At 42.0% G+C, this 72,089-nt stretch overlaps 3 protein-coding genes and 1 long non-coding RNA gene across 5 annotated transcripts in view; 3 read left to right on the top strand and 1 right to left on the bottom strand.

Annotated features, from left to right (window-relative positions):
- The first annotated feature begins 15,394 nt into the window (after positions 1-15,394).
- On the top strand, positions 15,395-17,884 carry LOC139071751 (spectrin alpha chain, non-erythrocytic 1-like). 2 transcript variants are annotated; one of them, XM_070554747.1, is made up of 7 exons: positions 15,395-15,551; positions 16,748-16,870; positions 16,941-17,158; positions 17,243-17,347; positions 17,432-17,536; positions 17,612-17,644; positions 17,717-17,884. In XM_070554747.1, the coding sequence occupies exons 2-4, from the start codon at positions 16,861-16,863 to the stop codon at positions 17,276-17,278; spliced, it is 264 nt and encodes an 87-aa protein (XP_070410848.1). In that variant the 5' UTR covers positions 15,395-15,551; positions 16,748-16,860; the 3' UTR covers positions 17,279-17,347; positions 17,432-17,536; positions 17,612-17,644; positions 17,717-17,884. The 2 variants fall into 2 exon arrangements, with proteins under 2 accessions (XP_070410848.1, XP_070410847.1); XM_070554746.1 differs by having other exon boundaries at positions 17,612-17,792.
- Positions 17,885-21,813: 3,929 nt separating this feature from the next.
- LOC139071752 (uncharacterized) lies at positions 21,814-22,900 on the top strand. The gene is made up of 2 exons (XR_011521569.1): positions 21,814-22,008; positions 22,717-22,900. It is a non-coding gene; the product is annotated as an uncharacterized lncRNA (long non-coding RNA).
- Positions 22,901-35,812: 12,912 nt separating this feature from the next.
- LOC129153235 (zinc finger protein OZF) lies at positions 35,813-52,788 on the top strand. The gene is made up of 4 exons (XM_054732548.2): positions 35,813-36,006; positions 37,240-37,337; positions 45,752-45,949; positions 51,156-52,788. The coding sequence occupies exons 2-4, from the start codon at positions 37,328-37,330 to the stop codon at positions 52,496-52,498; spliced, it is 1,551 nt and encodes a 516-aa protein (XP_054588523.2). The 5' UTR covers positions 35,813-36,006; positions 37,240-37,327; the 3' UTR covers positions 52,499-52,788.
- Positions 52,789-71,090: 18,302 nt separating this feature from the next.
- Positions 71,091-72,089, bottom strand: part of LOC129152247 (ladderlectin) — a 2,448-nt gene continuing 1,449 nt past the window's right edge. Inside the window, exons 5-7 of the mRNA XM_054732550.2 lie at positions 71,557-71,691; positions 71,376-71,487; positions 71,091-71,287 (exon numbers count right to left, since the gene is read on the bottom strand). Of these exons, the coding sequence (XP_054588525.2) occupies positions 71,220-71,287; positions 71,376-71,487; positions 71,557-71,691 (315 nt within the window). The 3' untranslated portion in view covers positions 71,091-71,219. The remainder of the gene's footprint in view (positions 71,288-71,375; positions 71,488-71,556; positions 71,692-72,089) is intronic.

The following is a 72,089-nucleotide window of genomic DNA, read 5'->3' as shown; positions in this document are numbered from 1 at the left end:
TTAAAACATAAAGCAAACAACAATAATTCAATGAGTATAAATGATCAAACTAAAATATACAACCATGCATGGGTTTTATAACAGTTCCAGCAACACTGGAGAGGAAGCCTTGTACAATGAATTCTTAAGATGTCCTTCATCAATTAGAGGTTATAGCCAAATTGTTTCAGGATCCTGAATTTGAATTGGTCAATTTACTCAGAATAGTCCAATGGCTTTGTTGATGTTTCTCAAGGCTCGGCCACGCCCATATAGATAAATAAACAAACAAACAAAACAAACACAGTCAAACACACGGTCCATACACGTCTCTGTGCCCCCACACACCAAGCAAATGTCAGACTGAAGCGAAAGTGTGAAAACACTTAACCTAACGCTAAATCAGTGGAAAGAAAAAAATAAGACCTAAAGCGTGTAATCAAATTAATCCAACAAAACTTCCCATAACTGCCGTTCTAAACTCATGTTGCGGTGTGATCTCTCCAATTAGAAATTAGGACAACCACTTTTACTATCAATTCAACCAAATAGTTTCAGGTTGTCCCTTACCTAAACTACCTGTCTTTCTTACCTTCTTTCTTTCTTTCTTTCTTTTTTAGGAACACTACTCGCACAAGAAATCCTAAGAATTAATTCACTACTTAAGGTTAATTCATAAATAACGAAACTGCAGTTACAGGTTTGTTTGTGCATAGTATTGGTAATCAGCAGTTTTTTTTCCTTATCTCCTCATCTAGAAGTGTTTCTGTGCTACTCCTCCATCTATAGCACAAGTTAGTATCATCCTTAAAGCATCTGAAATTAAGCTGCATTGCTAAATCAATAACGTGATTTGTGCTAAGAAATACTCCCCTATCCTCTTCCTTTTTCCAGTGGCACTGATTGACAGATTTTAGATCAATTTAACGTTTTATTACTATTACGTTTCATTTAATTAATTTTTCTTTTTCTCTCTTATTTTTATCTATTTATTTATTTATGTTATTTACTTATTTATCATGCCATCCTGTGATGATAATCTTAAAGACTTTTTAGCCAATTGTCGTCAAAAAGGCCAATTAAAAATATTATGTTAAAGATTTCACAAGATAAAAATGTGAGCATAATTTTTATCGAATGAGGGGTACCATTATTCAATATTTTTGTAACATTATTTTCTACGTTAGAACTTACAGCTGATAGAAAAATATAGGATCAGCTAGGTTTGGCTAGATCTGTTGGGAAACTCAACGGAGCTGAAACAACACTGTTGTCTCGGATGAGATGTTCCATGAATCATTTAGTCAGCTGAATGCCAAATTATTCATTTAATGTTTATTTTTATGCAATGAATGGAATGGGATGGAACGTTACTATAAACTGTCCGGAAATTTGCGCATGTTTGCTCGAAGGAGAAAACTGTTGAAGCCTAAAGCGTTCTCCTAGACTTATAAATAGACACCGTTTCCTTAACCAATGAAAATAAGTGATGACGCTGATGTATTCCGTTTTGAAAAGAAAATAAGGCTTTACTGCATGTCCGCTGCAGCTGAGAATCCTAAGACAATAAAGATTATATTGATGTCCAATGGTGAGTTGGGCTGAAATCCAGGTTACTAATCCTATTATTTATTTATTTATTGATATTATTATTATCTTTTTTTTTTTTTTTTTTTTTAGGCTAACTTTCACAGTTAACTATGTTCTACAGTAGTTTAGTAAATTTTCCACAGTTCTGACATTTCATCAATTCAACTGGTTGTTGCCAAAAAGCCTTGTTCATTACCTGACTGCAGCAAGCACTCTTTTACTGGGTGTAACCATAGGAAACAGTCTCTTTTGAGCCTCTCTTTGTAAGTCCAGGATGACCACCGTCATTGATTAAAGTTCACATGTTAGCACACATGCTCCCCCTTTTGTACTTTGTTTCATCAGCAGCAGGGCAAATAAGTTTCTGCCTCTTTGTCCATCTTGTAGTGCTCCCCGTCTTGATGTTATAAGTCACAGCTTTTGGTGAGGGCTTCCAGGTTCTCTTTGTATAGAAGTCAGAGCCAAACATTCTTTGCAGCTGGTTGTGACAGGCCCACCCAGTAAAGTTCATGCCTGCCACAATGCACAGCAAACGTTTTCCTTAAATATGTTGATTGGGTTGAAATGACAGAACTTTCTCTTTTACAAATCAAAATCAACGATGGTTTCTAATAATTAGTCGACTTTATTGACTCAAAAATAAATCTGAACTACTTCCTATGCACAATTTGTTCTGAATCATCAAATCAGTTCTACACAGGTTTTAAACGTTAGGCACAATCTATCCCAAATGCAAGATCCCTCCTTTCATTTTTTATTTATCTATTTTTATTTTAGGAAAATAACTACCAGTTTTTAACTCAAAACAGCCTGGTACAGTTTCTAGCCAGGTTACAGGAAATAATACTTAGTTTATCTGTTTTTTCATTATTCAGCGTCTCAAAATCCAGCCATTAACGTTAATGGTTCTTAAAGTTGAGGCAAGACAATTATTGGATTTTGTTTTATAGCAAGACTTAACAAATATTTTGTTTCTTGACTGATTATTTGTTAATTTTATGGTTTTCATAAAGATGATCCTGAGAAGTTCAGAGCTGCTTTTCGCAGCACCCTGTGCTATTTTTAGACTATGGGATTCTTGTGTGTAAAAGTGGGTGGAGTCAGGTCCCCAGGCTGAAACTCCAGTCATTCTCACTAGATCTGTCCGAGAGGAAGGATCTCCTGATTACCCTAACCAGGAGCCTTAAGGTACGTCCAAAACACCGAAAAATATCCTTTCTAAAGTCACAAATTGCTTAAAACTGCATGTTACACAGAAAAACAGAGAGAGCGAGGGAGTCCAGCTGACTCCACGGCCCATAATCAGACAAAATACTTCCTTTATAACCACAACCATGCAACTTTTGTATTTTAAAGGATTTACTTGTCATCACACTAACGATAAATTCTTTTTCTATTGTTTCCACAGTCTCTTGAACTAAATAACCGTCTAGCAAAAACATGGACCGCACCGTTTCTCAAGCAGCTGCTCCCTCTATTAAAAACTGAGTCATTTCAGGAGAAGATCCAGCGAAAGCAGCATTTACTTCTCATGCAAGAAGACACGCATCCACTCATTCACAAGGCACAGAGACATTCTTTGTTTGTCACAGTCTTTTTTTTTAAAGTAAGTCAGTTCGTCACTTATTTATTCTCTCTCTCTCTCTATATATATATAATATTTTAAGCACAGAATTTATTTAACACTGCACTGGTTATTTTCAGAATTTAATGCTTACTATGCTTTTAAGCAGGCCTTATGTAACATTAGAGCAAATCCAATTGCAATTTTTTGAGAGCGCTCTGAGGAATAGTTTATATATTTATTTTCTGCAGATCTGTTTTGATTTTACTGTTTAGTAGCTACCTGACTTTATGTATATGTATATCCATATATTTCTGAAATAAAGCGGTCATATACAACCTTACTTGCATTTCTTATTGTTTTTTTTTTTTTTTTTTTTCTCCAGGCCACTTAACCCCCAGATCGGGGTCCCTCACATGCTGCCCCGCACACAAATGATTATCACGCTTGTACACTACATATGTATATATATGTATACACATATACATACATACACACATACATACACATATGTTACTTTAAAAACCTTTTATTTATTAACTTATGGTGTTCTGTTCAAAGACTGATCAGAACAGGGTTGCAGAATTTTGAATTTTGCGTAGCTCCAAACATTAATTTTAGCACTGCAGTGTAATTTACATATACGAGTTGCAACTTTTTAAAGCTCTTATTTATCTTATTTATTTATTTTCTGGTACCGCATCAGGCCTTCACACTGAAAATATATATCTCTCATATAAGCTCTTTCATATATTATTATAAGCTCTTTTATATGATTAAATATGTATCTCTCACTTTTGCCCCTTATATATTATCATAAATACATTATTATATGCCTTTTCATGGAATCTTGTTATAATATCAAAGACCTCTCTGTGCCTTTTCTGCTCAAGCTGAACAGCTGCATAAGGGAGTGAAAGCGTTCCTTCCTTCAGTTCCTCAATACAAGAACAACTGTCTTTGTTAGCAAAGGATGTTGCAGGATGTGTCCTGATCATCTCAAGGTTGCATGTCCTTGGGATGAATTGGTCTTTCATTAACAAGGCTATTAGCTGACGTGCGTCTGCAGGTGCAGATGGCAGAATTACGTGTGTGTATGGCAAACTACGTATGTAACATTCCTGTAATCTTCAATAAAAATCAGCCGTTTTCAGCAGAACGGCGAGAGTCTGTCCGAAGCATCTGGCAAGAGCAGGTCGCGGGACTTGCTGCAGAGACTCTCCCCCTCATGAGCGGCGAAACAGTGAATGGACTTCTGATCATTTGTCTCCTCGTTCTGTCAACTTAAAAGGTGTTTAACTCCATCTACTCCGTACCCGTGCTTGGTCTAACGGAAGAGAGACCAACAAATTTGGCGTCACGAACAGGATTTTTTCTTTTTGAAGAAAAAGGAGTTTTTGGAGGACGATTCGACCCACTGACCCAGCGAACAGATCTTGGCACAAAAACACCGCGGTGGAAATAAGGTAAGCAGAGCCTATTATCTAAAATCTGCTCATTGGATTTATCCAAAGCATTTGTGTCCAGAATCACAGTAGCTGTGGTCCTAAAATAATAGTTGGAGAAGAAAGTGGAGACAAGTGCAGAAAGAATAAGAGATTTTTTTTGTAATGATTTAATGGTGAAATGAAATGAGGATTTTTCTAATGGTATAATGAGTAAATGAGAAAAGGAAATAGTACAGATGAAGGGATGGTGACCCAGGGCTAATAGAATAGCCCTAAAGTTCCATTTCCAGGTCGTGGCTGACCACACTATTTGCTGACGAGCGGATAGAATATATAACGAGGTTATATAATGCTTGGCTGGATCCATAGGTGTGGGAACCCTAAAAGTCCACAGGTCAAGGACCTGGTTTTATGTTAAGGGAAGGGGAGGCTAAAGAGAGCTCCCTGGATTTTAAGGTCAAGGACCTGGTTTTATGTTAAGGGAAGGGGAGGCTAAAGAGAGCTCCCTGGATTTTAAGGTCAAGGACCTGGTTTTATGTTAAGGGAAGGGGAGGCTAAAGAGAGCTCCCTGGATTTTAAGGTCAAGGACCTGGTTTTATGTTAAGGGAAGGGGAGGCTAAAGAGAGCTCCCTGGATTTTAAGGTCAAGGACCTGGTTTTATGTTAAGGGAAGGGGAGGCTAAAGAGAGCTCCCTGGATTTTAAGGTCAAGGACCTGGTTTTGTGTTAAGGGAAGGGGAGGCTAAAGAGAGCTCCCTGGATTTTTAAGGTCAAGGACCTTTTGCATGAGATGAGAAAAATGTTCTGAGGTAACTGTTTTTGCATAAGATGATAAATGTTTTGACTGCTTCTGTGTGAAGAGAGCAGTGCTTTTGGCTATTTCTGCGTGCTTTTGGCTGTTTTTGCATAAAATGAGCAATGTTTAAATATGACAAGCAGCCCAGTTGAAGCCACGAGAAATAAGGTTTTATTGAGAAAGTCAGCGGAAGAGGCGATGAAGAAAAAAGGGGTAGATGTTAACAGTAGAGGTAACTGGAGAAAGATTTGGGAAGTGAAGGCTGCAGAATCGAGAGAAAAAAGGCACAGCTGTAGACAAGCTTCACTGTGTGTGTAAGCTGAGTTCAGCCTGTGTGTGTGAGGCGCAGCAAGAGGCTGCTTACGGCTCTGGATTGAAAGTGCAGCACTAGGAGAGTGCAGAATGCAGAGCAGAGTTTTGGGAGCTCCATGTGTGTGCGTGTGAGTGTACAGCGCTGGGTGTGTGTGTGAAGGCCTGATACGGTACCAGAAAATAAATAAATAAGATAAATAAGAGCTTTAAAAAGTTGCAACTCGTATATGTAAATTACACTGCAGTGCTAAAATTAATGTTTGGAGCTACGCAAAATTCAAATTCTGCAACCCTGTTCTGATCAGTCTTTGAACAGAACACCATAAGTTAATAAATAAAAGGTTTTTAAAGTAACATATGCATATGTATGTGTGTATGTATGTATATGTGTATACATATATACATATGTAGTGTAGAAGCGTGATAATCATTTGTGTGTGGGGCAGCATGTGAGTGACCCCGATCTGGGGGTTAAGTGACCTGGAGATGAAAAAAGGGAAAAAACCACCAAGAAACGCAAGTAAGGATGTAAATGACAGCTTTATTTTAGAAATATAGTCATATAGCTGCTAAACAGTAAAATCAAAACAGATCTGCAGAAAATAAATATATAAACTATTCCTCAGAGCGCTCTCAAAAAAATTGCAATTGGATTTGCTCTAATGTTACATAAGGCCTGCTTAAAAGCATAGTAAGCATTAAATTCTGAAAATAACCAGTGCAGTGTTAAATAAATTCTGTGCTTAAAATATTATATATATATAGAGAGAGAATAAATAAGTGACGAACTGACTTACCTTAAAAAAATAATAATAATAATAAAAAGAGACTGTGACAAACAAAGAATGTCTCTGTGCCTTGTGAATGAGTGAATGTGTGTCTTCTTGCATGAGCTGCTTTCGCTGGATCTTCTGAATGACTCAGTTTTTAATAGAGGGAGCAGCTGCTTGAGAAACAGGGTGCGGTCCATGTTTTTACTAGACGGTTATTTAGTTCGAGAGACTGTGGAAACAATAGAAAAAGAATTTATCGTTAGTGTGAGGACAAGAAAATCCTTTAAAATACAAAAGTTGTATGGTTGTGGTTATAAAGGAAGTATTTTGTCTGATTATGGGCCGTGGAGTCAGCTGGACTCCCTCGCTCTCACAGTTTTTCTGTGTAACATGCAGTTTTAAGCCATTTGTGACTTTAGAAAGGATATTTTTCGGTGTTTTGGACGTACCTTAAGGCTTCTGGTTAGGGTATTCAGGAGATCCTTCCTCTCGGACAGATCTAGTGAGAATGACTGGAGTTTCAGCCTGGGGACCTGACTCCACCCACTTTTACACACAGAAGTTCCGCAGTCTAAAAATAGCACAGGGTGCTGCGAAAAGCAGCTCTGAACCTCTCAGGATCATCTTTATGAAAACCATAAAATTAACAAATAATCAGTAAGGAAATAAAATATTTGTTAAATCTTGCTATAAAACAAAATCCAATAATTGTCTTGCCTCAACTTTAAGAACCATTAACGTTAATGGCTGGATTTTGGGACGCTGAATAATGAAAAAACAGATAAACTAAGTATTATTTCCTGTAACCTGGCTAGAAACTGTACTAGGCTGTTTTGAGTTAAAAACTGGTAGTTATTTTCCCAAAATAAAATAGATAAATAAAAAATGAAAGGAGGGATCTTGCATTTGGGATAGATTGTGCTTAATGTTTAAAACCTGTGTAGAACTGATTTGATGATTCAGAACAAATTGTGCATAGGAAGTAGTTCAGATTTATTTTTGAGTCAATAAAGTCGACTAAATATTAGAAACCTTCGTTGATTTTGATTTGTAAAAGAGAAAGTTCTGTCCTTTCAACTCAATCAACATATTTAAGGAAAACGTTTGCTGTGCATTGTGGGGGCATGAACTTTACTGGGTGGGCCTGTCACAACCAGCTGCAAAGAATGTTTGGGTCTGACTTCTATACAAAGAGAACCTGGAAGCCCTCACCAAAAACTGTGACTTATAACATCAAGACGGGGAGCACTACAAGATGGACAAAGAGGCAGAAACTTATTTGCCCTGCTGCTGATGAAACAAAGTACAAAAGGGGGAGCATGTGTGCTAACATGTGAACTTTAATCAATGACGGTGGTCATCCTGGACTTACAAAGAGAGGCTCAAAAGAGACTGTTTCTTATGGTTACACCCAGTAAAAGAGTGCTTGCTGCAGTCAGGTAATGAACAAGGCTTTTTGGCAACAACCAGTTGAATTGATGAAATGTCAGAACTGTGGAAAATTTACTAAACTACTGTAGAACATAGTTAACTGAGAAAGTTAGCCTAAAAAAAAGATAATAATAATATCAATAAATAAATAAATAATAGGATTAGTAACCTGGATTTCAGCCCAACTCACCATTGGACGTCAATATAATCTTTATTGTCCTAGGATTCTCAGCTGCAGCGGACATGCAGTAAAGCCTTATTTTCTTTTCAAAACGGAATACATCAGCGTCATCACTTATTTTCATTGGTTAAGGAAACGGTGTCTATTTATAAGTCTAGGAGAACGCTTTAGGCTTCAACAGTTCTCTCCTTCGAGCAAACATGCGCAAATTTCCGGATAGTTTATAGTAACGTTCCATCCCATTCCATTCATTGCATAAAAATAAACATTAAATGAATAATTTGGCATCCAGCTGACTAAATGATTCATGGAACATCTCATCCGAGACAACAGTGTTGTTTCAGCTCCGTTGAGTTTCCCAACAGATCTAGCCAAACCTAGCTGATCCTATATTTTTCTATCAGCTGTAAGTTCTAACGTAGAAAATAATGTCACAAAAATATTGAATAATTGTACCCCTCATTCGATAAAAATTATGTTCACATTTTTATCTTGTGAAATCTTTAACATAATATTTTTAATTGGCCTTTTTGACGACAATTGGCTAAAAAGTCTTTAAGATTATCATCACAGGATGGCATGATAAATAAGTAAATAACATAAATAAATAAATAGACAAAAATAAGAGAGAAAAAGCAAAATTAATTAAATGAAACGTAATAGTGATAAAACGTTAAATTGATCTAAAATCTGTCATTCAGTGCCACTGGAAAAAGGAAGAGGATAGGGGAGTATTTCTTAGCACAAATCACGTTATTGATTTAGCAATGCAGCTTAATTTCAGATGCTTTAAGGATGATACTAACTTGTGTTATAGATGGAGGAGTAGCACAGAAACACTTCTAGATGAGGAGATAAGGAAAAAAAAACTGCTGATTACCAATACTATGCACAAACAAACCTGTAACTGCAGTTTCGTTATTTATGAATTAACCTTAAGTAGTGAATTAATTCTTAGGATTTCTTGTGCGAGTAGTGTTCCTAAAAAAGAAAGAAAGAAAGAAAGAAAGAAAGAAGGTAAGAAAGACAGGTAGTTTAGGTAAGGGACAACCTGAAACTATTTGGTTGAATTGATAGTAAAAGTGGTTGTCCTAATTTCTAAATTGGAGAGATCACACCGCAACATGAGTTTAGAACGGCAGTTATGGGAAGTTTTGTTGGATTAATTTGATTACACGCTTTAGGTCTTGTTTTTTTTCTTTCCACTGATTTAGCGTTAGGTTAAGTGTTTTCACACTTTCGCTTCGGTCTGACATTTGCTTGGTGTGTGAGGGCACAGAGACGTGTATGGACCGTGTGTTTGACTGTGTTTGTCTTGTTTGTTTGTTTATTTATCTATATGGGCGTGGCTGAGCCTTGAGAAACATCAACAAAGCCATTGGGCTATTCTGAGTAAATTGACCAATTCAACTTCAGGATCCTGAAACAATTTGGCTATAACCTCTAATTGATGAAGGACATCTTAAGAATTCATTATACAAGGCTTCCTCTCCAGTGTTGCCGGAACTGTTATAAAACCCATGCATGGTTGTATATTTTAGTTTGATCATTTATACTCATTGAATTATTGTTGTTTGCTTTGTGTTTTAATTTCTTTGTAATTTTTCTCTGTGACACAGGTGGAGATGCTGGTGGCGAAGTGGATCCCACTCATTTCTTTCTCCCACACACATTCTTACTCTCTCCCTCTCTCTCTGTGTATGTGCATGTGTATGTGTTTGTGTGTCTGTGTGTCCATGTCGTGATGTCACTGTACCTTTAATTGCGCTTGCTGTTCGTAACTGTATGTGTCTGATGTTGAAGGTATCAGAGGCTAGGGTCAGTAAGAGCTAGGACATTTTTGTGCATAACCTCTAATCCCTAGGCGATCGGTCCGGGGAACTTCTGGTCCGGCCGGAGTGTGAATCTTCCTACCAACTATCTGACGAGATCAAGGACTGCACAAGCCGAGAAAGCCTTCATTGGACCAAAACTACACACACGAAGAGGCTTCGTCTTCGGTGCCAGGCGTCTGGGTCCTGCTAAAAGTCACCAAAAGGAAGTGGACGGAACCGAGGTGGACCGAGCCATACAGGATCACGGAGAGGACGTCACACGCTGTCCGGCTGGACGGGAGGAGCCTAACCTGGAAGAGAAGCAGCTGACATCTGCCTAACCAGAGAAAGGATCCAAAAACCAGGAAGAGAAGTAGCTGACTGCAGTAGCATGCCAAGCTACCACCACATCCTGCAGGACGAGAATCATGACATCATCACCCCCTGCAGCTGCCTGGAGCCAGTGAAGGGTTCTCAACAGGGGGAAGAAGTAACCACCCTATGAACATTCTACAAGGGTTGTATTTAACACCCTCATTTATTTTACAAGGGTAATATTTTACACCCTCCACCTGCTGACCCAATTATCCAGATGCCCTTGTTACTAGCCAATCCTAAAATCTATTTGGGAGGGGAACCCTCTGATGAAAGTGATGACTCTCATGATGAAGAAGATGTTGTTAGAGTGTGAGAATATTGAGTGATTTCTGTAACAATCCCTTAAACTGTTTATTTCTATGAGTTTTTTGATTGTGTTGTTTTTATTTCTTTTGATCATTGATGTCCTAGGCATGCACACTCTATGCCAACAGGCGTTCGCCCCAAAATTGAGATATGACAAATGGGGGGACATGGGGGAATTTTCCCTATAAACATATGATAACTAGGGTTTTTCGCCCTCATATGGAGTTGCATGCGATCCATACATGTTGTAACATGTTCAGTTGAAAGTATGATCATGTTTTTTGTATTAGTTTACTGCTAGAAAGATGAGTAAATGTAATCTGATTGGTTGTTTGTATTGGTATTTTAAAAAAACTTTGCTTATTGGATTCTTTTTGATGGAATTTGGTGTTATTGTTTTGATTTCTTATATCTTTATTGAACTCTTAAAAGAGTTCAAAAGGGGGATTGAAAATATATATCTCTCATATAAGCTCTTTCATATATTATTATAAGCTCTTTTATATGATTAAATATGTATCTCTCACTTTTGCCCCTTATATATTATCATAAATACATTATTATATGCCTTTTCATGGAATCTTGTTATAATATCAAAGACCTCTCTGTGCCTTTTCTGCTCAAGCTGAACAGCTGCATAAGGGAGTGAAAGCGTTCCTTCCTTCAGTTCCTCAATACAAGAACAACTGTCTTTGTTAGCAAAGGATGTTGCAGGATGTGTCCTGATCATCTCAAGGTTGCATGTCCTTGGGATGAATTGGTCTTTCATTAACAAGGCTATTAGCTGACGTGCGTCTGCAGGTGCAGATGGCAGAATTACGTGTGTGTATGGCAAACTACGTATGTAACATTCCTGTAATCTTCAATAAAAATCAGCCGTTTTCAGCAGAACGGCGAGAGTCTGTCCGAAGCATCTGGCAAGAGCAGGTCGCGGGACTTGCTGCAGAGACTCTCCCCCTCATGAGTGGCGAAACAGTGAATGGACTTCTGATCATTTGTCTCCTCGTTCTGTCAACTTAAAAGGTGTTTAACTCCATCTACTCCGTACCCGTGCTTGGTCTAACGGAAGAGAGACCAACAACACACACACCCAGCGCTGTACACACACACACACACGGAGCTCCCAAAACTCTGCTCTGCATTCTGCACTCTCCTAGTGCTGCACTTTCAATCCAGAGCCGTAAGCAGCCTCTTGCTGCGCCTCACACACACAGGCTGAACTCAGCTTACACACACAGTGAAGCTTGTCTACAGCTGTGCCTTTTTCTCTCGATTCTGCAGCCTTCACTTCCCAAATCTTGCTCCAGTTACCTCTACTGTTAACATCTACCCCTTTTCCTTCATCGCCTTTTCTGCTGACTTTCTCAATAAAACCTTATTTCTCATGGCTTCAACTGGGCTGCTTGTCATATTTAAAACATTGCTTATTTTATGCAAAAACAGTTACCTTAGAACATTTTTCTCATCTCATACAAAAGGTCCTTGACCTTCAAAATCTAGGGAGCTCTCTTTAGCCTCCCCTGCCCTTAACCCGAACCAGGTCCTCGACCTGTACTTTAGGGAGCTCTCTTTAGCCTCCCAGGGCCTCAACACAAACCAGGTCCTCGACCTGTGGACTTTTAGGGTTCCCACACCTATGGACTCTTCGCCAAGCTCTTATATAACCTCGTTATATATTCTATTCGCTCGTCAGCAAATAGTGTGGTCAGCCACGACCTGGAAAATGGAATTTAGGGCTTCTCTAATAGCCCTGGGCCTCCAACCCTTCTCTAAGTGGAATTTAGGGCTTCTTATTACCCTGGGCCTCCAACCCCTACTGTTCTGTTCTATTTCCTTATCTCATTTATCATTAAACCATTGTGAAAATCCTCATTTTATTTTACCGATAAACCATTACAAAAAATCTCTTATTTCTTCTGCACTTGTCTCCACTTTCGTCTCCAACTATTATTTTAGGACCACAGCTACTATGATTCTGGACACAAAGGCTTTGGATAAATCCAATGAGCAGATTTTAGAAAATAAGGTTCTGCTCACCTTGTTTTCCACCGCGGTGTTCTGTGCCAAGATCGTTCGCTGGGTCAGTAGGTCGAATCGTCCTCCAAAAACTCCTTTTTCTTCAAAAAGAAAAAATCCTGTTCGTGACGCCAAATTTGTTGGTCTTTCTTCTGTTAGACCAAGCACGGGTACGGAGAAGATGGAGTTAAACACCTTTTAAGTTGACAGAACGAGGAGACAAATGATCAGAAGTCCAGTCACTGTTTTCACCGCTCATGAGGGAGAGCCTTTGCAACACACAGCAGGTCCCGCGACCTGCTCTTGCCAGCTGCTTCGGACAGACTCTCGCCGTTCTACTGAAAACGGCTGATTTTTATTGAAGATTACAGGAATGTTACATACGCAGTTTGCCATGTACATACGTCAATGATCATGACAGGTGAAAATAACAGCCTTGTTAGCGGACAGTTTAATACATCACTAGAACATACATCCTTGAGATTACCAGGAACATCCTGATACATTCATGACAGGAGAAGATACATTCACTGGTACCGAGAGGCACTGAGTGGAGATGGAATGTGCACCCTCCCTTCTCTGGTGCAGGAGAAGATATACAGCTATTAATCTTTGTGTAGAGGCCTTGAGTATCTGAGCGAGTTTCCATAGCATAGAATAATACAATGAGCTTATAAGGTAAACATATATATATATATTGCCTTGTTAGGCAGGAACTAACATGTCACAAGAACTTGTAATTCTTAAGATGAGCAGAAACATCCTTGGTAACCTGGTACAAGAAGAGACTGCAATGTCTCACTCCCTTTTGGAGTTCCTGCAGCTGTTTTAAGAGCTTGTGCAGGAGAGAAACACAGAGAGACCTTTATATTATAACATGATCCCATAATGAAAAGAGTAGCATGTAAGAATGAATAATAAAAGAGCTTATATGAGAGTTACATATATTTTCAGTATCAACTCGTGTTAAAGATTCTTGCACCTGTTATGGTTATCTTACTAAAGCTAGGCACACAGGATAAAGTAGATTTTGGTGTTTGGGTTATTGTTAAGCTAAAATCCTCGTATTGATTCATAATTCGTGCTTATTGATTATTGGGTTAGTGACATCTTACTCTGATTTGTTATAACAACAAAAAAGAATATCAGGAGGGATTGATAGGTATTTTTTAATTGTTCATCTTTGTTGTGAAGTTACCTCACTTTTAGGAAAAGTCCAAACCAGCCAAACCAGGCAGTTTCTGCCAGACCAAGAAACTTGTAGATCTAGTATCTGAAGAATTCCCTTGTCCTGTGCATTCTAAGACCAAGGTGTTATTCCATTAGTTAAAGCAAACTGGTCAGGCAGGGGTTTCACGCTAATGGTATTTCTGGGTGTGTATGTGCAAATAAAACCCCTCCACGAGCTTCGGCTCCTGTGTGAGAGGAAAATGGCTTCTGTGTCGGATGGTCTGATTCTATCTCACCCCCTGCAAAGTATCACACTTTGCAGAGTTTGTTGTCTGTTTAAAGGTTTGTTACAATTGACCAAATTAAGAATCTAATCCCTCTGTGTGTGTTCTGACTTCCTTTAAGGTAATATAAGAATAAGAGCAATAAATTAAATTACCCAACAATCGGTGGAGGATGCGGGCAATGCAGAGCTGGTGAGCTGAGGGCTTTGTCTGTGAGCTGAGTGGGGGTAAGGCTCCGTTTGGCTCCATGGACGGGCTTTCTGCGCCCAGCTCTCGCATGTCGATTCAGGGTCATGGAAATTACGAATAATCAATCTACACTCTCTCTCTCTGTGTGTGTCATCCTTTAAGGTAATGGAGGAGATGTAATATGGGAGAGAGACGATGGAAAGCTCCGGAGGGAGTTTGGGCCTTCTCCCTCTTTCCTCAATTTCTAATTATGTAAGGTGTGTTATTTCAGGTGGCGCATATAAAATACCTAACAGAAACTGTCGACCACCATGAATTATTAAGGTAGATAATCGACTGAAGGCAGTGAGCTTCAGTGACTTTTGCAGCTCGTTCCAGTCGTTGGAAGTAGCAAACTGGAATGAGGAGCAGCCAAAGGAGGTGCGAACTCTCGACGGGGGCGACGATAGCACAGGAGGTGCTTGTCTGGAAGATTGCAGCTTTGCAGATTGCAATGTAGCTCATCCCCACCAGGGTGTGAATGCCTATTTTATGGCGTTTGAAGCGTGCCACAACCCGTGCACGCGGATTGGGTCCAAGCGCGCGTGTGAACGGGACTCGCGAGCGAAAATATACATGGCGAGAGGTCATTTGTGCACTGAGAGGGAGCAAACTGTGTCTGTGAGCGCACAAGGATGTGCACAAGTGACAAACCTGCGTGCGCGCATTGTCAACGAGCACACGGCAGAGGAAAACGTGCGCGCGCGGCAGCCTCTGTGCGCGCTCGGCAGCCTCTGTGCGCGCTCGGCAGCCTCTCTGCCAAGCCCCCACAATGCCGCTCAGAAAATGGTCCCAACCCGGAAGTAAGAAAAATTGCAGTTCCACCCTCATCCGCTGGGGGCTGGTACCAGAAGCGAGCAAATCCTCATTGACTCCCATGTTAAAAATGCCATTTTCACAGCAGAAATAAACATGTTTACAGCCTGGTTCAAAAAATGTTTTTTTGTCTAAATTATCTAGTTTATACTCATGACAACTCTGAGGGGGGTGAATTTTTTTCTCACTCTTCTGTTTAAGTGTATTGAAAGCCTAAAATTCTGTATAATTAATGAGCATCCGACACACGTGACCGCCGCCTCAGACCCACGTGACCACAGAGCTAGCTCCGTGGAAAGGCCTCAGTACAGCCTCGGTCTCTCCTGGAAACTGTGTCGGGATTTTGAGTCTCTGTGCTTGTGAATTCTGTTTTGGATAATATTGGTGCAATTGTTGGACAAAATGACTTGCTGTGGTATTAATTGCACTAATAGAGCGTCCAAGGAGTCTCCACTTCATTTTTTTCGGTAAGTTAAAATCTATATTTGTATTTTATGTCACTGCTGCCTTTAAACTAGCTGAGTTTACCGAAGTAGCTAGCTAACTATCAGTTTAACATGTAGCATGTACTGTTTAACCATGAAATTTAAATGTAAAATACGGTAAAATAATTAATAGGGCATATTTAAATGGGTAATAGGGTAAAACCCAGTGCATTTAAGATAAAAATGGGTTGAAATATGACGGGGCGCGCCGCTTGGGGGGACACTTCTGTGCTCTATTCTTTCATCCGGTAATCCCCAGCGGTCAGGCCGGGCAGGCTGATCGATGCGGCGCCTCGCTGCTGCGGGCTGACCGCTCGTGGAACTCGGAGACAGATCTGACCGGAGAAATACTGCAGCTCGTTGAGAAGTCTATAGGGCATACAGCGTTTCCCTTAAATCCCACCGCCACGCCGACAAGATCCCAAGTTTCTTTGTTTTTGTTGGCGCTGTTTACCGAAGAAGCAGCGGGAATACCAGCAAGTTTCATCAGACTCGTAAATTTAGTTTTTGCAGGGGACCCCCTGTATTTTACTGCTCCCTCCTGCAGTCTTCCCCTATTAAAATTTAAAATGTGTAACTTCATGTATTGTGATGAATGACTAATATTCATGTTAACTAAAACGTTAGGTATTTAGGGAGAAAAAACAAAATAATAAACATTATACAGATGTCAAATAAATCAAACTGTAATTAAACTATATATTTTCAAAGTCTTGATTCTGGATAAAATCCAACAACATATGCTTTATAAATAAACACTACGCATGGCTTTTACACACACACACACACACGTTACATTGTGATTTCTTAGTAAATATTCTATTTGGCGAGAGATAAACTTTATTGTATTTATCCTAGTGAATCTATAATTAAACGGGTAAACTAGTAGTAGCACATCCAACATCAAAGAAAGTAAAATGTTATTATCAGGAGAGGGAGAATGATTAAGTGGTTAGCAGCAGTGTGCTAGACGATGGCCCCCTCCATGAGGCCACCACAGCTCAGCAGAACATCGTTGTAGCTTCTTCTGGGGAGAAAAACACTTACAGAAAAAATAAAGTTAACAGCTGAAATAGCAGGAAATAATACAGTTAAAGAGCAGATTGTAGAAGAAAGAAACCCCTAGGTTAAACTGGTCTGTCTACTGCATAATGCTGAACTCTAACATGTGTCCTCAGGGAAGGACCTGATTGGTGTCCAGAACCTGCTGAAGAAGCACCAGGCTCTGCAGGCTGAGATCACAGGTCATGAACCTCGCATCAAGGCTGTCACCCAGAAAGGAGAGACCATAATGGAGGAAGGTAGAGCAGGTCTGGTCCTGACATGTTTCTGAGGTGTCTGCAGGTTCTGGCTCACTTTGTTTGGGTCCAGGTCACTTCGCTGGTTCAGAACCCTCGGCCCGTCAGAACATTCTTATCCACCACGTTCTAACACCAGACCTGTTAATCCAACAGCAACAAGTGGCTCCAACTGACGATGAGACCGGGAAGGAGCTGGTTCTGGCTCTGTACAACTACCAGGAGAAGTGTCCTGGAGAGGTCACCATGAAGAAGGGCGACATCCTCACGCTGCTCAACAGCACCAACAAGGTTCGTGTGCCCTTCACAGCCGAGGAACGACCTCCAGCTCAGAGCGAACATCTCCACACCTGCTTTGTGTTTGTGTGACTTTAGGTTGTTTTACTTGAACTCGCGTCTTTAGCTGAATGAGGATGGAGAGACGGGTCGGACCTGGAGCAGGTCGAGGTCTTGCAGAAGAAGTTTGACGACTTCCAGAAGGTCGGACTTTTCCTCCTCTCCGTCTTCCAGCAGCAGCTGTCAGATCAGCTCAGGTGATAATCAGCAGGTGCTTTTGTCCTGCAGGACCTGAAGGCCAACGAGTCCCGCCTGAGGGACATCAACAAGGTGGCATCTGAACTGGAGTCAGAAGGTCTGATGGCTGAGGAGGCTCCTATGGTTCAGGCTCAGGTGAGCGTCACCTGTCTGCAGCAGCTGGTCCCTCTCACTTCCTGGTTTGTTAACTCTGCTCGTCTCTGTTTGTAGCAACAAGAACATCTGGGTTCTGCTCCTGGAAAGGTGCGTGTTGTCCTCCGCCTCCACCAGAACCAGACGTGGTGTTTTTGTTACCACTCATTTGTTTGTTTACAGGATGAAGCCGTCTCTAACCCCGGCTTTCCACAGGAGCCGTCAGCAGCACGTTACTGCAGCAGCACGTCATAGCTGCTGATAGGAACCGCTGTGGTCAACAGAACCTTTTCCACCGGAGCCGTCAGCAGCGCGAGTTGGCCACGTCTCAGGAGCAGCATGTCGCGGCCCTTACGCGCCGGTTCTATTTTCTACGCGCGACGCCTCTGAAACGGGTCAAGTTCGACATTTTTGGGGAAGGAAAGACAGGAAATCGGACGCGGAAATTGAGAGAAGCTACCGAGATTTTCAGAATAAAGAACGTACTGCCTTCCGGTTGCTTTACTTTTAAAAAAGGTTACTAACTGAGCGGCCCCGTGAGAAGTTATCACCTAGCTAGCGGTCTCCTTTGTTTTTCAGGTCCGTATTGGCGATTATAAAACGGACAGAACATAAAACACAAACCATGTTGTAATTTTCTCCTGCTTGTTGTTGTGTTTACTGACGAAGTCACTCGAGTGACTTCGTGCTCGGTCGGTGACAGCTGCTCCCCTGCTGCTTCGCGTCTCGTGGGAAGGGCCAAGCAGCAGCTTACGCGAGCAAGACGTGCTGCTGCAGTAACGTGCTGCTGACGGCTCCCGTGGAAACCCGGGGTAACACGGCGTCACCCTAGAAGGTGAGTTCATTCAGCTGATCAGAGGTCACCTCTGATGGCCGCAGTCACGGCCGACCGTGCTGAAATCACACAGGAATTCAGGTGACCCGGCAGGCACCAGGTGCTGGTGAAAGTGGGGACATGTCAGCTGGTTGCCATGGCTACAGTTATCTTTATGCATCTGTATGACTGCTGACTGGTGTGTGTTTCCTGTGACCTTTGACCTCAGACCGTACGGTTGGGCGTTCAGACGACGGCTAACTTTAATTCCATCAAGGTAAGAGGAAGCTCTTCCCTTCCTGTCTGAGCGATCCGTCTCCAGGTTTCCTCGTCCGGCGTCCAGCCCGCTGGCGTCCACCTTCATCTCACTGGGTTTAGTTTCTCTCCAGGAGCTGAACAACCGCTGGCGCTCGCTGCAACATGCTGGGCAGCGCCCATGAGGTGTAGCGCTTCCACAGGTACCCCGCACACTTATGCGCCGCTTACGGGTCAGTAGAGTTTGGACCCACACTCAGACGGAGTTCTGATGTCTTCTCAGAGACGCTGATGAGACCAAAGAGTGGATCGAGGAGAAGAACCAGGCCCTGAACACAGACAACTACGGCCACCACCTGGCCAGCGTTCAGGCTCTGCAGCGTGAACATGAAGGCTTTGAGCGTGACCTGGCAGCTCTGGGTGATAAGGTCCGCTTTCCTGATCGGTACCAGGACCCGAGTTGTCTCTGGAGACACGTTCTTCATGGTTCTGGTGACTCCACCCCAGCCGTTCCTGATCAGCGATCAGCGGGGTGCTTTCCTATTTAAGGTGGATGGAGGACACAAGTTGACGCCAGAAGATTGCCTCAGTTTTGGTAGTAACCAGCCACTCGTGTTACCTCTAGTGTTCCTAGGATTAATGTTATTTCGTAGTGTTTTTGCTCTTATATTGGATTTACCATTCTTCAGGATTCCTGTCGACCTCATTGGATACTGACCTCTACTCCAGGATTTGGATATTCAACACACGGACCTTATCACCACCCTCCATAACCCACCTCTCATCTCACCCGTTGCCCCATCCACCAGGACGCCCCGCTTCTCTCCACCTCTGCTCCCTCTCCTGCGCTTCCCCGGCTCTCTACCTCTCCCTCCTCCAGCCAACCCATACACCCACCACAGTAAGTCTGCTGAACACCTCTGCCTGCCTACAATGGATTTTGAAACCAGAACCTAAGCTCACCTGTGTTCTCCCTCCTCCAGATGCTGAGCTGTTGTTGCAGTTCCAACCACAGACTTATCTGTGCACCTTAAGTTCCTCCTTATAAATAAATCATTTTTTCCATCAGTTTTTGGTCAGTGTTGTATTCTGCATGTCTTGGGTTAAGTACCTTCCTCCAAACATGACACTCCTCTTCAAAGAGCAAATCTGTTCAGCACATTCTGACAGACCGACCACCATTCTTCTGTCATGATGCTGTACAGGACATTTTTAGAGTTTTTCTTTTTAAAGATAAATAGGATTACATTTAAATAGCAATACTTTCACATTATCATTTTCCCACACTTCTGTATAACTGTATTTTGTTGTTTTTCAATAAAGAATGACAAACTATTTAAGTTTGGATTTGTTGCACACAAATATATATCTGTAAAAAATATCTACAAAGCTAATGTATACATAACAAGTATGATTGGGTTTTGCAATACGGCACTATTTTAGTAAGAGTTTTAAACCAAGTAAAGTTAGTAAAGAACACATTTCTATTGTCTGCTAAGAAACTGTTGGGATTTAAAATGGGCCTGTTGTACAAATAACTTGTAAATGATTATTCCTCACTTTTGTCTTAACCAAAGAAATTCCAGTAATTGAGCAAAAACATTTATTTTTAACACTACATTTTATAAAACAGGGCGCAAAGTGTCGGCACATGTATGTATGTCGATGGTCCACCCCAACCGAACCAGGAGACACAGACGTCAGGGAGGCCAAGGTTGTCTCTGCAGCTCTCTGGGCACCACGCCTCACATAGCTGTCTCCAATTATCCAAATGGCTATGGAGGAAAAATAACAGGTTTGTCATAATTGTTTAAAGTACAAAACCATGTGAGACAGGTATGTGGAACTTACACTTGCTGATGTTGGAGACACACAGGCTGCCATGGTGACATTTAAACAGATCTAACAAAAAAATAAAAATGAAAATTAAAAACTCCCAGACCTCATGTCATATTTACTAATCAGCTATGGCTGATTTATTGTTTGGATCACAGTGAGTTACACTAATTCTAATATATTTTTATTTCTATTATACATACATACTTTTTAACTGTTATTTTCACGACTTATCAGGCTCTCTTGTTCTGGTTCTGATGATAATTCCGTGTCTTCCAGCAAGTTATCTTGTGCTTACTTCATCTGTAGAATGTCTCTTTACTTTTGGTAAATTGTACTGAGTGCAGAATAAAGACTAGTTGGCTGTACAAGATACAAACAAGTATAACATTTTGGAAATATATGAAATGTATTTACGCTGCTAATTTAGCTCGAATACTAATAACTGCAATATTTTCCGGACTATAACTCGCACTTTTTTACATTTTCTGGCAGGTCCTGCTACTTATACTCCGGAGCGACTTATATAACAAAATATGTAGGCTACACCGCGCTGCTGCGGGCCGACTCCGACCCACACAAGAATGAGTTCCCCTGTCCCGCTGGGAGGGTTTCAAACACCGCCAGTATCTGTTAGAGCCTGTGGCGGGGTGCTGAGGGCCGGCTCCAGCCCAGGAATGAGCTCTCCTCGCCGGCCGGGAGGGTTTGAAACACCGCCATCCTCTCCTCTGCTGGCTGTTGTTCATTCTGTTATGGTTACCGGTGCTTGTGTTGCAATGTGAAACGCTTGGTCTCAGATTTTGTAAGAAAGATAATAAAATGTCCCCCCAAAATACGACTTAAATATATTTTCTCTTATTCATGATACATTTAATGGCTGGTGCGACTCAGGAGTGATAGCGCCGAAAAAAACTGTACTGAAAACTTGCTCAAAGCAAAATGTTTTCATTACGGAAATAAATTATAAACTTACCGATTTAAAACTTTTTTAATACAGGTACTTCTCACGAACAGGCGCAGAAAACCTCCACCTAAACTCCGTGTAAGGTTCAGGTCGATGGGTGTTCCAGTTAGCTCCGGTTGGGTTGAAGCTAGGTGGCTACATCCGTTAGCTCGGCTCCCACCTCCGCTTTAGCTTTGGGTTAGCTTCAGGTTAGCTCGTAGCTAGTTCGCCTGGGTGTCGTCACTCGAGCCCAGCCTTACAGCCACACCCTCAGCGCCTCCTCTCTTCCCTTTTATGGAATTGTCTGGGCTGGACGGAACCTGTGACACGGTCAAAATGGCGGTGGTGGCCACCTCCCATTATAGACAACAAACGTGTTATTGAAGCCAATGGAATCCGTTTGTCCAGTATATGTACAGTCTATGGCTACGAGCTAACCTGAAGCTAACCCTGGCTAACCCAAAGCTAAAGCGGAGGTGGGAGCCGAGCTAACGGATGTAGCCACCTAGCTTCAACCCAACCGGAGCTAACTGGAACACCCATCGACCTGAACCTCACACGGAGTTTAGGTGGAGGTTTTCTGCGCCTGTTCGTGAGAAGTACCTGTATTAAAAAAGTTTTAAATCGGTAAGTTTATAATTTATTTCCGTAATGAATACATTTTGCTTTGAGCAAGTTTTCAGTACAGTTTTTTTCGGCGCTATCACTCCTGAGTCGCACCAGCCATTAAATGTATCATGAAGAAGAGAAAATATATTTAAGTCGTATTTTGGGGGGACATTTTATTATCTTTCTTACAAAATCCGAGACCAAGCGTTTCACATTGCAACACAAGCACCGGTAACCATAACAGAATGAACAGCCAGCAGAGGAGAGGATGGCGGTGTTTCAAACCCTCCCGGCCGGCGTGTAGAGCTCATTCCTGGGCTGGAGCCGGCCCTCAGCACCCCGCCACAGGCTCTAACAGATGCTGGCGGTGTTTCATATATTTCCAAAACGTAATACTTGTTTGTATCTTGTACAGCCAGCTAGCCTTTATTCTGGACTCAGTACAATTTACCAAAAGTAAAGAGACATTATACAGATGAAGTAAGCACAAGATAACTTACTGGAAGACACAGAGTTATCATCAGAACCAGAACAAGAGCCTGATAACAGTCATGTGAAAATAACAGTTAAAAAGTATGTATGTATAATAGAAATAAAAATATATTAGAATTAGTGTAACTCACTGTGATCCAAACAATAAATCAGCCATAGCTGATTAGTAAATATGACATGAGGTTTGGGAGTTTTTAAGTTTCATTCTTTTATTAAATTTTTTTTCCTCCATAGCCATTTGGATCATTGGGGACAGCTGAGTGAGGCGTGGTGCCCAGAGAGCTGCAGAGACAACCTTGGCCTCCCTGACGTCTGTGTCTCCTGGTTCGGTTGGGGCGGACCATCGACATACATACATGTGCCGACACTGTGCCCTGTTTTATAAAATGTAGTGTTAAAAATAAATGTTTTTGCTCAATTACTGGAATTTCTTTGGTTAAGACAAAAGTGAGGAATAATCATTTACAAGTTATTTGTACAACAGGCCCATTTTAAATCCCAACAGTTTCTTAGCAGACAATAGAAATGTGTTCTTTACTAACTTTACTTGGTTTGAAAATCTTACTAAAATAAACTTGAGTGCCGTATTGCAAAACCCAATCATACTTGTTATGTAAACATTAGCTTTGAAGATATTTTTTACAGATATATATTTGTGTGCAACAAAAACCAAACTTAAATAATTTGTCATTCTTTATTGAAAAACAACAAAATACAGGTATACAGAAGTGTGGGAAAATGATAATGTGAAAGTATTGCACTATAAATGAAGTGAGATGAGATGAAGGTGAGATGAAGGTGGACGCCAGCGGGCTGGACGCCGGACGAGGAAACCTGGAGACGGATCGCTCAGACAGGAAGGGAAGAGCTTCCTCTTACCTTGATGGAATTAAAGTTAGCCGTCGTCTGAACGCCCAACCGTACGGTCTGAGGTCAAAGGTCACAGGAAACACACACCAGTCAGCAGTCATACAGATGCATAAAGATAACTGTAGCCATGGCAACCAGCTGACATGTCCCCACTTTCACCAGCACCTGGTGCCTGCCGGGTCACCTGAATTCCTGTGTGATGTCAGCACGGTCGGCCGTGACTGCTGCCATCAGAGGTGACCTCTGATCAGCTGAATGAACTCACCTTCCAGGGTGACGCCGTGTTAAGAGTCGGCTTCGTCCTGTAAACAAACAAACAAACAAACAAATGAGTGGTAACATAAACACCACGTCTGGTTCTGGTTGAGGCGGAGGACAACATGCACCTTTCCAGGAGCAGAACCCAGATGTTCTTGTTGCTACAAACAGAGACGAGCAGAGTTAACAAACCAGGAAGTGAGAGGGACCAGCTGCTGCAGACAGGTGACGCTCACCTGAGCCTGAACCATAGGAGCCTCCTCAGCCATCAGACCTTCTGACTCCAGTTCAGATGCCACCTTGTTGATGTCCCTCAGGCGGGACTCGTTGGCCTTCAGGTCCTGCAGGACAAAAGCACCTGCTGATTATCTTGTTGCTGTCGGGTTAACAGGTCTGGTGTTAGAACGTGGTGGATAAGAATGTTCTGATGGGCCGAGGGCTCTGAACTCACCCTGCAGGACTGGGCCTGCTCCTTCAGGGCCTGGATGCTGCTGCCATAAGCCGACAGGTCCGACATCAGGGCCTCGTGCTTCTTCAGGAGAGCCTGTGGAGCAGAACATCAGAACCTTCAGCTCGTCTGACACAAGTGGAGCTTTCTCGCAGCGATGGTCCAATCGGATCCGCCACTGTAAAACAAACCCTGCTCAGTTCACCGCAGACGCAGCTCTGCGGGTGTTTAGTGGAAAAGCGTGAGCCTTCTGCCGGCTGCCACGTGTCATGGCTGCTCTGCAGCAGGAACACACATCACAGCTTGTAAACCGTTTGAAATAAGAGCGCCGGGAACACGTTTGTCATCACTTCCTGTGCGAGGCCAGCACTTCTACCCCTAACCCATGAGACGCTCAAACGAGCAACGATGTCTGGTAGACAACCGAAGGAAATGACAAATACAGAAACACTAATTATGAAGGACTGGAAAGAGAGCAAAGAAAAGCGATTGGAGTTTCTCAGGAAGGGACTTCCATACCTCGGCCAAGTCCTCGTCTTTCCCTTAGTCTGGACTTCCAACGATGGGCTCCTTCTCCCTCATCCAGGACTCGGCCTCATTAGCATCCGCAAAGTACTGCTGGGCCTGCAGAGAGTCCTCCAGGTCCTGCCTCCTCTGGGACGCCTTGGCCTTTAGCGTGTCCCAACGTCCATGAAGCTCTGACAGCTTAGTCTTCACCTCCTCACCAGCGAAGTGACCTGGACCCAAAAAAAGTGAGCCAGAACCTGCAGACACCTCAGAAACATGTCAGGACCAGACCTGCTCTACCTTCCTCCACCATGGTCTCTCCTTTCTGGGTGACAGCCTTGATGCGAGGTTCATGACCTGTGATCTCAGCCTGCAGAGCCTGGTGCTTCTTCAACAGGTTCTGGACACCAATCAGGTCCTTCCCTGAGGACACATGTTAGAGTTCAGCATTATGCAGTAGACAGACCAGTTTAACCCAGGGGTTTCTTTCTTCTACAATCTGCTCTTTAACTGTATTATTTCCTGCTATTTCAGCTGTTAACTTTATTTTTTCTCCAAGTGTTTTTCTCCCCAGAAGAAGCTACAACGATGTTCTGCTGAGCTGTGGTGGCCTCATGGAGGGGGCCATCGGCTAGCACACTGCTGCTAACCACTTAAACATTCTCCCTCTCCTGATAGTAACATTTTACTTTCTTTGATGTTGGATGTGCTAATACTAGTTTACCCGTTTAATTATAGATTCACTAGGATAAATACAATAAAGTTTATCTCTTGCCAAATAGAATATTTACTGTGGCGAGCCCGTGAAGAGGTGTAGGAGAATGCGACAAATTTGTCTGTTAAAAAGTCTGTTATGTACAAAAAACACAATATCATCACACTATTTTGGACCGATACATGACGGTCAGGTCCAGCTTGGGGAGAAAATATGACACGTCTTTCAGGATGGACTTCATCTTTGGTAGCTGGCGAAGCCGGGAAAAGCAGGATCTAACCACCTGGCTAATGTGGGAGTCCATCCGCATCTCTGGGTCCAAAACCACCCCCAGGTTAGTGATGGTTGGCTTCACTAAGCTGCAAAAACAGGGTTGCAGGACAGGACTAACTGCAGTGGGAAAGGGAGGAACAAATATTCCAGTTATAAATATTAAATATTTGAACAAATAAATATTTGTTAAAAGGAAGAAACTGATGATGACTTTAAGATTAGAGGAATGTTCTAGAATGGGTCTGGAACCAACGATGGCCCTTTGTATCAAATTTGGATTAAAAAAATAGCTCATGATTTTATTTATGGATGGAATAAAAATACAGGTTGTAAGCATCTTCTCAGTATCTTCATGTTGCACGACTTTCCACAGCAGAAGGACACAAAAACTGCCAGAATTATGATTAGAAAGATTTACGTTTTAATCTCAGAATCCCAACTTTTCCCAGAATCTTCACATTATTCTATGAATTCAGAGAAAATATACATTTTTCAGAGGTCTCGCTCCCCTGTTGTGGATATTTCTCAAAATTCAACCATTTTTTCTTTTTAAAAGCTTTAGTAAGAGTTTGGACTCTAAACAAGTTTTACTTTGCAGACTGCTTGTCTAAACCTTCATCAGATCTGCTCATAATAAAACATTTGGGTTATATTTAATGCCCAGGAAGATGCTCTTCCTGGGCATTAAGTTATCAAAAACAGATAAAAGTATTTTTTACCATAATTTTAACTGCTATCAGCTGATAAAAATAATAAAAAACAGCCTGATCATTAAAGGGGTGTAAGTGAAACCGCGCGGATCACACAAACCATCATGCTGTCTATATGACTTTGAAAATATATAGTTTAATTACAGTTTGATTTATTTGACATCTGTATAATGTTTATTATTTTGTTTTTTCCCCCTAAATGCCTAACGTTTTAGTTTTACATGAATATTAGTCATTCATCACAATACATAAAGTTACACATTTTAAATTTTAATAGGGGAAGACTGCAGGAGGGAGCGGTAAAATACAGAAATCCCCAGCAAAAACAAGAAACTTTACGAGTCTGATGAAACCCGCTGGAGTTCCTTCAGCAGGCCTGGTGGCAGCTACAACGGCCCAGTGGCTGTGCTTGGTCAATGTTATCGAGCTCAGTCCGGCTCGGCCGTGAACGAGCCGAGGCGACATCCTGCTCTGCTTAAGAAGAGGTGTTATTTTCCGCTTCAGAAGAAGCGTCCGTGTTTTACGCTTTCTCAGAGACATGTCACGTTGCTAAGTTGTTAGCGCCGCGCGCTAACACGTCAATAGTGCAGCATAGCCTGCTGGAGGTTTTAAGGGTTCAGATGAAAACACCCTACCACTCAGGCTGCTTACACATCGATATTAAGTTGTCGCTGTTGCGCTCACGCCGTAATACAGTATTAGATGCGGTTAAAGTCAGACATGAAAAACTCCACGAGCGGTCAGACCGCGCAGCAGCTAGGCGCAGCAAGTAGGCACCGGATCGGTCAGGCTGCCCGGCCTGACCGCTGGGGATTACCGGATGGAAGAATGGACACAGAAGTCTCCCTCTTAGCGCTCCGTCATATTTCAACCCATTTTTATCTTAAATGCACTGGGTTTTACCCTATTACCCATCTAAATATGCCCTATTAATTATTTTACCGTATTTTACATTTAAATTTCATGGTTAAACAGTACATGCTACATGTTAAACTGATAGTTAGCTAGCTACTTCGGTAAACTCAGCTAGTTTAAAGGTGGCAGTGACATAAAATACGAATATAGATTTTAACTTACCGAAAAAAATGAAGTGGAGACTCCTTGGACGCTCTATTAGTGCAATTAATACCACTGCAAGTCATTTTGTCCAACAATTGCACCAATAATATCCAAAGAAGAATACACAAACACAGAGACTCAAAATGCCGGAGCAGTTTCCAAGCCAGACCGAGGCTGTACTGAGGCCTTTCCACGGAGCTAGCTCTGTGGTCACGTGGGTCTGAGGCGGCGGTCACGTGTGTCGGATGCTCATTAATTATACAGAATTTTAGGCTTTCAATACACTTAAACAGAAGAGTGAGAAAAAAATTCACCCCCCTCAGAGTTGTCATGAGTATAAACTAGATAATTTAGACAAAAAACATGTTTTGGCACCAGGCTGTAAACATGTTTATTTCTGCTGTGAAATCGGCATTTTTAACATGGGAGTCAATGAGGATTTGCTCGCTTCTGGCACCAGCCCCCAGCGGATGAGGGTGGAACTGCAATTTTTCTTACTTCCGGGATGGGACCATTTTCTGAGCGGCATTGTGGGGGCTTGCTCGTAGCTAGTTCGCCTGGGTGTCGTCACTCGAGCCCAGCCTTACAGCCACACCCTCAGCGCCTCCTCTCTTCCCTTTTATGGAATTGTCTGGGCTGGACGGAACCTGTGACACGGTCAAAATGGCGGTGGTGGACACCTCCCATTATGGACAGATAACGTGTTATTGAAGCCTATGGAATCGAATTGTCCAGTATATGTACAGTCTATGATAACAACATTAGGTTGGTCCTAGATTTGTTAGATTACAGGGACACAATTGAGGATGATGGCTTTGTTCTTTTTTTGGATTTCTGCAAAGCCTTTGACCGAGTCAACCATTCCTTCATGTTAGACACATTACACCATTTTGGCTTTGGAACAAAGTTGTGTGAAATTGTTCAAACCTTATACAGGGATATTAATAGTACTGTACTTTTGCCATCTGGAACCTGCAAACGTTTCAACATTGAAAGAGGCATCCGACAGGGGTGTCCAGCCTCCCCTCATCTTTTTATCATGGTCGTGGAAATTCTCAGCATCATGATTAAGAATAGTCAGATAGAGAAATTAGATGTTTTTGGTAATTCGTTAGCTATAATTCAACTGGCAGACGATACTACGCTCTTCCTTAAAAATAAGGAACAGATCCCAATTGCTTTACAAGTAGTTAATTGTTTTTCAGAAGCCTCAGACCTTTATTTAAACATAGATAAATGTGAATTAATGGCCATTCATGATCATCCTCAAACAACTCTGCATGGCATACCTGTTAAAGATCAAGTCAAGTATTTGGGGATTACAATCTCAAAAAACTTAAAAACGAGAGTAAAATGTAATTTTGAAAGCTTAATTAAAAAGAGTAAAAGTATTTTAAACATATGGCTACAAAGAGATCTCAATTTTTGGTAGATTACTTCTATCCAAGATGGAAGGATTGTCAAGAATTATCTACCCGGCTTATTCTCTAAGAATTCCTCAAAATATTATTAAAGAAATTAACCAAAACAATTTTAACTTCATATGGAAAAACAGACATCATTATATAAGAAGGAATGACATCATCAAATCAATAGAGGAAGGGGGTCTCAATGCAATCGATTTTGATATAATGAATGGTGCACTTAAGTTGAAATGGCTACAAAATTTTATAAAGAATATAAATATGTTGTAGTTTAATCTTCCTGCTAAAATTTTCTCCAGTGTAGGCGGAATCCAATTGCTTCTTCAATGTGACTTTGAATTATCCAAACTCCCTATTAAGTTATCCAAATTTCACGATCAAGTTCTACAATACTGGAAATTAATGTATACACATAACTTCACACCGCACAACATGCCAATATGGAACAACCGTTATATCCTGATTAAAAGGAAATCTTTTTTTTTAATGATTGGCATCTCCATGGAGTATGGTCCGTTTTGCATTTGATGGACCAGAATGGAGAATTTCTTAATTTTGCGGCTTTCAATCACAAATTTAACCCAACTTGTTCTTCTAAGCAATATGCCGAGGTAATCAAGGCAATCCCACCAGCTATATATGCTAATTTGAAAGGCACTTTGTTGTACTCTCACCTTATTCCAATAATGCCTCCTTTAACAATTAAGAACTGTTCTTTTGAGGACAGGAACTGCAATAATAAAATCCTTAGATGTTGGCTCACTGACGCCCTCTTTCCCTTACCTCTTAGAAGACGGGAATTAGTACGTCAATTTAGTAATTCTGATGTTAAAAACATTAGATGCAACTATCTCAAATTCCCAATCCCTCCTAAAGCCAAGGAAGTTCATTTTAAAACTATAAACAGTATTTATCCTTGCAAAGATTTCTTGCAGTCTAAATTTAATATTGGAGAGAACGATTGTGCCTTTTGCACTTCTAATATAGAAACTGAGATACATTTATTCTTCACATGCATTTGTACCAAATATTTCTGGGATAGTTTTCACTCGTGGTTAACGCATAATAATTTCATTATACGCTCCTAATCTTTTTCTGACATCAAGTATGGTATTATTTTGGAAAATAAAATGCAGCAATTCACTGTCAATAATTTGATTATTTTCGCTAAATTCTTTATACACAAATGTAAATTTGGCAATATCAAACTGATCTTTATTGTTTTTTTGAAAGAACTTGCATCCTTTATGGATTCTCTTAAATTATGTAGTTCCAAGAAAGCCATTTGACTCTATATCAATTTGGTGAATGTTTCCTTTACCCCTAATGTTGTTTGATGTAATATATATATATATATATATATATATATATATATATATATATATATATATTTTGGTTATGATTTCTGCAGGTTGATATTGAGCTAGATTAATATTATTGTTTCTGTTTGTACACCTGCTTTTTTTTGTCATGCTCAGAATTCAACTGTAAATATTGATTCTTATGTAAGCCTGTAAGCCTCATTGGTTAAATAAAACTTGTTAATAAAAAAAAACAATAATACCTAGCTGCGGACATTAACCCAGCCAAACACGCCCCCGGCCAAAACCAACCCCCACCCACCCCCCCCACCCCCCCTCCACACACACACACACGAAAAACTAAAATATTTTGCATTAAGTATACAATTCACAAGACCAGTAAACTGATATTGACCATACACTAATCTGGAAAGAATATGCTGTAAACACAAAAGCAGAAAAGTTTGGCTTTAGAAAAAAAGTTGAGACAAATGAACCATCCAGCAACAGCTTTTATTGGCCTTACAAAAACCTTCGAAAAATAAAAAATAAAAATGTCCACACAATGAGATGAGTCCAGAGCTTTTCTGAATTTCTCCGAGTATATGAGCAGTTCCATGGCATAAGACATCAGCTGCCTCTCACTAATGAGACAAAGATAAATAGAAATTAGTAAAAATGACATTTACACCTAGAGGCTGTCATAAACAATGTGAAAACAATACATATAGGCATTAGCACTGTTCTTGTGTTTGTAGAATACCTCCAGTCACACTGCTGTACATTTCTGTGGCTTTGTCTGGTCAACATTCATGGACAGCTGAAAGTGCATGGATGGTTGCCTGAGTAATGAGGTGAGCAAAAGGACATCTTTCATGTAGACATTAGTATGTCATGTTGCAGGTAACAAGATATTAACCATTAGTTATAGACTGACAACAGTAAAGGCAAAAAATATTTTCATGTGATACAAAAAATTTTTCAGAATACTGACCACGTTGTGTTGGTCCATGCCGTCATTGTCCTTAATCACGACACACAAAAAACATGACTTCATGCACAGCAGTTACAATTAATTTTATTTTGTTGTCATGCAATAATCTTCACTCATATTCACCTGCTCTCTGGGTGGAAAGCTGTAGGGTGTGTTAAAATACACACGGTCGGTGTCCTGTGTACTTAGAGGAAAGCAAATAATTGTATCAGTTTGATTTACAGTTATCCAAAGAGGATTGACATTTGCACTTATTATACCACCACTATTGAAAGTTGACAACATATCAAACTTTCAGCTATTTCAAATCAACAAATAAACCAAAACAAATTGGAAAAGCTAAATACAGCAACTGATAATTGTGGGACTACTGCCGTCTCAGAATCATTCCAACCCTGAAAGTGGTGACCTATTTTCAAACAGGAAGGAGTAAGGTCTTCACTGACCATGGTGCTGCTTTCATGTTGTCTTTTTCTTTTTATCCTGAATACCGGTGGTACATTGGTACGAAGGGTTGCCTGTCCCTCTTCTGTAAAATGGGCAAACTTCCTTCCATACCTGTAATAAACACATATTTTCATGAGCCAGAATTGAGATAAGTGTGACCATAAAAGGAAGCCCTGCAGCGTACCCTTCCAGGCCAAGGTTTTCTAATAGGACAATGCACCACCGTCTTCGCAGTAGACACATGTCATCCTAATAAAGACCACAGGTACACTATGAGGACACATTAGTCATAGTATATTAACAATATTTGAAAAGTAATGATAGAATTTTTACATTTTTCTTTTGTAAACTTACCACACTGAAGTCAAAGGATGCTTCCATAGCAAAGTACCAGGCATACTGTAGTGATGACACATTTTCAAACAATAAATATGAGACTGCTCAATGACAGAGTGGGCACACATTGACACTAAAATATGTAGTGCAGATCATTACAATAAACTGTATATTAGAGAAGACATGATAAACTGCATGGATAGAATTAGCACTGTCCACAATCCATTTATTAACTCTATGTAATGCTGTTTTTGTTGTGGTTTTGTTTTGTTACTGTGTTGATTTAAAGTAATTCAATTGTGTAATGTAGCTTTACATGAACCTAACATAGTTCTTCAATTGAAGCCATGCAAAATACTACATATTATCCAATCAGTGGCTCCAGCTTCTGTACGTGGAACTCAATTAACGTCATATAGAAAAATGTATTGGCTTTAAGGTGCAATTATAAATAAGATATCCAACAAAAGAATACAAAAAATCGTGTGTCACGTTATTGTATACGGCATTACCGTCACTCACCATTATCATGAAGACACCACAATCATTGCCATGTGTCTGCTTAGGAACACCCTGTATGACAGTTAAATTCAACAAATAGCCGACAATTACATTTCAGTTTAATTTTGATATTGCAGGCAATACCTCCAAATCCAGAGCAGTTTTCTCCACCCAGGTTCCCACAGCTGTCTGCTGTGCAACATCTCTGAGTAACCTAAAAAAAAAAAAACAACAACAATGTAAAACTTAAAAAGCTATATGCTGCTATGATTTTGTAAGAGATAAAAAATATATAAGAAATTGATGGCATGTGAACCGTATCAATAGGCGTGTTTCCACTACAAGAACTTGAGGATAGATTTACAGTAACCTCCCGACATGTCAAACGGCCGTTTTCAGGAACCTTCTGAGTACCTGCTCTGGAGTAGCTGATTGGTTGTAACTCAGTAGGAAATGACATCAGCAGACGTCAAAAACAACTGGCAGCAGTATAATTAGAAGAATAGCTGGTGATGCAGAATGAAAAAAAGGCACCGATCGCATTAAAAGTCTATCTCCCAACACTGGAAGACTCTGTGTAATCCCCCCACAGCTGTTGGACAAAACAGTAAAAATCCACCACAGACTTAATTAAAGGGGCTTGTCTCTCAAAATTCAGAGCTGCTCTTGTCCTCCGAATGGATTAAATTAGAACATACTTCTATAAAATAAATGCTTTTATTATTATTAATGTCACATAGGGTGCTTTTTTTGGGTTGATCATTGACGTCAGTCTGAAAGGGCTGAATTTGAATGGAGACACAACAGCTGAGAGGACTGGGACATCCTATCTCCTGGTCAAGTTCCCCATCCCAGGAACTACCCTGGAGTTCTGCTAATGGAAACATGCCTAATATCTGTAATCCACAGAACAGGAAACATGTCCAAGAACAGGACCATGCAAATTGGTAAATATTCATAATTTCCTAAAGTTCAAAAAGTACATTGTCTTTCTGTCTCCCTCCCCTTTTCATTGCATTTAATATTTGTCTATTTTCTTCACTTTCAGCTATTTGAAGCAAATCTCATCTGACCCTATAACAAATGTGCAGAGCGGGGTACATTTATTATCACGTTGCCCCCTGATTGAACTTATTTTAGGAAATTTTTGTAAACATTGGCAGGTCAGGATAACGTGACCTCCAGCACACACAACACTGACAACCTCAACAGATTCCTGTAGGCCTGACTGGAGAAACCATCTGCTCTTCTGAAATAATGGGAATCCAGAAATGAAATTTCTTTCTGGAGTGGCCTCATTACCTACAGAAAATAGAACAGATGTACAATTAGCCAAAAACCACAGGAAACTCACAAATGACTTTAAGGTTAAAACACAGACATCATCTACAACATATGTCCTAACATGTTATGTTGATATTGTATGCCACTCACAAAATTGTTCTGTAAATGGTATAATGTTCTTACGCTCAGCAGAAAACGCCCTCGAATCCACAGTGGGATGATGATGGCATCTCTCTGGTCAGCATCTTTCTGTAAAAAAAAATTAAATAAATAAAAACCAAACAAGGCACTGTACACTAAAAATGTTAGTTAAGTAAACCGGCTTTATACAATCATGTGGAACACAGATAAAAGATACAAAGGAAATACAACAAAATTCCCAAAACTAACAGCTAAAAATCAATAAGACACAGGGAGAATAAAAAAATTTGAAAAACATTTTAAAAAGAACCTCAATAGTACGGAAGTTGATATTGTGAAGTCCATTTTTAAACAATGCATGTTGTATAAGCTAGGTTGAAGTAGTGAGTTTTCAAGCGTGATTTAAAAATGCTAGCTTTGGTGCTTGCCTCACTAGCAGTGGTAATGTGTTCCACAGCTTCGATGCACAGACAGAGAAAGCCCTTTCTCCACGGCTTTTTAAACGAGCATTCGGAACAGCTAGGAGGAGCTAAATAATAAAAAAAATCGTGAGTTTGCTGCTTATTAGATGAGGAGTCATAAACGGTCAAATAAACAGCCTATTGTTACGTTTATTTTGGCCAAAAGGCTTGCATGTAGCCCATTAAAAATTATATTAAAAAATTTGCGTCCATGACGTCTTCCTCCACTGCCAATAATGCTTAATTTTATATAAAAGTGTTTCAGAAAAAAATTACGATTGCGCTATCTATCAAACTATGTCTTAAACGTTCAAATTTCTAGTACAAAATCTTCGCAAGTTGTAAAAATATAAATCTGTCTTTACCTGAACCGTCATTTCCATCTGTTGCAACACGCATGCGAGTTCTCGTCTTCGTACCATAGACTGTACATGCACGCGTGTTTTGTACATAGGGGCGTGTTTGGCCGGGGCGTGTTTGGCCGGGGCAATGTCCGCAGCTAGACCTTGCTCGTCTTCAAGGACCGACCGCCGAGGACCCGTACTCATAAGCATCCTTCCTGTGGATTCGGACACACCCCAGGGGTAGTTGGAGTACTTTGTTTCTGGGATTCCAATCACAGATAAGAAATGTAATAATTCTGTTATTAGAAAAGTAATTGATCCTGTCTCAACCCCGATATGTAAACATCGATGGACTTTGATGAACACAAAACTCTGGAACAGGATCTTTCTGCTACCTCACCAATATGTCATTGTGAATAAGATAAAAGAAGTTTTATTCAAAATTGTTCATAGATATTACCCGTCAAAAGCAAACATCTGTATTTTTTTCCAAATGTTTCTGACATCTGTACTTTCTGTGGTTGTAAGGGAGAAACTATTGAACATGTTTTTGTTGATTGCTTTCATGTAACTTTGTTTTGGTTCCATTTACAAAGATACTTTTCCAGAAAGTTACAAAAAAATGTTTCTTTAAGCAAATATGAAATACTTCTCATTGTTACTAACCCTCATTTATCATCCAATGAAAAATACATAATTAACTTAGTCATTATTTTAGCAAAATATTATTTACATAAAATGATTTTTCAGAAAAGTATCCCCTCCTTCTATAATTTCAGAATTACAGACCTTATGAAATATTGGAACAGCATTGAAAAATTAAAAAAGAAGAACAATAAACTAACAAAGACCATCAACTTATTTCATCATTTCAACTTAGACACAGCAGACCCCTAAGTGTTATGTTTCTAAGTTATTTATGTTTTCGTCAGTTTTTTGTTTATTTATTGTTTTTTTTTTTGTTTAATCGTTTCCTAATGTTGCATGTATGTTATTGCAATTGTAAACAACTAAAATGTGATCCATGGATATACTGAATGTATTTTCTGAATGTATTGACAAGTTAATAAAACCTGTTTAAAAAAAAGGTGAAAGCAAAAAAAAAAAAAAAAAGTTGGAGTACTTTGCTGTTCAGCCTGTTCTAGACTCCAGTCCGGTAGGTGGCGGTAATGCACCTTTACGCTTGTTGTCAACCGCCCAAAAGTATAATGAGAAGAAAACGGGAAGCGGTTAGCTTGTTGTGTTGGTCTGTGAACAAATGATCCAACTGTGCAGTCTTCTGCTCCGTTTCCGAGAGAGTTCATCAGCAAAATCGTCTAATTGCTGCTACTGTAGGAATATTCTTACTGGCTCATGTTCTTATTTTTATTCTCAACAACTTGGTGCGAGTCTTTTCCAGGACAAAAGAAGATATTATGCAGTCTTCGTGACAGTCGGAGCTCCAAAATAAGGTCAGCACTAAGTTTTATAGACTTCCCACCCTCTGGGTCTGCTGTTGTTCTTTTGCCTGCCTTTGTCTTACCCTCAAGTTGAAGAGGTTCCCTTTATCATCATCGTGCGGATCTCTGCTTGGTCTGCTCCGCTATCTAGCAGGATTTGAAGTAAAGTTAGCATGATATTCACAGATTCGACATTTCCCCCTCAATAACTCCGGATTAGAGTGTTCTGTAGAAACAAATCAAATATTTTCAGAATCGTGGCAAGGTACTCAACAAGCTACAACCTTGTTTTCTTAAAAACGACCCGTCCTCTGATTGCGACTTATTGCGAGGAGCGCTTAGGGACCGTCTGCAAATGGAAATACCAGAAGCGGCTCATGAGAATAAAAGATCAAAATCTCCACTTTTGTACACTGTCAACCAAATTCATAAAACATAACACTGAACACAGTGCACTCCCACGTTCAAAAAGTTTCGTTAGCACGTTGACGCATTAGAGTTTTGAAGAGAAAAAAAAACACTATGCAGTTCTAAATAAAATTTTGTTGAAAACAAAAACAACTTCAGATGTCTGCAGCCAGATCTTGTTGATTGGAAAACAGCTTGGAATGAACTTGTAGTACTGGAGTCCACCAGAGAGGCAGCAGCAGCTTAAAGTAGTGAGACTGTGGTGAAGTTAGCTTTATGTTGGATATTTGATGGATGTACAGTACAGTCCAAAAGTTTGGACACACCTGCTCATTCAATGTGTTGTCTTTATTTTCATGACCACTTACATTGGTAGATTCTCACTGAAGGCATCAAAACTATGAATGAACACGTGGAGATATGTACTTAATCAAAAATGGCGTGTGTGTACTGCTTTACACATTCTTGGCATTCTCTTGATGAGCTTCAAGAGGTAGTCACCTGAAATGGTTTTCCAACAGTCTTGAATGAGTTCCCAGAGGTGTTTATCACTTGTTGGCCCCTTTGTAAATGGTCATGGTCATGAAAATAAAGAAAACACATTGAATGAGAATGTGTCCAAATGTTTGGCCTGTACGGTACGCTTCATGGTTCACTACAGCCAGTGCACTGTGGCGGAGACGTGGATTGCTCTACTCCATCTACTTAGATCACCAAACGCTCTCTTTTCCAGACTGGATCTGTTCTCAGCTGATTAGAACTAAACAGTTGGGTCTTTATTCTCAAGCATTATTTTGAAACATCTTAAACAGCTCTTCTACTTTGTTTCTATTGCAGCTGTTGGCTAAACTCGGCTAACTAAAACATGCTACCACTTTAGGACCATCGATTATCATGAGTATTTCACCATAAGGATCTGGACAGCATGAATACAGGTACTGTTACAAAACTGCTAGTGAGTGAGTGAGTGAGTGTGGTTTCCTCATATATTTTCTGCTTATTTATTCAACAAGTCAACTATCAAACTATCAGTCCTCCCACATCTATGTAGCGTTATGGATTGTCTACATTTTAAATTAACCTAGAAAAATTTGCATTTCTTGTAGAAATGCGGTTTGAATGCTGGATAGCTGAAACTGTAAGCTGAAGCTGCTGAACAGCTGAACTGAAGTTGAAACTAAGCAAAACTGTCAAAATGAGCTGAATGTGTTGAAAGATGTAGAGGCAAAAAGCACCAACAAGCAAATAAAGCACAAAAAGTAAGTGAAGAATGGAGAAAAATAATCCCAAATAGCAAAAAAATCTGTGAACATTGTATGGCCTGTAAATGACCTGTATTTGATGTAGCACCTTCTAGAGTCATGGAACCCCTCAAGGCGCTTTACAACACAATCAGTCATTCACCCATTCACACACTCATTCACACACTGGTGGGGATGAGCTACGATGTAGACACAGCTGCCCTGGGGCTACTGGCAGAGGCGAGGCTGCCGAGCACTGGCGCCACCGGTCCCTCCTACCACCACCAGCAGGCAACATGGGTTAAGTGTCTTGCCCAAGGACACAACGACAGCGACAGACTGAGTGGGGCTCGAACCAGCAACCTTCCGATTACGGGGCGAGCACTTAGCTCCTGTGCCACCGTCGCCTATAAAAATCTGGACAGCTAAAATGTCTGAGCACTTGTAATTTCAGTTGGACAAGTTTAACAGTTTAATCTTTACATTTAGCTGAACTGTGAAATTAGCAGTTTATGCTAAATTTGGTAACTGATTGCTGAAGTTGTTGAATAGCTGAACTGAAGCTGAAACGAAGTTAAACCGTCAAATGAACTGAATGTAGTGAAAGATGTGAAAGCAAAAAGCACCAAGAAGCAAATAAAACACAAAAAGTAAGTGAATAATAGAGAAAAATAATCTTAAACAGCAGAAAACTGAAATCTGGGAACATTGTATAAAAATCTGGACAGCTACAATGTCTAAACAACGTTTATTTCAGTAGGACTAGTTTAACAGTTTAATTTTTACATTTAGCTGAACTGTGAAATGAGCAGCATAAGCCGAATTCAGAAAATGATTGCTGAAGCTGCTGAATAGCTGAAGTGAAGCTGAAACTAAGCTAAACTGTCAAAATGAGCTGAACGTATTTAAATATTTAGAAGCAAAAATCACCAACAAGTGTAATAAAGCTCAGAATACAGGTGAAGAATGGACAAAAAATGCTAAACAGCAGAAAACTTTAATCTTTCAACATTGATTAAAAACTCAAAATTTGAAAAGTTAAACAGCTGGCATTTGAATGAGAATAGTTTAATGGGTACATTTTTACTATTGGCTGAACTGTGAATTTAGAAACATTTACTGATATCTGAAACTGATAGATTAGCATATGTTCAGACTTGATATGGGATGGATGAAATGATGGATGGATTGTTGGATTGATGTTAGATGGTTTATTGGATGGATGGATGGATGGATGGATTCCTTAGGCCAAGCCGATCGATTTGATGTATCACATGCGTGGGTGTGTATTTCCATTTAGCCAGAAGATGATTGACCTCTCTCAACCAATCAGGGGGCTGGGTGGGAGCGGGGCACTTTCCCACCTTCTGACGGTCAATCACATTGAAATTGTTTTTAGTTTTAAGTACAAACAGTTCAAAAAGATCAACAACAGGAGTCTGTTATTGGCTCAATATTCTGCTTTTTAATATTCATTCCTGTGAGACTTGGTTAAAGTGATTTGTAGTTCCTTGTGTTGCCATGGTAACAGATGACCGGAGTCTGCTTTAATAAAGCTATGTACAATGTCACATGACTCTTAAACTTTGAATAACATTTCTATATTAAAGTATAGAGTGGTGGGAAGCATTTTTATTTTATTTTAATTAGGGCTGCTCGATTATGGCAAAAATAATAATCACGATTATGGTGACTGAAATTGAGATTACGATTATTTAGGACGATTTTTCTATTTATGTTGATTTTATTTGTTTTTATTCAATTATAAAATTGCTCAGGGCACAATCAGGACAAAAATAAATAAGATACAGGACGATCACTAAAAGAACTCCTGATTCCCAGTATAAAAAGACCAATATACTTATAGCTCATAGTCTATGACCCAAGGGCTATAGACCTTGGTTTAACTCATTTAAGTCTAACCAGTACAGACCCAAATACCAATATCTTGCAAATACTGACAGCAAGAATTATACAGCGGCATTTATAACAAATAAATGCAAATAAATTGATGTTCACAAAATGTTGCATAACATTTATTGAGTTGTGTCAAGGTGCTGTAGGAGAGTGCACTAGCACCGTGTCCTCAGAGAGATTAGCTATTATTTATCAGCGTGAGGAACTTATTTCTACCTTATTTATAAACTATTTATTTACAAGTCCATCAGTTAATGTAATAATTGTCCCAACCAAAGCTGCACCCCCCAACCCCCAACCCGGTCTCACATCAATCGGGGCAAGCTGCACGTGTTTAGCACGCCGCACGCGCACATTTAGCCGTTTTTAGCGGTTCAGGAGTCCGCAGGTACGGTGTGTGTGTCACTCACTCTGGTTAATCCAACAGGGAGCCGGCTCTGAGAGCTGTTTCTTTAGCGACTGACACATCACTACATCATTCCCTTTCCTAATGTCCTGAAGAACGGTCCGGAGCGCAGGCGGAGTGTTTAGCTAACCTGCAGGAAATGTCGACGACAGTTATCCAGAAAGTAGCTAAGGGTTACCAGAGATGTTTCTGAGGTGTTCGCTAGGTACTTTTAAGATTTAAAAAGTCAAGAAGGGGGTCTGAAAAGCTGCTAGAAATAGCGTCAAAGTCGCCAAGTTGGCAACACCCTAGGAGGAGCGCTTCATTTGCAACTCAGGGCAGCGCAAGTGGGAGGAGCAAATAATCGGCTTGTTTTGTTTTTTATAATCGTTCAAAACTCGGATCGTAATCGTGATTAAAATTCGATTAATTGAGCAGCCCTAATTTTAATATTCTCAAAGAAATGAATCGTACGACTACAATATTTAGAGTACATTCATGAATTATAGCTCAAAACGAAGGTATATTCGTAAGCTGTAAGCCAGCGTGTGTCTCATTTCAATTGGACCTACGGTTCTCTCGGGACTATGCCAGAAATTGAGCAAGGGAGGGTCAACTCTCCTATCTTTCCCCATTATAACTTTTGTGAATTTTTCTGAAAATTTCAAGTCGTACCTCAGCTTCTACCTGCGATTTCAGAAAAACTGTAAAAGATATCAAAAAGCCTCTTTAATATGTTAATTAAAGGGACTATAGGGAAGTATGACAGCCAAAACATGTATAGAAATAATACATTTCTTCTTCAGACATTCTCCTGCAATGCCCTGGTCCTGTAGAATGAGCCCTGGCATTTTTACTGTGATTGCCTGTTTTTCTGCTCACAGTACTTCACTGATCATTTCTTCTCCTTTTCTTTTAAGCAGTTGCTTAGACAAACTAGCCTGTTCACATTCTCAGAGCTCAAGGCAGCTCTCTTTTTTGTTACTATATGACCTGCAAGTGAGAACAGCCTCTTGCATGGGACAGAAGTGGCAGGACTAATAAGGAACTTGCAGGCCAGAACAGACAACTGTGGGTGGGTCCCAGCTCGACTGGACCACCACTGCAGTGGGCAGTCTGTTTAGCTGATGGTGGATTCTGCTCTGTATAAACTCAGGGCCCTGTTGCATAGGATTTCCTCATCTGAATCAGAGTCTGAAGACAATGATGTGAGAAGCAGGCTCTTTTTCTTTGCTGGCTCCTGTGTGGGGGCATCTGTACTCTGGTCCTGCAGTAAGGTTTCAAGGCTGTGCCAAACCTCTTCTCGCTTTCCCTTCGCAATGCACTTTAAATCTTTGAAGCGTGGGTCGAGCACAGTAGCCATCTTAAGCCATTCATGATTCAGAGTAGCTGCACGTTGGGATAAGTCCTTTGTGAAGGCAGTCTTCAATTTCACCATGTAGTTTGAGTCATCATCAGAGACTGCCATGGTGTGATACAGGTGGCAGAGAGCAGGTAAGCCGACTGAGCATGAGACATAAGTCTCGCCTCCCAGGAGCACAGTCACGAATCTGCAGTAGAAAGTCCAGGAAAACAATTTTTTATAAATCTACAATAACTGTCAACTATAAAATAAAAACAAACTAAGAAAAAAGTTTTATTTACCTGCATGGCTCAAGGACACTTGCCAGCCTTTGGAGTTTCACCAGCTCTGATGGAGTTAACAAGACTAGCTTGTGTTTCTGTTAGCTGAAACTGCTTCTTGATTGTTTAGTAGATGAGAGATCATATCCAGTGTTGAATTCCACCATGTGGAAACATCTTGTATGAGAGCCTCTTTTTCTTTCCCCAGTCTTGCTTGCTCCTGGTGTAGCTCTTCTGTATTAGCAAGACTGTGTTTAAAGTGCCCCACGACTTAGCAACATTTTGCTAATACGTCACTTAACCCACTGTCGGCAAGGCTAACTGTGATGGCTCTTTGCAAGATATGAGCAAAACAAGGCATGTGTTGGAATGGGGGGTGTCTTGCTGCAGCCACCATGGTTCGTGCACTGTCAGTCCCAATTGTGGTGACCTTTTCTTTAATTCCCCATTCCTCCACCACAGAGAGAAACTCCTCAGCACAGAGTTCTGCATAGTGTCTGGTGTTCGACTTCTGCACAGTCAGGGCAAAAGACTGTAGTAGGGTCCGACCGATATGCTTTTTTGGGGGCCGATACCGATATAAAACTTTTAACAAAGGCCGATAGACGATATAATGGCCGATAAATCTCCCTCACAAAAAAATAAATACAAATGTTCTTAAGATTAAACCCTTCATTCTCTGCCTTTTTGATGCAAACTTATTTCTCTATTACACACCAAAGAACTGTCTCAATAACTCACTAGGGTTTCCAAGTAATGCAAATAAGATTTATTTTGCAATCTCAAAAACAACAGAACACACAAACTACTACTGAAGATGAGCAGATGCTGCAGATGACATCACCAGATGGATCTTTAGTGAAGTAGGCCCTCTTTTTCCATCTGTAATAAAATAATCAGCATAAAAGTACAGTTATATATCTGTTGATACTAAGACAAAGTAAAATACATTAAATGTGGCATTTTTATACTTAAAAGTTTAAAAATTATCATGTAAATAAATGATATCAGACATTGTGGCTCAAAACCAATGGCTCTGTTTTTGTTTGGTTCCCCAGCTGTTAAGGTTTTCTCATTTAGTATTCGTCTTCGGTTTGTTGTCAGGTTTTTTTCTAGTTATTCTTCTTTCCCTTTTAGGATTATTTCTTCTTTAAAATTATTTTCATTTATAGTTCCTCCTATGTTCCCCTGCTATACTCTGTTCCCACTCCTCATAACTAGTCCTCTGTCATCTCTCACTCCTCAGTGCATACGGTTCAGTTTCAGTCATACTCTGCTGGTTTCAGCGTCCTGGCTACCTGTTTTTATTTCTGTCACCTGATTTTTGGCATTAAAATACTTTTGAGTTTTACACTTTTGTGTTTTGATCCTTTCCAAAGCCGACAGTATTAGGAAAATAAAAATAAGATACGTTAAATTAGTATGTGGCAATGTATAAGCCTTATGTAAAATATAAGGCTGAAAAATACAATAGATGTATTCTATTGTAGAGAGGGATGTTTATTTTCTCGTATTACTGCCCCCCCCCCCCCCCCTCTCCCAGCTGGGACTCCCTGCACAGCGTTTCATTGCTTTGTTGCCAACCCCCCCTCGCCCGTCCTCAGCTGCGAGAACGGTCGTGTGCCGCCGAAGCGCCGCTAAACGGGGACTCCTTCATTCGTCGCCCTTGTTATCCTATTCTATAGGCCACATGGGCCGCCGAAGCGCTGCACGCGCCGCCCGCACCGTGCAGCGAGTTTCGGCGTCTGCACTATTTTTTTCGCAAGCTGCGGGTGAACCGCGTGAGTTTGAAAAGACTGCTGAAGAAGAGCGGAGGAAATTGTCTGAGAATATTCCAGAATGTCTACCAGAAAAAGGCCAATGTTACTTACTTACTGCCCTGCATGACTAAAGGGGAAGCAGTGAGAGCTCTGCATAGAGCTTAATGCTGCGGCAGTATTTATTTTATTTTTTCAGGTTAACTTTTCAATACGAGGCTACGTGGCACACAATAAACTTAGGAAGCATGTTGAGGGGAAACATACTTTTGTCATTGCTTATTTTACCATTCAACTTACCACTGACACAACAAATATGCTTAAAACTGAAGACTTACCTCCTACTTCCTCATCACCATCTCTCTCTGCTTGACTCCGCTGCTCCGCTGCATGTGTGCTGTGATGGTGGCTCCACCCCCCGAGGAGTGGAGCCCACAACATGAGTTCATAAAGCTGGCGCCATCTGATGGATAGGTAGCGCTATATCGGCCATATCGGCCGTCTTTTTGGCCGATAGCCGATAGAGTTAATGACCCCTATATCGGCTGATAATATCGGCCGGCCGATATATCGGTCGGGCCCTAGACTGTAGATGCCAAGTACCATCTGTGACAACAGTGTGTGCAGTGACTCCGACATAATTAGATTTGCTTACAGAGGTCCAGTGATCCCAGTAAGAGCCACAAAGTCCGCTTTCTGTACGGCATCTAGTTTTCCTTGCTTTTCAGTGTCATAAAGGTGGTGAATTTTACTTGAGATAGTCTTTCGGCACAGCAGCTGGAAAGTTGGATCACCTGTTGCTACCTGTAGCACATTTTCCAACCCCGTATCTTGTACTACTGATAGTGGCCGACAGACCAGGGCAATCCATTTAGCAATAGAATTTGTCAGTTTGTCTGACGTAGACTTACTTATTTTGGCCCTGAATCCAGTCATTTCATCAAGTTTTGGCTGCCGAGACGGCTTGTTTGTACTCAGATAGCTAGCACTTTCTGTGCTAGCTGCAGCATGCCTTGCGTTGAGGCGGTACCGTAGGGTTGAAGCGCTCCGATGGTAAGCAAACTCTTTTTTACAAAGTTTGCACAAGACCATGCTTTTATCGAGGCTTCCATTGGGTAGTTTTTTAAAATTAAATTTCCCTTCTAATGGCCCTAACAACGAGCTTTCTTCTGAGAGTTCCATTGGTATTTCCTCGCCCTGACATGTGCATCACTGTAATCTGCCGATCAGAAAATTGTGCACTGACAAAAGTTCTGCATTGTCTAGAATGCAAGCTGCGATTAAATGCATTAATTTTTTAACGCACTAAATCTTCTGCAATTAATTAATCGCAATTAATGCGTTAAATTCCCACCCCAAATTTTTTTGTGGCGTCACTTTGAGAATGTGGCCATGCGCAGGACGCAGCTACTCTCCCCCGTAATTCAACGCTTGTATCCGAGTCTGGATCGGGACGTTATGTCAGACCCCGATTAAGCCTGAAACCACATGATCGGGTTGATTTTTGAACACATGATTGGATGTCGACATCCCTAGCCTGAGCCACCTCAACTGGCTCCTCTTGATGTGGAGGAGAGGCGGGTCTACTCCGAGCCCCTCCCGGATGACCGAGCTTCTTACCCTATCTCTACGGGAGAGCCCAGACACCCTGCGGAGAAAAAGCATTTTGACCGCTTGTATCCGTGATCTCGTTCTTTCGGTCACTACCCAAAGCTCCTCCACTTGGGGCAGGACTTTGTTCCTGACCTGGAGAAGGCATTTAACTCTTTTCCAATTTTAGTTCATAAGTATTTTAAAGAGGAAGTCACCCCCGAATCAACTTTATTTTCTGATAAACTATATAAATGCTTGTCTAATCGTGCTGCAGACACGTTTAGTCAGTGGTTTTGCACTTTAGTGCATTTTAGTTAAAATTTGAATTTTCTGCCTAAAACTGTCAGTGTTGTGCCATTGTCGGAGAAAAAATTTCTGCACTGCATTTGAATTTAAATCTGCCGTCACTATTGGCTAAGAGGTACCCTAGAACGTTAGCTGGTACCATAAGATGTCACAATGCCGTTGTGAGCTTGTGTGTGTGTGCGTGTGTATTTGTTAGCGGCTCTGCCCTCGGTCTGCTAGGCAACAGCATTTGCTGCATTTTTCAAACAGGAAGTGGGGGCGGAGTAATACTCTGGAAGGGGGTGACTTGCTCTTTAAATAATGAGTTACAATAATGTTTAATTTCCCTCTGGGAATGTTAAAAGTATGTTGACTTGAATCCTTTGTAAATCACCTCACAAAAAAAAGTTACTTAATCCAAAAGTTATTTCCAGTTTGCTGAGTGAGTTCTGATGTCACTAACCCAAACCAACAATACAACTGTGATGAATGTGAACCTAAAGTTACAGCAGTCAGTGATTCACATCATATATTTCTGTTTCCTACAGATGTTCAACAGGTGGTGGTGGTGGTCAAAGAAGAAGCTCCTGAAGAACAGAGTGCTGGCGTGGACGAGCAGGACCCAGAACACTGTCACATAAAGGAGGAGCAGGAGGAACTCTGGGCCAGTCTGGATGGAAAGCAGCACCATTTGAGGGAGGAGACTGATGCCGGCAGATTTCCATTAACTGCAGCTTCTATAAATAGTGAGGATGATAAAGAGAAACCTGTGTTCTCATAGTTTGATCAGCAGCAAATAGAAGACGGAGATGTTTCAATCTGAGCTTACCTATTTTTAATTCTTGCCTCTTTCACACTACCTTCATTGTTTTTTAAACACCACTTAACAAGTGCACACTGTGTTGGGTATTTTTATTTATTCAATTCAGGTGTACCTCAAAGAAAGTCCAAAACACACAAGGGGGGGTGGGGGGTGGGGGGTGGGGGTTTGAGATATTATTGTTATTAATACCATTTTACCAATAAACACAAATAGGCAATAATCAGATTTTGCAAAACCGGAGAGAAGAAAGTAACACACCAGTCAAGGGAGGTCGGTTTAGTCTCTCGAAGAGCTGGAGCTCCTCAAAAGGTTTTATTCACAGATGACATATGACATAGCACATTATAGATGACCACACCCATCCCTTCACAGACAACAAATTTTCCCAGGTTCAGAGAAACACTCACTCACTTCACTAGGGAGTTTGTTGTGATAACAGAACTGCAGACTTACAAGGTTGACTTTTCCCTATGGCAGGAGCCGGTTTAATCACACCAGATGGTTCCCAGACAAAATCATCTTCCATGCATCCAATACTGTATTTACCACGTTAAATGTGAATAAGGCTAATTAACTCTGTTTGAAAAAAACAATACTAGTAAAAAGTGAAGGTGAAAATCAGCTTTTTATCCAACACACTGACTTGTTATGAATGAATCTGCGTGTTTCCAGTACAGACTTGAACACGTTTGTCGAATGATTTGTGCAATAATCAGATGTTTTTTTTTTACTTCGACAAAATGCAAGTTCTGGGTTAGATATTACTGAAACGGGGACTGCTTGCCATCATATTTAAAAGCCGGCGCTCGTTAATTATGCCGTCATTTTTTAAGTCAGGTATTCTAAATGATGGCGAGGAGGCTCCTAGCTGTTGCACACATGCGCAGTGGGCATTATTTTACTCCAACAATCAGATTGGCTGTGTACGAGCACGTCAATCAGACTGATGATCAGACAAAACCACCTCTCAATCATATTTAAATTTCATTCCAATTGGGACGAATCAGATGAGAACATTCCAATTGACATGTTTACATGTAGAATTTTTTATCTGATTGGGCTTTCAATCCGATTAATTGTGCACAAATAAACGTGACTAACGTTTTACAAGTATTATTCTCATCTCATGTTGTGTTTTCATATATTTATTGTAGGGTTTGGTAAATTGAGTGCTTTAAGAGCTCAATATATATATTACCTTTACTTATGACCAATAAGCTGTGATGCTCTATTTAAATATAGAATATCAACTCTGCTTGGTCTTTAGTGCGTTTATCAGAAGATTCTAGGATTCTTTGTTTATTAAGGGATTGTACACACTTCGTTTTGCTTCAGAAAATAGTCAGATTTATAAAAGTAAGAATTTATTTTACCAACAATTAAAACATGACAAGTTAACTAACATTTACTGTGATGGATGGAACTAGATGTGATGTATGAACCTATGTGTGAAAGCGATGTTATCAGAACTTCTGTATCTAGGAGAGCTGAGTTCTGGATGTAAAAGAATTTGGTTTGCGTTAAGCTATGAAGGTGGTTGTTATCAAAAACTCATTAGACACAATCTGTCGTGTCTACATACCCACTCAAAGACCCTTGTGATATATCCGGAATGTGGAAGTCCTCGGACTTCCAGGCACCGAGGTCCGTAGAAGAAACTGCGGCACTACTAGACCGGTCTTAGAGTTGTCTTCAGGTCACAACAGACGGATGGAACTGCGCGTCTGGGACTCTTAAGGAGTCTAAACAATATCAGCTTGTTCTGCAGGAACTGTTTGCTGTATCAGCTTTGCAGGTGCGAAAAGATTTTGACGACGTGTCAAAAGCTTTGATGTTAAAGAGGCTTTTGCTTCAGATGGCCGGTCTGAAGCTTTCTCTAGAACTGCTGAGTCACCAGAGTGATCTGGTTTTAATGTTCTCATGTTATGATTTGTGTAGCCAACCAGAGGCTGACAAGTTTGAGGAATATTATGAAGAGTCTCAGAAACACACCTTCTTTGATACCGGAGGCTCTGATCTGGGGTCAAGGACTATTTATGTGTCATGAGTTTAACTTTACCTTACTTTGTTCTTGTGTGAGTGCAAATGGTGATGACCTCGTCATATCAACATGCTGAAACATATTTCAATCACTGTAATCATAACGTAACATTCATTTCAAACTTCAGTCATTGAGCACAGATTAATGAAACATTTCATTATATTATAATTATTATAAATAGCAATAAACAAACGTTTATTTAATGATTAGCTAGCTTATAAGTTTTAGAAGTTCACATTTAATTTAGGAAATCATTCTTTGATTTGGTAACTGATCTGAGCTGCGAGTGTTAGGCATGAAGAATCCTGTAGGACGATAAGGATGAACCTTGAGGAGAGAACATTATTGTTGACAATACGTTCTCATGTGTTCAGAGCTGCAGAGAGGCTCTGAGCTCCAGCTGATGGGATGAAAGCAGGCCAATTTAAAGGGAACACATGCAGTCTGGTGTCTCCTTTTTGACTAGATAGATGCTGAATGGTGTAGAGAAGATGTTTTTACATTTAATTAGAAACCATAGAATGTGAAATATTATAAAATATGAAATATCACTTTAATGGATCTTTGAGTAAATTTAACCAGAAGATCGGATCTTTTTATTGCAGGGATTGAGCAACACTTCATATTAACTCCAAGAAAGAGAGAGTCAGGTTTAAAAGTTAAATTATTTATTTCTCAACAATTTAAACAAGACTAACTTTAAACACTATGTGATGATGAACTAAGGTGGCGTAAGACTGAGGATGGTGTATGTGTGAATATGTTCAGAACCAGCAAATCCGGAGAAACGATTAGTTCTGTTGGGAGTGAGATAGTGTTTCGCTCTAAGCTTGGTTTGGAGATTATAACACACATTGAGTCGGTCTACGTACCCCATCGAAAGTCCTCGTTTAGATCAGGAGGTGTCGGGGGTCCAGCTTTAGACTCTCTTGGAACCAAAGCCTGTAGCAAAGCCGCAGTTGCCGACCAGTCAAGTCTTGAGTTACTCCCAGGTCACGACAGTTTTATTGGCATCTAGCAAGACCCTGAAGGGTCGTGATGGTTCAGCTTTTATTCTGAAGGAACCGTTGCAGCAGGTGGAACATGCAACAGATTTAATCCAGCTTGTCGTTAGGTTCTTTCAGCTTTAAGAGGAAAGTTACGGATTGGCCACTCCGATAACTTCGCTAGAACGCTTGGAACTCAACTTATGATGACGTGGGTATAGTTTTATAATTTGGATGTTTTAATTTATGGTCGAATCAGGATTTGCCAACAAAAGGGGATTACCAAGCACCAACAAAACCACGCCTTTTTAACATTACGTGTGATGAGTCTAGTATCTAGTTTAAAGTTATTTTACTTATTAAAATACTATCATAGGATTATAATATCAAATAATTAATATTCTCATTTCACAGATTGATTGAACATTAGCTTCACATGATTATTTGATTATTATTTAAAGAGAAATAGTTCTGTTTCTAAAAGAGTTCTTCTTTGTTCTTTCTTGTGCTGTCCGAGGAAGCAACAGTTTAGATAAGAGCACAGAGCATGAGTGGCCTTGGCCCATATCTTGTAGATTAGGCTTGTGTCAGAAACTTATGGTTTTGCTTGTGCAGAGCAAATAGAGCAGGGCCTTTAGGTCAGAAATGGACAATTCATCACACTACAATGGTCAAACAGAACCTAAAAACTGACCATTGCTGGACGTTACATTATATTTTAAAGACTTACTTGTCATCAACTCTGCGACAGTCAAGTTATTCCTTAAATTTGAAGCACGTAAGCGGTAGTCTAACACTATTGGTTAGTTCTGGTCTGCGCTCAGTTTCCTATCGCACGGAGCTCGGCAGGGCAGGGAGCGTGCTTAGCAAAAAAAAAAAAAAAAAAGACGTGTTGTACTTGGTGAGATAATCACTTTTAGAGATTTCTGAAAAATCATACATAATTTCCGAAAGGGGAAAACTCCGGAAAGCTTCTATAGTTAGAAGTTTGCATGCTAATTCTGCTGCCAAAGTAGTGTTCTTTGAAGTGGCTTGCACACACCATTTTTTTTTTCGCCAACACTTCATGTGTTTATTGCCTTTCCTCTTAGCTAGTGGTGCAACGGATCAAAAAACCCACAGTTCGGATCATGTCACGGTTTTCAGTCATGATTTGGATCATTTTTCAGCTCGGCAGAAAAAAAAGAAAACTGAAAGTTAAAAAAGTTTGCTCTCTTTTAATTTTGTAGAACATGTAATGCCACATATTTCTGCTAAATTTTCAACTTGCTATATAAATATGAATTACAGAAGTCCGATTTCTGCTCACTCGCTGTGTCCTGTTTTATTTTCTTGCCTCCTCTTTTACAGATTTGTCCTTCAAATATTTACAGGTCCCACCACGTCAACAACCCCCCCACCCCCCACCCCACACAGACACAGAGCGATCGGGGGTATGTGTGTACAATGCTGCGTTGTAAGGCTGGAAGCACACACTCATGTTCATTTTTTCCATTTGTATCATCATTGTAATTTACAGGGAATCCAAAATGCTCCCATACATGCCACTTAAATGATGCAGGTGGTTTCTCAAGCTCCTCTCCTCCCTAGCCATGACCACCGCTGTGCTTTTCTTGTTTGGATTGAACAGGTGGCGCCTCGGCCCTCCACATGATCAAGCCGTGAACCACGTGTGTGCCGATACACAGGAACAAATCCGATCAATGATCTACTCTTAGCCATAGTTCCACTCTGCATCTCAGTAAACAAAAAAGTCAGATCCTTAACAATTTTCATGTCTGGGGACTCCACTCCTTTTTTGTGATGACACAAATGAGGACATTTTGACCGAAGAAGAAGAAAGTATCATTTCTATAGCGCCTCTCAAGATAAAAATCACGAGGCTCTTCACAAAAAATGTAAAAATATAAAAAAGAATTTAGAAAATTTTTTAAAGTATATTTAAAATGAGCAAAAATAGGCAATTGTGATTAAAAAACATGTTAAGAAAGAGGGAGTGGTGAAGAAGGTCATACAAAAGCCAGCTTGAACAAGTGAGTCTTCACACAGAGCTTTAGGGTACAGTCAGTAATACACATTGTGTATTTCTGTATTTCCTACAGATGTTCAACAGGTGGTGGTGGTTAAAGAAGAACCTCATGAAGAACAGAGTGCTGGTGAGGACCAGCAGGAACCAAAACTCCACATAAAAGAGGAACAGGAGGAACTCTGGACCAGTTTAGAGGGAGAACGGCACCATATGGAGGAGGAGATTGATCTCACCAGTTTTCCATTCACTGTCGTTCTAAAGTGTGAGGATGATGAAGAGAAACCTCTTTTCTCACCGCTTGATCAGCAGCAAATAGAAGACAGAGGTGTTCCAACCAGCAGCTCAGCTGACCTGATGACAGCAAAAACTGGTGGAAGTGCAGAAACTAGCAGGAACCCAGATCTGAACCCTCATGAACAGACGTCCGATTCTTCAGAGACTGAAATTAGTGGAGATGATGGAGAAGATGATGATGTGAATCTAGACTCTGAGCTGTCAGACTCTGGGCCTGAAACTGAAGATGGAGACAACGACTGCAATGAGAGCAGCTCTTCTGACACAGATGTTCAGACTGTGAACAAATCCTTTAGCTGCACTGAGTGTGGTAAACAGTTTCTTCATAAATGGTCTCTCCAGAAACATGTGACGATGATGGGTAATTCAGCAATGCCGTTAGGCTGTTTGGTTAGTAAGAAACGTGTTAACGTGAAGCAACATGTAGACTCATGCAGTAAAGTCCGAACAGAACTAAAATCATTTAGTTGTGATAACTGTGAAAAAATATTTAGGAGAAAATCAAACTTAAACAGACACATGAAAGTCCACACAGGACAGAAACCTTTTGCTTGTGAGCTCTGTGGACAAAGATTTAGTCAAAAGATAAGTTTACACAAACACATGAGTGTTCACACAGGACAGAAACTTTTTGCTTGTGAGCTCTGTGGACAAAGATTTAGCCAGAAGGCACATTTAAACAGTCACTTGACTGTCCACACAGGACAGAAACCTTTTGCTTGTGAGCTCTGTGGACAAAGATTTCGTCAGAAGGGAAATTTAAACAGACATGTGCGTCTCCACACAGGACAGAAACCATTTGCTTGTGAGCTTTGTGGACAAATATTTAGCAGAAAGGAAAGTTTAAATGGTCACATGAGTATCCATACAGGCCAAAAACATTTTGTCTGTGAGCACTGTGGAAAAAGATTTAGTGAAAAGACCAGTTTAAACAGTCACATGAGAGTCCACACAGGACAGAAGCCTTTTGCTTGTGAGTTCTGTGGAAAAAGATTTAGTACAAAATCAAATTTAAAAAGTCACATGAGAGTCCACACAGGACAGAAAACTCATTTAACTACAAAAGTACTGAACACATCCACCATCCAACTAAGCTTGGGGCAACCTCCAGCTACCATGTAGCCGCTAACGTGTTACTGTTACACGAATTATGCTAAGGCCCCTATGGCTAACTGTACAAATGTTTTTATTCTAATACCAGGATGTTGTTTTTACTAATCTTGAGTATAACCTCGCTCAGTTCTGTTCACGATGTAAACACAGTCATGCCACTCATTGCTTTGCAGAAATAAGAAAAAAACACAAATATTACAGATAGAAAATGTCCTTATTTATGTTTTTGAATTGTGCTTGATTTGAGATTGTAGAGGGTTTTGTGATCTTATAAAAGAGTTGGAGACGGGTTCACCATTTGACAGCGTGGGTCTTTAATGAATTCGAATCTGCTCACAACATACAAACAGCCGTTTAGACTAAAGGCCCCGAACCAGAACTGAGGCTCACTTTTATGCAGTCCCGTCCAATGTACAAGGCGTGCACAAGGCTTGCTCGCCCTTGCATAACATTTTAAACAAGGCAGTTTGTGGCTCAAACAAGACAGCATAACGAGCGTGCCAAGTCTTAGACATTAAGTTGGACTTTTCCACCTGATAACAGATTTGACTTTATTAACTTTGGCAGTTGTATTTAAAAGTCTGGACCACTGGTCGTTAGCTTTTCTGATGAACAGTTTACTTTATCAGATGGACTTCGGCTTTGCTTGGAATAAACTGCACAAACTATTTCTTTGCAGACCTTGGAAAAACCAACACGTGAACATTGCCTTTAGAAACCAGACCGCGGGTCAGGCTGACCTGACTTCATATCACTTTGCTCTACTCATTCCCAAAATCAACTGGTCTTGGCTTTGATAAACAGTTCTTGTTCCTTAGCTCAGCAACCGACTGCATTCCTTTGGAGCTGGTGGAAACACAGATACAGATGACCTCTTGACCTTTAAAGCCCCTTCAAGATGAAGCTATTTATCAAAGACTGAAAGTGAAATTGCCTTTGTTTTATATAGTAGTGTATTAAAGTTGGAGCCAACTTCTGTAAGAAGTGTACTTTTTACCCACAACGCAACGGACTGTGAGCAAACTTGTAGAGAGGGCCAAGCCGAGAGGCAAGCTGATCTCTAAAACCAGACTCATTCTGGCAATCCCAGCCTAATTTCCGTATAGCCCCTGTAATGCCTCCACTCATGCACTGCAGCCATTTGCTAAAATCAATTAAATCAAAAGTTTTCCTCATTTATGTACACAGCACCCGATATTGACAGAAATATAAAGTTTAATAAACTACACGTTTATTTTTCAGTGCCACCGTTTATTGCCATTTAGAACTCTCGCTCCTTCCGCCTTCCCGCTTCTCCCAGGGCCTCGCAATAGAACAAGAAACAAATCTTGCGATAGAACAAGAAACGAGAAACTCCCTGAATATATACATTTACAGTGAGTTAACAATCTCACTCTTTCTTAAATAAATACATTTTTTGTTCAATTTTAAAACATTTTGCTTAAACATACAAACTGTAACATCAAAACAAAGGAATATTTTACAAGTGAATATGCGTACATAGTGCAAGCTCTTTTGTTTTTGTTTTTATTGGCACCACACACCCTCATCTAGTGCCCTCCACCTCACTCAGCATGGCTCTATTGAACACCCGCTCTGTTAACAATAAGACCTTCCTGCTCAATGATCTAATTCTCTCTAAAAACCTGGATTTTCTGTTTTTGACTGAAGTTTGGCAGCAAACATCTGATTATTCTGCTCTGATTGAACTTTGCCCGAGGGGTTATTCTTTTCTTAGCCAGCCCCGGGGTTCTGGTCGTGGTGGAGGCCTAACTGTTGTTTTCAGAGACCATCTTCCATGTAGCTCTACAACCTCTGGTCACTTTGCTTCCTTTGAACTGCAGCTGATTAAAGTCGGGCGTAAGGACCCGTTCTACTGTGCTGTGGTCTATCGTCCACCTGGTCCAAATAGTTCTTTCCTTCAGGAGTTTAGTGACTTTCCACTCTCCACTGTGAAGCTGTCCAGACTGGTGATTGTTGGTGACTTTAACATCCACGTTGATGATCCCTCTGATCTCTTTGCCATGAATTTCTCCAGCCTTATGGACACCTTTGGCTTTACCCAGCATGTTTCTGGCCCCACACACACCAGGGGGCACACACTAGACGTGGTTTTTACCCTGAGTCTAAATGCTGACAGTGTTTGTCCTGAGGATGTTTATATTTCAGATCATTATTGCATTTTCTTTAACTTGTCAGTTTCTGCGTCCCCGCCTCCTGCTCGCCGTATGGTTAGTTCTCGTTTTCTTAATGAGAGCATAGCTAGCAATTTTTCTGCTGCTTTTGATCCTCCCTGTTCTTCTGATAACGACCCAGATTCCTTAACTTCTCAGTTTAACGAGCACTGCCTCTCCATTCTGGACAATATCTGTCCTGTCAGAACCAGATCAGTTCCTGCAGTGAACCCTACTCCCTGGTTTAATGACAGCCTTCACAGCCTGAAGCGCCAATGCAGAAAAATTGAGTGTTTGTGGAAGAAAACCCATCTCCACGTCCATCTGCTGCACCTAAAGGATCTTCTGTCATCCTTTAACTCTGCAGTCAGAGACGCGAGGGTTTCCTATTTTTCCAACCTGGTGTCCCAGAGCAAAGGGAACGCCAAGGTGCTGTTTAACACCATCAGCAGCATCGTCTCTCCTGCCTCTCCTACAGCCTCCATCCACTCTGTTGCAGACTGTGAGAACTTTCTGTCTTTCTTTGTGGACAAAGTCAATAAGGTTAGATCTAGCATATCTCCTTCAGTCTTATCGCTTCCTCTCCCGACTCCAACCCGGCCCATCATCCTAGATGGCTTTGCTCCTGTTTCTTTGCCTGAGTTAACCAAACTAGTTAACTCTATGAAGACATCTGCATGCCCCCTCGACATCTTACCCTCATCTTTGTTTAAAAGTGCTTTTCTGTCCATCGGTCCCAGCGTGCTCTCTATAATTAATGCTTCTCTGGTTTCTGGTCAGGTCCCTGCTTACTTTAAGAATGCTGTAATCCACCCGCTTCTTAAAAAAACGAGTCTCAACGCCTCTCTCCATAGCAGTTTCAGACCCATCTCTAAACTTCAGTTCATCTCCAAGATCTTGGAAAAGGTTGTGGCTAAACAACTCACAGCTGCTCTTGATGAACATAGCATCTATGATAGCTTCCAGTCTGGTTTTCGTAGAGCTCATTCTACTGAAACAGCTCTTCTTAGGGTCTCTAATGACCTTCTGACTCACAGTGATGTCGGGTACTGTTCTGTTCTGATCCTGCTGGACCTGACTGCAGCCTTTGACACTGTTGACTATCACCTGCTACTGGAGGGGCTGAGAGACTGGGTAGGCCTATCAGGATCTGCTCTGGAGTGATTTTCCTCTTATCTCTCTGAGCGCTCCTTTTCTGTGGCCGTCTACAAGTTTAGGTCCTCCACCACCTCTCTTACCCATGGTGTCCCACAAGGTTCTGTGCTGGGACCTCTGCTCTTCCTCCTCTATCTGCTTCCTCTTCAGCAAATCCTGAGCTCCTTCAAAGGAATCTCCTACCATCTTTATGCAGATGACATCCAACTGTACATCTCCTTTAAGCCCCATGAGATGTCTAAGCTGCAGCTGTTACACACCTGCTTAGACTCTATCAAAACCTGGATAGCTGGGAGCTTTCTTCAGCTGAACGAAGATAAGACTGAGATCCTCATCTGTGCCCCAGACAAGCTGGTTCCCAAAGTCAGAGACTCTCTTGGTCAGCTTGCTTCTCACACCAAACCTTCTGTCAGGAATCTTGGCGTGACTTTTGACCCAGCTCTCACCCTGGATTCTCATGTCAGTTCTCTTGTTCGCTCTTCCTTCTTCCATCTCAGGAACATTGCTAAGCTGAGTAACATTCTGTCCCGCTCTGAACTTGAGACAGTTATCCAAACCTTCATCTCCTCACGCTTAGACTACTGTAACTCTCTTTTCTTGTGTCTGAGCATAACCTCCCTGAACCGTCTACAGGTGGTTCAGAATGCCTGTGCTCGGATTCTGACCAAGTCCTCCAAATACACCCACATCACCCCGCTTCTCCTCCAGCTTCACTGGCTGCCAGTCAACATCAGGGTTCATTTCAAGATCCTGGTTCTGGTCTATAGGGCCTTACATGGACAAGCACCATCTTACATTGGTGATCTTCTTAGTCCCTACACCCCCAGCAGGTCTCTGAGGTCCAGTGATCAAAGCCTACTGGTTGTGCAGCGCACCAGGCTAAAGACCAAAGGTGACAGATCATTTGCTGCTGTGGCCCCCAGACTCTGGAACTCTCTCCCCCTGAGTCTGAGATCAGTGGACTCAGTGGTCTCCTTCAAAAAGCAGCTGAAGACTCACTTGTTCAAGCTGGCTTTTGTATGACCTTCTTCACCACTCTCTCTTTTTATTCCGCTCTCCCCACCTATCCCACCTTCCTCAGGATCCACTGATTTCCCTCTTTCCTATTCACTCTCTCTTTCTTAACATTTTTTCCTTTAAATCGCAATTGCTTTTTTTTTGCTCATTTTAAATATATTTTTAAACATTTTCTAAATGCTTTTTTATATTTTTACAATTTTTTTATATTTTTTGTCTTTGTGAAGCGCCTCGTGATTTTTATCTTGAGAGGCGCTATAGAAATGATATCTTCTTCTTCTTCTTAGGAGTGCAAGAGAAGATGCACCCTTTTTTGTTAGTCAGCAAGTTGTGACTTTGCATCTGCCCAACGCCCCTCTCTAATTTTGTTGGATTGTATGAGTTATTTAATACCACTTATTTCTAATCTGTCTCTTTCTGTGACTTGTTTTGTAGATTTGAGAGCATCAAACAATGAGTGGTTATCAGTGACACAGATAATGGGCAACATGTTCAGATCAGCTTTACCGGCAGTAGGTTCAGAATAGAGTGCGGTTAAAAACATGGCATTATCAATACCATCTGACATGGCAAGAGTTTCTCCTGCTGTTGTACTTCTTACAACACGTCTGATTTTCTTAGACTGCCAAAACAGAGGAGAGAATCTTCCAGTTTTCCCCATTAAAGCTATGAAAAGCCCTCCCTGTGTGCCTCCATCTGGTAGGTTGCCCAGTGATGCATCACTGAAGACAACCAAGCACAAATTATCACTGTTATCAATGTGTTGAAACTTCAGTGTGACCTTCTCTGACTTGAGTTTCCGAATCCCTTTGTTCACCTCATGTATGGACTGAACAGTAGCATTTTTAATGTTGGATGCCAGGCTACAAATATCAAACATAACATCTGGTCTCATTTGTTTAGCAACCCATAAAACCTGTCCTATTTTGGATCTGAGCTGTTCTCTCTCTGTCTCATCTAGTGGGTCGTCTCTCTGAGTGGCACGTTCTGCTTGTAACTGAACAGGTTGTAAGTTGTCAATGTAGCTGTGCTGACGCACCTGTATAAAGTTTCCCACAGTAGAAATGTCCATGCCTACATATGGGAAGCTCTCATGTTCACGTCCCACATGGAAAGTAGACTTCAGTACAGGAATAACATTACTCTCAAAATGTTCTGATCCTGCCCAAAAATCATCAACATGACATGCCAGTAGACAGAGGCGGAGCTGGCCTAAATGGCGGCCTGTGCGAGATCCCCCGTGACGCCCCCACCCACCCACCCACCCACCCACACACACACAAAAAAAATTACGCCTACAACTTTGTTTCAAATTGCGTGGAGTGTATTATATATAACAATGTTTGCTAACTGAATGCAACTTCCAGCTCCTGGCCACCTTCTCACCACTTGTCAAAGTTCTACTGAAATAGTGATGATGACAACACCTGCCATCGCCTTCATTCCTGGGAAATATGAAAGTAGTTGGCACCTTGGTAGGTCCTCTTCGAACTAGCTCTGTGCGTATGCTGTCGGTAATTGGTGATGGCCACTTGGCTGGGTCTGAAGAAAGAGGCTCATCATCACCTTCAATGGGACTCATTGGTTGATCGTTCAGGCTTCTCTATTGACAGAAAACAGAAGCGTAACTCAACACATTGCTATGTGGACCATTTCACATATTCTATTAAAATACAACATGTGACATTCAAATTTCTCTAATGTTTGCAGGACACACACACACACACACACACACTTGTGCAAAACTTACCTGACATCTTGTTGGGGAGACGTGGCAGCTGGCTGTCCCTCATCAAGTTCACATATACTGGTAGGTCTCTCTATTGACAGAAAATGGAAGCATAACTCACCACATTGCTATATGGAACAATTCCCATATTCTGTGAAAATACTATTTAAATGTCTATAGCTAAATGTTTGCTGGACACACACACACATGTGCAAAACCCACCTAAAGTATCTTCCTGGGGAGATGTGGTGCCAGCAGACTGTCCCTCCTCGAGTTCAAATACTGGCCTACTGGTATGAGCAGTGGAGGTAGATGGCTGTTCCTCAGTGGCAGCTGATGTCATCCCAAAATATCTGCGTAGGGCTCCTGATGTTGCATAAAACAAACAATACAATCTTCATGTCACGTCTGTTGCTTAAGCATTTTAATTAACATGTTACAATGAGCATTTACAGTTTTCAGCAGTGGTGGAAAGAATTCTGAAAATCTGTACTCAAGTACAAGTACTGTTACATTGCTAAAATATTACTCATTTACAAGTAAAAGTACTGGTGTTAGAGAAATACTGAAGTAAAAGTACAAATTATTCATAAAAACCTCAGAGTATTATTTATTTTTAACGGCTGATGTCACCATCACTTCTCCAGACTGGGGCTGCCTGGAAATTGTGTGTTTTCCTTTACCAAAAGTTAAAACACCAACAATCTATTAATCATTAATAATTGATAAAATACAAAACAAGTGTTTTTCCCTAATTTTTTTTGTCATTTTAAGTTTTTATTTCCTTATTCAGCAAATGTCTCCGGCATACAAAGAACTAAATGACCAGAGGAGCCACAACTATTGATTAAATATCCATGAATCCATTTTAACTGGTTAAATTCTTCAACTCTCCCACACTGCTTCAAGGTCACTGTGAGTTAACATAGCCGCGGTGTGCAGCACACTTAACACAACACGATGACATCATCGACTTGTACAGTGCTGAAAGGCGAGACAGTCTCAACTTTCAGCTAAAAAAAGACCGCTCTAGCTATTATAGTTTTTATGTTATGGCAGTTTACAGTATAAACGGGATCTTACTAGCAGGGCACCTCCAGCGGCCCGCTGCCGCTCCGTTTTTCGTGGGGTAAATACGTAGCTCATTTCCCGAGTCCAAAAAGAAAGGCGAATGGCGCCGGCGCAAGACCTGCCGCCCGCCGTCAATGTACTTCAGCAAAATTCTCAAAGACTCATTTTAATTTGATAGCGTTTGGTAATCAGCCTTTCGGTTTTCCCACTCTTAGCTTTTCATAAAAGCTCATTTGACAAAGGAAAAGCTAGCGGTTGGAAGTAGTTCTAAATACATGCAACGTAAGAAGCTAGCAAAAGACATTTGAAGGGATCATCATAGCACCATGCAAAACGTTCAGATCAGAGAGGTTAGTTAATAAGTTGGGGGACAGGCGGGAAAAATACCAACTAAATAATAAAGAGATGCATACCGGCATCTTTTCCTCGTTTCTCCCCCTCTTCTTTTCTTTTTTTCCGAAATTGAGCACCAGATGGCTTCGACCGCTTCTTCTCCATTATGTTTGTGAGTGGTGATATGTGAAACGGTACCTGTATCCCTCCATCATCACTCTCCGAGATCCCTCCGCCCCCCACCTGATGAAGGGCGCTATAGAGCGCACTACAGAGGCGCGGCGGACACAAGGGGGCGCAATAAAATCCCAATATAAACGCAAACAATGACTTTGTTGTGCTTTTATTACAGAAATATTATTATTATCATCACTCATCACTATTATTATTATGAAGAACATGTGATTTCTATGTTTTGTTGATGTATCGGTTGATGGAAGAAAAAAAAAAAAAGAAATTAAATGCCGCCCCCTCCAGACTGCCGCCCTGTTCGGCCGCACATGTTGCACATATCAAGCTCCGCCACTGCCAGTAGAGCTGTTATTTCAGCCTGCTCATTCTGCCAGTAGAACACTGCAGGATCAACTTGTGATATTTTACCACCAGTGTTTAACAGGATTTCCTTAACTTTGTTACACCAGTAGAGAGAAGCGTCTGCAAATCCATAGACACATTTCTTTAGCTTCCACAAAACATTTTTCACGCACGCTTCATGAGGTGGACGAACGTGAATGTTCCTTGAGAGTTCCATTCCCTGTAAGAAGGCAGATTTGATGTCCATGGAATTAACTTTCCACTTGGATCACCGCTAGCAACAACCTGAGCGACTCTGAGGCACATGTGGGAGAATCCTTTTGTAACTCATGAATATTAACCTCTTCAAAGCCCCTTGCCACGAGACGCGCTTTGGGGACAATGCCATCAGCTGTTTCTTTCAGTGTTCAGACCCATCTTGTAGAAATACATTTCTGGCCATTGTTTGTAACTTCTTCATAAACATTGTTACTTCGCCAGTTTTCCAACTCTTGCTGTTTAGCAGCATCAAAAGAAATGTCTTTGCTGATCAATACATCAGCATCTGTACCTTCAACTTCAGTGTCCAGATTGTTAACCTGAGACATATCTAAACGCTTGTTTTTGTCCCTCACTGTTAGCTGGTGCAATATACTGTACATTGTACCAGTTTTTATATTGCCCCCTTGCCTTTCCTGCTCTGCCTAAAACTCTTGCTGTGCGATGAGCACCATCATCTGTGTTTGTAAATGTTATCATCTGACCTGCTCAGCATTATATCATTATGAGATCCAGTACTTGTTACATCACTCTCTGATTCATTATGTATGTCTCCTTGGTTGTGTGTCTCACCTGCCTCTATATTCTAGTGAGTTCTTCTTCCCTGTTCCTACTCAGGTCATCATCTGCACTATCGATCATCTCTGTGTGAGCCATTTCCTTTTCGGTATTTTCATCATGAACAGTAAGCTGTACATGTTTGTCTTCATCTTGAATGTTCACTTTGCGTAGCCTGGACTGGTGTGCCCTAACTAGAATCCCACCCTGTCTCAAAAACATCACAGCTCCATCCAGACCAATCACCACACCTGGGCCTTTCCATCCAGTACTGTCTACTCGTTTGTAGTACACTTTATCTCCTGTCTCATACTTTTCATCTGTTAGTCTGAGTTGTTTATGTAGTGCTCTTCTTATTCCATCTGAACATTCCACCTCTGTGGAAGCTATTCTAGAAGCATGTCATGTTTTTAGGTGTTGTCCTACTCTAGAAGTCATGGAAATGCTCTCTAGAGCGGGTGGTTTATCTACCGACAGAGGGTAGATTGGGATTTTGTCCAAATACAAGTTGGTATGGGCTATAACCATGTACATTTATCATACAATTTTTGGCCATAAGAGCCCAGTCTAAAGCAGTTTGCCAAGGACAGTCATTTTCTTTTCTTTTTTTACCTTCAGAAGGATCTCAGTGTCATGTTGTGCCTCTCCAGTAAACCATTACTCCAAGGACTGTATCCTGCTGTGGTTTTTGTCTCTATGTTGAACTTTTCTGCCATGTCTCTGATTTCTTCGTTGTTGAATTCTCCACCGTTGTCTGTGTAGATCCATTTGGGTGCACCATGGATTCTTACCCATGAGTGGATGAAAGAGTTGACAGTCTCTGCAGGTTTCTTACTTCTTACAATGTTTCCAGAACTGAAACATGTGAAGTGATCAATGATGTGTAGGTTCCATACTCCCGGTTTCCTGCTCATGCAGATCCATCGCCACAGTCTCATTGTACTCTGAAGCCAAGGGCAGACCAACAGCAGGCTTGGGCTTAGTCTTGGTGTGTTTTTGACATATTTCACAGTCACGAACGATCTGCAGAATGACTGAACAATCTTTATCCTTGTTTCCAGAGCTTTGGATTAGTCTTTATAACCGGTCAGCAGATCGAATGCATGGCCAAACTGTTTACGTAGCTTCAGTAGGACTTTATGTTTTTCTTTCAATGACATCTCTGCTGTGAACATAAGCACATCACCTTCATTGTTTCTCACTTTTGCATCATTGTCATCCCTATTGTCCACACAGTAGTGTCCAGAAGTAGTTAGCTCAAGAGGCACTTGCTGTTTGAACATGACAACTTTGTCATTTTCCATGTCCAGGATTGTCCCTGCCCTTTTTAGTGACATCTTGCTCAGAAGCGGGAATATCAACTGGAAGAACCTCACTTTCAATATGACATTTTGTTTGGCCTATTTTAGCTGGAATCTTAATTTTTTTGTTGGAGAACACCACTTGGCCATCTCCAAATCTGAAAGACTTGCAGCTTGGAGATTCTGTGTTTAATAGCTTGTGAATCTGGTTTTGACTGAGATCTTTTACATAAATTTCCAGCCACTTTTCACCACAAACACATGTGTGTGTACACGCGCTTGTTTATGTAAGGTTTATCTATAGGAGCGTCCAATAGAGCGTGTGAGGGGCCACAGATCTGCCCCCCAAAGATGTGTAGGAGACGGAGGGAGCTCCAAGTCCCAGAGATCCAGGAGCTGCCCCAGAGCACAGGAACCCCAGGGAGACTGCGACCGGAAAAGCCCCTGCCCCCCTCGAGAGGCGCAGAGGATCGCCCCGGAGGGCCACAACCAGCAGGCGGCAGAGTCCCGGGAGATATCGGCGGAAAGCCCACAGGCCCACCCGTAGCCTCCCACCCTCTAGCCAGCCGAGCCCGGGACCCAGGGGCGACCACCCCCGCCATGGACCCAGCAGAGCCCAGGGACCCAGACCCTACCAGGCAGCCACCGGGATTGGTCAGGCAGATGCCAAAAATCTTAAACTCCGTGACCCGGGAGCCACGACCCAGGCAGACCAAAGTACCGCACTCCACACCAGGTGTGGCAGGGAGAGGGGAGACGAAGATCTATATCATCAAAAGAAGTCCCAGGAGAAGGGAGGAGTCTAATGGGCCATTCCCATCTGTACCGGGTCGGCCCGGGCCAGGTAGCGTAGGTTATTTACATATCTGGGTGGCCTGGTATTTTTCCGGGCCAACCAAGGCTCATTCTCAGCCCTCTTCTCGAGGGGGTCTGCTTCAGGCCGACCAGGGCTAACTCACCCACTGCTGACAGCAAATTCACACCTTCCATTAGAGCAAGCCTCTGATTGGTGGGTAGAATCAGCCCACATGGGCTTAAGGCAAGGATGTGTGGAATCAACCGGGCCAGGCTGGGGCCGACTGGGGCTACCCGGCCCGGGCCGACCCGGTACAGATGGGAATGGCCCAAAAGGCCCCACCTGACATATACAGTCATACACAGACACAGTCACACACTCCCTCCCTCATGCTCACACATACACATACAACTAAAGACTTACAAAAATGCATGCCGGACACCCACTCATGCTCCCCATACACACCCTATTCACTCTGGTCCCGGTACTGCTGCACATGGGGTACAACCATTACCGGTTACCAGAGTTCAACCCTTTCTGCTGGGGTGCTGATGAGAAGGCTCCCCCGCCCAACGCTGAGCACAGCAATCCACCACCCCAGACCCCAACCAGACAGCCAGATCTCCCTCCTAGCCTCCAGCCCCAGGAAGCCAAGTGACAACAGAGGTGTGCTAAGACCTCTAGTCTCCCTCCGCCTGCTCCATTATGGTGTTAGTGTGTGTTGATGAGGTGTATTCCATGGCTGTGGTGAGCGGGCAGTGCGGGCATCATCCGGCCTATGCAGGCTGATGCCACCACACCACCCCACTTGCACCCACAGCCCTCGGTGTCTAAGTGCAGTTTAAAATTGGATGTGCTCACTCCCAAGGCCCTAAGTGTGTGTTTGCGTGGAATGTCGTTGGTGGAAGTGTTTAAGGTGCAAATAAAATTGGGGGGCAGGTTGCCACAGGAATGCGAAAATGGGGTCCATACCTGCACTCCCTGACTTGTCCACCCCCTAAGGTCCTATGTGCATGTTTGTGTGATGATGTGAGGGAGCAGCAGGAGAGAAATGTGTGGGGATGGGGAGGAATGGCTGGTTGGGCTTAGCCCTCCAGGGGAGCCAGCTCCCCCACTGGCCCCAAGAGGCACCTCTGTTGTCAAAATGCCACCCAGAAAATGGAGACCCCAGCCCATCCTGCCAGGACCCAAAGCAGCAGCATCACAGTGCCTCACGGAGTCCGAGGGCACCAACCCAGCCCCACCCCAGCAGAATATCTACGCCCATCCCTACATTTGCACAACTTCCAGATTATATAAGACATACATTAGGACATCCAGGAAAGGTTGGGTCCTCCCACTCCTGGACTTCCCCCTCCCCTGTGATGGGACAGCAGAGAAACCAAGGTCTACCTGAGGCCCCTGAACCCAAGCCAGGCACTGCTGCATGTTCCTGCCTTCTAGTGCTAGCTGTCTGTTCTTCTCATTGAGACAGGCTGTGTCCAGGAGCTTGAATGCTAGTACAGCCTCAGGTAGAGTCATATCATACTTTTTATACGGTTGTACCTTAGTTCAAACTCTATAATGTAGTCCGCCATTGAAATTGCACTTGCACTGTCTTTAGATATCGCGTCAAAGTGAGAATATGCTTCATAAGCTCGATCTTTTTCTTCTCTCAGGAAACGGTGTCCAATTTTGTAAGCAAGGTTTCCTTACCGTCATCTTTGTTAAGATCCTCTGCGGATATCTCTAAAGCAGTCTCTCTGGCTTGTCCTTCAAGCCCCAGCGCCACCACGAGTGCTTGTTTCTTCTTTTCCAGATCAGTAACAAGTCTCCACATACTAACTTCATTTTTCCAGCATTCGTATGACCTGGCTTCGTCGAGTTTAGGCGGCGTTCTATAGTTGGAAACCATCCTCTGCTACCATGTAAAGTTTAATAAACCACACGTTTATTTTTCAGTGTCGCCGTTTATTGTCATTCAGAACTCTCGCTCCTTCCGCCTTCCCGCTTCTCCCAGGGCCTCGCGATAGAACAAAAAACAAGAAACTCCCTGAATATATATATTTACAGCGAGTTAACAAGAAAAACACAGAATTGTAGAAATTTCTGTTGATTTATTTAAAAAGAAATACTGAAATATCACATGGTCCTAAGTATTCCTACCTTTTGCTGTGACACTCCTATATTTAACACAGGTGCTTTCCATTTCTTCTGATCATCCTTGAGATGTTCCTACACCTTCATCAGAGTCCAGCTGTGTTTGATGACACTAATTGGACTCTCAGTCCCTACACCCCCAGCAGGTCCCTGAGGTCCAGTGATCAAAGCCTACTGTTGTGCAGCACCAGGCTAAAGACCAAAGGTGACAGATCATTTGCTGCTGTGGCCCCCAGACTCTGGAACTCCCCCCCACCCCCCACCCCCCCACCCCCCGAGCCTGAGATCAGTGGACTCAGTGATCTCCTTTAAAAAGCAGCAGAAACTCACCTGTTCAAGCTGGCTTTGGTGTGACCTTCACCACCGTCTCCTTATTCTGCTCTCCCTGTAGAAGTCTTTAATTGATGAAATGAAGACCACGGAGCCACTCGTTAATTTTCACAAGACTTCCTTTATTCATCTTCCCGCCTCAGCACACATTCCTTTTTTCTCTCACTCTCAGTCCCCCGGCGCCCCCTAGAGGCTCCATCCTGAACACCTCTACACCTCCCCCTTTTAGCTTGAAAAACTCTTTACTTGTAAGATAACCTTGTACTCAACATAACAGTATCATTCTAACAGAAACCTGACTTATAGTCCAGTGTTTACAACCAAGCATTTTGAACTCTTGTTTAACAATATAATCTAACATAAACACCTTTGTTTTAGAAACATCACCCTTTTGTTTTTAAATGTAGGGGTCAACTAAATTGAAAATATTCACAAGTCCAGTCTCTCTGGTGGGCGGGAAACCCTTCCCGACCTGGTCACAGTGGTACCCGGGAGTCTCTGTGTCAGGTCTGACACCGGCTCCTCAGAGCAGGGCAGCTCTGTCTCAGGGAGTACAGTCAGGTGAGCCCTGTTTCTTCTAAAACTCCCTCGCTCGGTTTCCACTACATAAGACCTTGGGGTTGAGGCCGGACTCTGGACCGTAGCTGTGGACTGTGATGTTCTAATCCACACTCTTTGGCCCGGAATCAGAACTGGTAAGTCTTTGGCCTTATGCCTCCTATCGAACGAATTCTTCTGCCTCTCCTTCAACTCTTTATCCCTTTTCCTGAAGGCTCCAAGGTTCGGCCAGGCTGGATTCAACGCTTGTGGGAACTATGGACCTTATCCGCCTCCCCATCAGCAGTTGCGCTGGACTCAGTCCATGAGCTAATGGTGTAGCTCTGTAGGCTAAGAGAGCCCTCTGAGGGTCTGGACTTTTACTGAGCAGCTGTTTGACCGTCCTGACGGCCCTCTCTGCTTCCCCGTTGCTCTGAGGGTAACGAGGGCTACTGGTCACATGCCGGAAACCATAGTCCTGGGCAAACAGACTAAAGTCAGAGGAAGCAAACTGCGGGCCATTGTCCGTCACCAGGCATTCCGGCACACCGAATCTTGCAAAGATCACCTTCAGCCGCTCCACCGTTGTAGCTGTTGTGAGGAATGGGAGGTTGGCTACTTCGATGTATCGGGAGAAGTAGTCCACAACCACAGTATAATGGCTGTTTTTCCACTGAAAGATATCAGCCGCTACTTTTTGCCAAGGGCGTGGTGGTAGAGGCGTAGTCATCAGTGGCTCTGTCTTTGGTGGTGAAAACTGGCAGCAGATTTCACACCTTTCCACCATGTCTTTGATCTGTCGTGTTATCCCCGGCCACCACAGGGATTCTTGTGCACGTGCCACACATTTAGTCACCCCCTGATGCCCTTCATGCAACCTATCCAACAATTCTGTCTGCATGCATGCTGGAATCAAAATCCTCTTGCCTTTGAGAAGCAGGCCCTCCGCCAGATGAATACCAGTCCTTTCGGGCCAAAATGGAAGAAGGTGCTCTGGGACGTTCCTCCTGTTGGAGGGCCAGCCCTTTTCCATAAATGTTTTCAGCTGTTTACAAACGCTGTCGGAGCTTTGAACGTCCATGATGTGAGCCAATTTACTTTTTGTGGCAGGAAGTTGTTGTAGGATGTGGTCAACATACATACAACATTCCTGCTGCAAGCTACTATTGGCTTCTCTGTCCTCCAGTCCTTGAGGAGCTCTGGAGAGAGCATCTGCTGTGACAAGCTGTTTGCCAGGGGCATGAATAATTTTGTAGTTGAACCTCAGCAGTCTGAGCCTGAATCTTAGGATTCTTGGTGGTAGGTCGTCTAAGGCTCGAGAACCTAACAGGGAGACCAGAGGTTTGTGGTCGGTTCTCACTGTGAACTCCAAACCTAGCAGGTATGAGCTGAGTCGTTCACAGGCCCACGTTGCAGCAAGAGCCTCTTTTTCAATCTGGGCATATTGTACCTCTGTTGGTGTCAGGCTCCGTGATATATATATAACAGGTCTCCACCTGTCGTCCGCCTGCCGCTGTAAAAGAACCGCTCCGAGTCCATATGAGGACGCGTCTGCTGACACCATTGTTTCCTTTGTGGGACTATACTGTGCCAGCACTGGGGGAGAACTCAGTTCCTCTTTTATCTTTTCAAACGCTGTCCTCTGTTGAGCGTCCCACGTCCATGTGCTGTCACTTTTTAGCAGGTCTCGCAGAGGTTTCGTGAGGGCTGGTAGGCTGGATGAAAACTTGCCGACATAATTCACCATCCCCAGGAAACAGCGGACCTCTTCCACATTTCGTGGTTCGGGCATGTTTTCAATGGCGCTGATTTTATCCGGATCTGCCTCGATTCCTGTTGCACTTATGTTGTGTCCTAGAAACTTCACTCTCTCCACCGAAAACTCACATTTTTCATTGAGAGTTAGGCCAGCCTTCTCACATCTTTTAAGCACCTGCTGTAGCCGTTCGTCGTGTTCCGCTTTGTCTTTGCCGAACACTAGAATATCATCCGCGTGGCACAACGCTCCTTTTTCTCCTGCAATGATCTGCGAGATCCTCAACTGAAAATGTTGTGGTGCAGACGATATGCCAAAAGGGAGTCGCTGGAAGCAATATCGGCCAAAAGGGGTAATAAAAGTTGTTAATGGCTGGGAATCTTTGTGTAGAGGCACCTGCCAAAACCCAGATGTTGCATCTAATTTAGAAAACACTTTTGCCCCTTCCAGCTGAGCCAGCGTATCATCCACTGCAGGTAGGATGTGACGTTCCCTGCACACATTTTCATTCAGTCGAGTGAGGTCCACACAAATGCGGGGTTTTTTGTTTGGCTTGGGAACCACCACCATCCCGGCGCACCATGCGGTAGGCTCCTCGATTCTCCTTATAACCCCCATTGCTTCCATCCTCTCTAGCTCTTGTTTTACTTGTTCTTTCTTAGGTAAAGGGACTCTGCGTGGGGCTGAGAGAGCATAGGGGACCGCTCCTTCTTTCAGTTTTATTTTATATGCCCCTTCCAGCTTCCGAAGGCCTGTAAACACTTTTGGGAACATAGTTTTGTACTGATGGCATTTTTCTTGCTTCTCCTGCTGGACTGAAGCTACCTGCTTTATCAGGTTCAGCTTTATTATGGCAGGGAGTCCCATTAAAGGCATCACTAGGTTTGACACCACATACACATCCTGTCTTGTTTCTGTTTTTTCAGATTTGATGTGTGCTCTCATGACCCCCAGGACTTTTAAAGGGCAGTTATCAGGACCTTTAATCTTTTTAGAAGGTGCCAGCAAGCTGCCATCCCGCACTTCGGAATACATAGAAGCTGGAACCGCTGTGACTGAAGCTCCTGTATCCAGTTTGAACGTCACATTTTCTCCATTAAAACTGAGTTTTTTCAGCCATTCCTCCTCAGTCTCATCAGTATTAACAGACCCCATAAAAGCTATGTCCTCTTCTGGGTCGCTCTCCACTAATGTTTCCACTCTCTGTGATGATCTGCAAACTGCAGCAAAGTGTCCCTATTTTTTACATTTCCGACACTCCGCCTCCTTGGCTGGGCACCGTTTCCAAGGGTGTTGCGGGCCCTTGCCGCATCTCTTACATTTTTCTTCATAATGACTCTTATCTGAGGCTTTTGGAATGGACATGAACTGCTCTGGCCTGCGTGGAGGTGTCTGTCTGTAGTGTGGTCTCCCTCTATTGGTGTTTATGGCATCCACATTAGCCCCTTTACTTTCGGTGTGGCCCCCTCGCAGCAGCTGCTGTTGTTTTTTTATTTCCTCTTGCTGCCTGACCTGGGTTATGGTTTTAGCCAGCGTCAGGTCTGGGTCTAACTGCAGTCTCTCTGAGAGCCTGGAATCCCTTATTCCAACCACGATGCGGTCTCTTATCATTTCCTCCATTAAAGCTCCAAACTTACAGTGTTCTGCTAATTTATGCACATCCGTGATAAAATTTTCTGCAGACTCGCCCTGCTGCTGCTGTCTACTGTTAAACTTGGCCCGTTCATAGATAACATTGTGCTTACCGATGAAATGTTCCCCAAAGGCTCTTGTCACGTCTGCATACACTGCCTTTTGTTGGTCAGAGAGCGGTAATGTGCCGAGGATGTCGTCGCTCCTGTCCCCCATCACGTTCAGCACGGAGTTGACTTGATAATCCTCCGCTTTTCCATCGAGTCCGGACGCCCGCCGAAACATCTCAAACCGTCTTATCCATTGCGGCCAGGAGCTGGGCTGCTCAAAGTTGAAATTACCCGGAAGTGCGATGGAGAATATCTGATCCGTCATCTTCCTACACCCTCGTTCTGCAACTAAGCTTGCTCTGCCAAATCACAATAGGTCCTTCTTTTCTTCTGACACCATGTAGAAGTCTTTAATTGATGAAATGAAGACCACGGAGCCACACGTTAATTTTCACAAGACTTCCTTTATTCATCTTCCTGCCTCAGCACACATTCCTTTTTTCTCTCACTCTCAGTCCCCCGGCGCCCCCTAGAGGCTCCATCCTGAACACCTCTACACTCCCTACCTATTCCACCTTCCTCAGGATCCACTGATTTCCCTCTTTCCTATGGGTTGTTTACTTACTGGTAGTGTTTAGATACGACTAGTCAGAACATCAGGGCAAATGCACACAGACTATATTCATTATTACAAAGAAACTTCATGTAGTGCCTTTTATGAAAAGTCATAAGGAGCTTCACAAGCACAAAAATAGTTCAACATTACGAAAAACTAAGAACGAAATGATAAAATTTCTAATGAAAAAATTACAATTTAAATAGGGAGGCAGAAAACGTGGAGAATGAATGAAGAGAAAGTCCCACAGAAGCCTGAACAGGTGAGGTTTCAGCTGCTTCATAAAGAAGAGTCCACTGGTCTCAGGATCAGCATCATCTTCAGGTCCCCTCTGCTGCGGCGGCGACGGTCTGGAGCCAACGCCTGCACACACGGCAGAACGGAGGAGGAAGAAGATGAGGATCAACCCCTTTCCGTTTGTCGTGTTTGGAGCCTACACCATTGTTTACACGTGCTATTTTTACAGAGACTATAATAAAAATAAACGAGTGTGGACGTAGAACGGTGTGTCTGATACTAAAATGTAAAGAACGTTTGTTTCGTTTCTTTCTTTAAAGCGTTCTTAAGGATCCATTCAGGTCTAATAACAAAGATAAATGAGACGGTTGAGCCAGATTGACGAGACAGAAATATCTTTATTTAAATGATTTGTTAGCAGGTGTGACATCATCGAGGCTTGATGTCCTGAAGGTGACGCGAGTGAGAAGGTCACACCGTTGAGCTTTTAGGGACAATGAAGGCCAGCTAGACGTGTTTTCCACAGACGAAAGGAAGGCTTAGAGCACATCGTTCATCGTTGACATAATCTTCTCCTGTTGAAAGACATAAAAACGAGAAAGTCGTAAAGTTGATCAAATCATTTCTGAAACTTTCAGCAGTTTTCTTTTACAAGATCATTACCTCTCAGGTTGATGTCCATACAGCTCTCACTTCCACCGTAGTTGTTTGGTTCGCCAGCGTGCCAGGCGGTGAAGTCGAAGTTTGAGCCGTCGGACCACATCCACACACCGTCCTACAGCAGCAGCAGATGTGAGTCATCTGTATCCAGTCCAAGCAGAAACCACAGAGACACTGTGCTCACCTTCGCTGCATCGTTGCCTCCAACCCAACAGGTTGTGTGAGCTCCAGTTTTCTTCAAGATCAGATCCCTGATGAAGTTGTACTCAGCTGTGCTGTGGAAGGAGGCCAGATTTCCACCAACTGAGAGGCAGTATCTCTGAGAAGGAGGTGAAAACACGAGAGCATGAAAAGCAAAAGAAAAGGATTAATACTAATGAGGAATTAAAAGCTCTATAAACACATGATTACACGTAGAGTTGTGCCTGAACAAGTTCAATGAACTTGTTCATATTATCAGGTGAACGCGTTCATTCTGGCGTTTTCTGTCAGTTCCAACAACTCCAGATTCCACGGAGCCATGTCCGTGTAGTCCGGTTAACCACGGGAGTTATGGAGGGTAGACCCACAAACGCAGCCGCCATGGAGAGCCTAAGCCACGCCCATCTACTGTTGGACCATTGTCCAGATCAGAGGGGCTATACAAGCCATTTCTGTTCCTGTTTGATTTGTGGGTTAGGGTTGGGCTACTCAGCAGTAGCTCAGGAGGTACAGCGA

This window comes from Nothobranchius furzeri, chromosome 9 (genome assembly GCF_043380555.1).
Source record: "Nothobranchius furzeri strain GRZ-AD chromosome 9, NfurGRZ-RIMD1, whole genome shotgun sequence".
Lineage (NCBI taxonomy): Eukaryota > Metazoa > Chordata > Actinopteri > Cyprinodontiformes > Nothobranchiidae > Nothobranchius > Nothobranchius furzeri.
This window is presented reverse-complemented; position numbering and strand designations above follow the sequence as displayed.

Excerpts from the sequence above, each read along its gene's own strand:
- LOC139071751 (XM_070554747.1), top strand. Across the intron at positions 17,159-17,242 it reads TGCTCAACAGCACCAACAAG|GTTGTTTTACTTGAACTCGC; the intron begins GTTCGTGTGCCC and ends GTGTGACTTTAG.
- LOC129153235 (XM_054732548.2), top strand. Across the intron at positions 45,950-51,155 it reads AACTGCAGCTTCTATAAATA|ATGTTCAACAGGTGGTGGTG; the intron begins GTGAGGATGATA and ends TATTTCCTACAG.